This window comes from Halichoeres trimaculatus, unplaced genomic scaffold, assembly GCF_033239565.1.
Source record: "Halichoeres trimaculatus isolate MK-OKI-2021-1 unplaced genomic scaffold, fHalTri1.1 fHalTri1_scaffold_19, whole genome shotgun sequence".
Classification (NCBI taxonomy): Eukaryota; Metazoa; Chordata; class Actinopteri; order Labriformes; family Labridae; genus Halichoeres; species Halichoeres trimaculatus.
Window position 1 is genome coordinate 26,156,840 of NW_027437197.1, and position 71,782 is coordinate 26,228,621.

At 38.2% G+C, this 71,782-nt stretch overlaps 6 protein-coding genes across 7 annotated transcripts in view; 3 read left to right on the top strand and 3 right to left on the bottom strand.

Moving 5' to 3' along the window:
- The first annotated feature begins 4,898 nt into the window (after window positions 1–4,898).
- Window positions 4,899–5,870, top strand: LOC141808686 (olfactory receptor 2K2-like). The gene has a single exon (XM_074695361.1). The coding sequence runs from the start codon at window positions 4,899–4,901 to the stop codon at window positions 5,868–5,870; it is 972 nt and encodes a 323-aa protein (XP_074551462.1).
- Window positions 5,871–7,813: 1,943 nt separating this feature from the next.
- Window positions 7,814–8,746, top strand: LOC141808688 (olfactory receptor 2K2-like). Its single transcript, XM_074695362.1, has one exon. It carries the CDS (start codon window positions 7,814–7,816, stop codon window positions 8,744–8,746), a length of 933 nt encoding a protein of 310 aa, XP_074551463.1.
- A 3,545-nt stretch (window positions 8,747–12,291) lies between these two features.
- On the bottom strand, window positions 12,292–43,326 carry agpat3 (1-acylglycerol-3-phosphate O-acyltransferase 3). The gene is made up of 10 exons (XM_074694803.1): window positions 43,095–43,326; window positions 23,533–23,589; window positions 23,193–23,440; window positions 21,137–21,306; window positions 20,798–20,959; window positions 19,853–20,006; window positions 19,663–19,765; window positions 19,270–19,345; window positions 16,092–16,290; window positions 12,292–15,814 (listed from the first exon to the last, which is right to left on the bottom strand). Exons 3-10 carry the CDS (start codon window positions 23,368–23,370, stop codon window positions 15,723–15,725), a joined length of 1,134 nt encoding a protein of 377 aa, XP_074550904.1. The 5' UTR covers window positions 23,371–23,440; window positions 23,533–23,589; window positions 43,095–43,326; the 3' UTR covers window positions 12,292–15,722.
- A 3,801-nt stretch (window positions 43,327–47,127) lies between these two features.
- LOC141808858 (pyridoxal kinase-like) lies at window positions 47,128–57,970 on the bottom strand. 2 transcript variants are annotated; one of them, XM_074695606.1, is made up of 12 exons: window positions 57,926–57,970; window positions 57,269–57,373; window positions 56,669–56,723; window positions 54,476–54,580; window positions 53,704–53,787; window positions 52,163–52,197; window positions 51,948–52,033; window positions 51,686–51,731; window positions 51,479–51,590; window positions 51,232–51,368; window positions 51,081–51,147; window positions 47,128–48,387 (listed from the first exon to the last, which is right to left on the bottom strand). In XM_074695606.1, exons 1-12 carry the CDS (start codon window positions 57,953–57,955, stop codon window positions 48,266–48,268), a joined length of 984 nt encoding a protein of 327 aa, XP_074551707.1. In that variant the 5' UTR covers window positions 57,956–57,970; the 3' UTR covers window positions 47,128–48,265. The 2 variants fall into 2 exon arrangements, with proteins under 2 accessions (XP_074551707.1, XP_074551708.1); XM_074695607.1 differs by lacking the exon at window positions 57,926–57,970 and adding an exon at window positions 57,471–57,531.
- Window positions 57,971–59,484: 1,514 nt separating this feature from the next.
- On the top strand, window positions 59,485–67,511 carry LOC141808896 (chondroitin sulfate synthase 2-like). The gene is made up of 4 exons (XM_074695671.1): window positions 59,485–59,988; window positions 61,453–62,017; window positions 63,503–63,685; window positions 63,851–67,511. The coding sequence occupies exons 1-4, from the start codon at window positions 59,699–59,701 to the stop codon at window positions 65,111–65,113; spliced, it is 2,301 nt and encodes a 766-aa protein (XP_074551772.1). The 5' UTR covers window positions 59,485–59,698; the 3' UTR covers window positions 65,114–67,511.
- A 2,935-nt stretch (window positions 67,512–70,446) lies between these two features.
- asic4a (acid-sensing (proton-gated) ion channel family member 4a) overlaps window positions 70,447–71,782 on the bottom strand; it is a 101,834-nt gene continuing 100,498 nt past the window's right edge. The window contains exon 10 of the mRNA XM_074695672.1: window positions 70,447–71,782. This exon is cut by the window's right edge and continues 2,614 nt beyond it. The gene's annotated coding sequence lies outside the window, so the exon portion shown is untranslated.

Consider the following 71,782-nt stretch of genomic DNA (forward strand, 5'->3'; position numbering starts at 1 on the left):
CACTTAAAGGAAAAAAACATTTCTGGAAATATCTTCAAACGAGTAACTGTATGATGTCACTACACTGGAAAGCTGAAGACAATCCTATTCTGGAGTACCTTGTTTTACCACCTCATCATCACAAAGCTTCGATATTTTACAGAAAAATGAACTCAACACTTGGTAATGATCTTAGAAGTTTGAAGATGTTATGGGAAAAGGACATTGGGGTTGTCTTTGGGAACAAGGAATGGGCAGAAATAATTTCGCAATGTGGAAAATTTGTAAAAGAATGTAAATGCAAACTCACACAATATAAGATCATACAAAGATATTATCGGACCCCTGTGAGACTAAATAGATTAGGCCTTATGAACAACAAACCGTGTTGGAAATGTCAAAATGATACATTAAATACATTGTCTGTGGGAATGCCCAGTTATCCAACACTTCTGGACGGTTGTTATGCAATGTTTACGTGACTGGTTAGAAAGAACTGTACCACTCTGTTCAAAGTTGTGTTTACTGGGTGATGAAGGTCAGATAAGTCATCTATCAAAAGATAAATTCTCTGTTATAATGGTCATGGTCTCGGTGGCTGCTAGGACTATTCTTAAACACTGGAAAGACCCCCGGAACCCCACAGTGTAAAGAATGTGTAAATTTGATGATAAAGACAGCTTCGTATGAATGTGTGCATTCTAAGGTAAACAACAGGGATGGTACTACAGCATCAATTTGGGAATCCTTCTGGTCCCATATTACCGTCAAGCAAGAAAATGACAGTTGAGTTAGTTTGTATGATATTTTGTTATACTAAATATATAATGGATTTATGAACTTATGTATTTAACCTAAATATCCATACTATTTTATCTACTCATCAGCTAGTTACGTATTATGATTATCATCTGTTATTTATGAATTTATTTATTAACCTTTACCTACCAGTAAACACTTCCATACCTTTTGTTTAAGAGCATGTAATATTACTGACACCACTTATGTTATATCTGTATATGAAGGCCCTGCTCAATATCAATGTAATTATGTAATACCATATTAACTGCCATGCATCAAATACATACTTGAGTTATTAGAAAAATAAAAGGAACGATAGATTAACATTTAGATTTCATCACTTCACCGCCATGGAATCCAAATGATGCAATTAGCCATCACCACACTGATACACATATCTGCACTGCCCATGAGAGGCTGCATGGGACCTCCCTGGGGTGCCTCAGTGGAAGACAACAGACACATGCAATAACTGTTGTTTATGTGGAATTTAGGTCCAAGTGCCTCTGAGAGTATTTATCACAACCCCCTGGAGTGAGGACAACTCAGAAAACAATCCCTGTGACCAGTGCACGCCAGCCTCACTCAGCATGAAAACAAAAATATGATGTAACTAGTTTAGAACAAATCAAATTCTCTCACAGCAAAAAATGGTTACTTTTACTTTATCCAAATATAATTTATGAACCTCTCGGCCAGGTCACCCCTAGTAAAAGAGATCAGATCTCAATGGGTTTCATCTGGTTAAAAAAAGGTTAAATAAAGAAATGAATGAATGAATGAATAAATAAATAAATAAATGAATAGATAAATAAATAATGAACTGACTTTATTAAGGACCAGGCGTAAAGAAGTAGGTAACAATGCTTGGAAAGGAGTTGATTGTGTTAAAGAATGGTTTAATATGAATAAGTATCATGAAATGCCAATAAAAAAAGTTTATGGTGTTTGGTGGTGTTGGGACTAACTGAATTAAAATTAATACTAAACAGAATTCTAATTGAGTATGTAAAACCAAATTCTTAGGAGTAATTTTAAATTGTGAGCTTAGTTGGAAGCCACATGTAGAATTTACAAAACAGAAAGTATCTTAATCCTTTAGTACTGTTTACAAAACAAGCCACATGTTGTATTTCTCACTTACAATGCCATATATGACAAGTTGGGTTGAGGTTTGGGGAAATACACACAAAGCGGGTGGTCTAGGTTCAAATCTAGCCTGTGGCCTGTTTCCCGCACGTCACTCCCCACTCTCTACCCCTTTCCTACTCTACGCAACGTGCTCTCCTATCTTGTTAAAGGCATGAGAAGCCCCCAAAATTAACTTAATTAAACATATATAGATCATATTATTAAACTACAGAAAGAGTTATTATAACATTGAACAAAGCTTCTTGTTGTGACACCATTATTAAATTGTTCAAAGATAAAGATTGATGGTATGTTTATGGATTGTAAAGATGAGGCAAAATTGTTTTATTTATTTATCTAAAATGTATTTATTTTGGAGTGGATCATTACTTTGTATGTCTCATTTGTTGGTCATGGACACCAAACTTTTTGTGGCTTCAGTGATATTTTTACTACTTTTGCTCCTGTGTTTGTCTGGAGATCCTACATGTAACTATGGCCGCTTTTTTACATGTGAAATTAGCTGATAGCAGCCTGTAGCATGTCAGTGCTAACTGGTGTAAGACCTGATGATGAGGTGAGGAGAAGGAGGTGAGGACGATGTGCTGGTTCTCAGGTGTGAGCTAAGAAGTGACGACATTGACCTGTCCGTCCATCCATCGTTATTGGGAACGTAAGATCTATCTCCAATAAAATGGATGAGCTAGCTGTGCTAACCCAGCAACAGAGGGATTTCCAGAAGGCAGAGTAGCATCATGCTATTCACAGACATGGCTAACGGAGCTAACATCAGACACCAACGCCATGTTGGAAGAGCTTCACCTGCTGTGAGCAGACAGGACACAGGAGACAGAGATGGAGCATGACTGAAGAAGCTCAGTCCTGGACCCTGTGGAGGTGGAGACTGGCTGAACTGGAGAATGATGGACAAGCTGTCATCATCTATTTTCTTATGGACATTTTTGCACTTTCTATACACTTTCTTACTTTTGTTTTCTTGATTGCTGCTGTGACTTCAATTTTGTTGTACTTGTTACAATGACAATAAAGTTCTATTCTCTTCTATTGTATTGTATTTTATTCTATTCTATTCTATTCTATTCTATTCTATTCTATTCTATTCTATTCTATTCTTATTTGTTTATTTGGTGAACTGATCACACATAATCCATATTCTGCATTAAAGGTTGTAATCAAATTAAAATGCTTATTCATTCATTCATTCATTCATTCATTCATTCATTCATTCATTCATTCATTCATTCATTCATTCACATAAGTAAACTAGAAAGAGCAACCACTACTTACTGCATCAAAAAGGAAAAAGAAAGTACTTTATATTTGAATGTTAGAGCACTTCTTCCTTTTGCTGACAAGCTTTATGGAGATGGTTATTTCATTTTCCAGCATGACTTAAAGGCAGAGTCTTCAGGATTTTCCTAAAAAAATGAAAAAAACAGTCAACTTTTACAGGAAAAATACTGTTCCTATGGGCCCTTATACATGTGTGTCAGTGTCTGTTTCTGCCTCAACCCCCTCCCTTACCTGTATGTTGATGGTTTGGTTGTATCAGGATGTTTCTGGGCAGAGAGCATGGTTAGATCAGCCAATCACAGCACGCTCAGTGCTAAAGTGACTTTATGTAATGATGGTTGTGAGTGGCTAATCAGAGCAGATAAAGTGGAAACCTTCGGTCTAAGAATATGAAACAATGAATAAGTGCTAAAACCTGCTGTCTCAAAGGTGTCCACTTGAGGCTGGCTCCAAAAGTACTGGAAGTCGCATATATTTGAAGCCTTGTTAAGAAAAAATCTCCTGTCTGAATCGCTAATTTCACTATCTGCACTGTACAGGATGTCTAACTTGCCAGTTAAGTCTACGGAGCAGATTCGATACTGGTAACACGGAAAAAGAAATCACCAAACAGTTGAAGCGTTTCCTAAACAAGGGTGAAGCTTGGCTCGACTTTTATGTGGTGAAGGGTGACATGACCACGTATGTGTCAAATACCCATGATTAGCTTGTGCTAGCATACCAAGCCAGGTGCACAGCTCTTGAGTGTCTCTCTTATAGAAACGTGATGCCACAGGTGGTGGCTGGGCTAGTGAGTGTGTTCTCGTGGTCATGATCAGTGGCAGTGGGTGTGCGCTGCTGCTGGCACTGATCCGAGGAGGAGCCCAGTTTGAATGTTGTGTTTACTAACGAGTATTGAAAATTCTTGCAAAATCTACTTTTTAATGATTTACTTTCCAACCACAACACTTGGTGGCACATAAAGCAGCTTGACTGGATCATCCTCCTTGTCCTTCTCATCACCTTCATTTTAAACTGACTTTAGAAACGCTAAATCTCCAAATTAATATTTTCATTTGCTGGAAAATTAATCCCATAGATTCTTTCCTAATTGCACACCTTGCATATGCATGCATGAAGGAGTCTCTGGGTATTGTATATTGTTTGCTATCTGTAAGAGGAGAAAATGTTGGTTCGATTGAGTGAACTGAAGTTTTCAGCCTGCTTGCAGTTGCATCTATGAAAAGAATGGAAAGCCTGTTTTTTGACCCTAACAAAACCCAGATAAACAAATATTAATTTGTTCATTAAATTAAATTACTTAAAAGAATCTGGTTTCAAATGTAAGTGCTTTGAGGCAAACCCAAACAAAGATATTAGTGGTTTATTTTCATTTGTTGTTTTTTATTATTAATGTAGCACTTGGCAACAGCAGCATCCAATCAGAAACTTCTCCTTGGTAAATTAATGCAGTGACGTTTTTCTTTTCTTTTTTTTTTTTCTTTTTTTTTTTTTTTATAAAAACAGCTGTAACCTCTGAGTTGTGGTTAGTCTGCATCGAGGAAGTTCATGTTCTAATGACAGGTTATTAAAGAATAGAATCGTTTAATGTACTGAGATTGCTGACTTTTTTCACTGCTTGTAGAAAGCTTGATAGGCTTATCCTCTTGAAGCAGAGCCCTGAAGTTTAGAGAATGGAAAACAGCACTGTCTCTTTTTACTTTAACTTCACTATGTTCATGAACATCGGGCTCTATCGTTATCCTGCCTTTATTTTTTGCCTTCTGCTCTACACCTTCATTGTGTCTGCTAACTTTACCTTGATACTGATCATCATAAAGGAAAGTACACTGCATGAGCCAATGTACATTTTCATTGCATTTTTATCTGTGAACTCTCTGTATGGCTCCACTGGTTTTTTCCCCAGGTTCCTGATGGATCTGTTGTCTGACAGTAATCTGATCTCTCGTCCTGCTTGTTTCACACAGATTTTTGTCATTTACACGTATGCATCTTATGAACTGAGCATTCTGAGCATTATGTCATATGATAGGTATGTGGCTGTTTGTCATCCTTTACACTATCGCAGAAAGATGAACTCGAAAACAGTCTATATGTTGTCATTTTTAGCATGGGTCTGCCCAGCCTGTAACCTTACAGTAAGCATCAGCATGGTGGTCAGGCTTCCTCTGTGTGGGACTATTGTACAAAAGGTCTACTGTGCCAGCTGGAATATTGTCAAATTGTCTTGTAGTACTGCTGCTGTCAACAATGTTGTTGCACTGTTAGGGGCCGTTCTGATAGCCTTCCTGCCCTTTGCTTTCATACTGTACACCTATTTGAGGATTGTTGTTGCTTGTTGGAAAAAATCATCAGAGGTCAGGGGGAAAGTATTACAGAGCTGTTTACCACATGTCATTTCATTTGCAGTTTATTCCATAACATCTTTTAGTGATACTGCATTGAGTCGACAAAATCTTGACACCATAAACCCTTTTGTGGCCATAATTTTATCTTTAGAATTTGTAATCATTCCTCCAGTTCTTAATCCCCTCGTGTATGGCTTGAAATTACCAGAAATTAGAAGACACATTCTTAAGATACTGGGCGTTCAAGCTCAAATTAAAAAAATAACTCCAGTAGAAGTTCACCAGATTCAACAGTGATTGTTTAAGCATCTGTGTGACATGAAAAACACACTCAACAACAACAAAAATCTCCTAAAGCAAATGTATTTTTAAGTTTAAAACAGATTTTTCCTTCTATGTTTCACTACAGTGATTAACCTTTTGGTAAGTTCATTCTGAGTTGTTGCATGATTATTATTATTGTCTATGGTGTTACTTTATTAAGCTGCCCTTATCAGCTTTCTAAAATGACTAATATATCATTATGTGTAGTGCAACTCTCCATCCACCAAAGGACTGAATTGTAAATACAAAAAATGCCACAAAATCGAGCAGACACTTATGGCCTATTTTGAGGGACTTGTGCTTGAATCACAAACTGTGAAGGCATCAGTTTAAACCATCACAATACCTGTGCATTTAACAATGAATATACATAACATAAAAATAATCAAAAAGTTGCATTTTATGTCTTTTACTTTCTTTTTGTTTTTCATCCTTCTAATCACACCAAGCACTCCACTACTCACCATGTAGCACTGTGTGTGCTTGTGTGTGTAACATCACAACATCAAATAACAACATCAAATAAAGCAATAATAACATCCAGTAGATTTACATGCAAGCAGCACTATCTATCTATCTATCTATCTATCTATCTATCTATCTATCTATCTATCTATCTATCTATCTATCTATCTATCTATCTATCTATCTATCTATCTATCTATCTATCTATCTATCTATCTATCTGTGTGTATGTGTTTAGAATAGAATATAATAGAACTTTATTTGTCATTGCAACAAGTACAAGGAAATTGCAGTTACATCCCTTCCAAGACAGACAAGGGAAGACCGGAATGGGATAAACCTAGGAGCAAGCTACCCAGGACTCCTTTGACTAGAAAAGAAACTGGGAGAGGAGAGGGATATATATGAAAGTATATATATATATATATATATATATATATATATATATATATATATATATATATATATATATATATATATATATATATATATATATATACATAGATAGATATATATAAGCATTGAACGTGTCAATTTTTTTCTCATCAGATTTATTTCCAAAACTGCAAAACAAAATTTGGACATACATATTAACTCAGATAAGTCACACATGAAAAGAAATCACAATGTTAAGGTCCATAAATAATGATTACGTGGAATCAGGTGTGATAACACAGGAAAAAAGTATTGAACATACTGAGACTCATCTAATACTTAGTGGAGGAGCCGTTGTTTGCAATGAAAGCTTCCATACACTTCTTGTATGTTTTAACTGGTGGCTCACACTGCTCAGGTGTGATTTTGGCCCATTCCTCTGTGTTCAATTGGATTCAATTTAGGTGAATGACTATATATATATATATATATATATATATATATATATATATATATATATATATAAAGATTATCACATGTCTAAGTGTATAGATACAATCTATCTATTGAAACACTACAATTGAGTTTGTGTGTGTGTGTGCATGTGTAAAACACATCACTGTTCTAGTAGGATGACAAACAGTGAGAGACACTTCTGAGGTCAGTTATTTTCCATTTTCACCTCTAGATGTCTGTAGATTGACTTTGAATGAACCATACAGAAATTTGGTTGTTTTTTGTAGCGATCACATCATCACAATTCCCTGTGCTGCTTAGCTGGTTGTCTGTCATTGCTGATTAGCTGGTTGTCTGTCATTACCACAAAGGGATATAAGGTGATGCCATTCTGACATCCAAGTCTTTCAGGGACAGACACTTACAGAACTGGATGAACTTCCCTCTCTAGCAGAACCAGTCTGCACCATCTTCTTGGTGGTGCATTCAAAGTTCTTGTTGTTCCTTTTTTTTTTTTTTTCTTAAATTATACATTATTTTTATTTTCATTATTATTGTCATTTTTATTGTTGTTGTTATTGTTGTTGTTGTTTTTTTGGTTGTTTTCTTGAATTTTTGACATGAAGGACAATTTCTCAGTAATTACCATGTTTACTCTTTCAGGGGTAAGTGGGACAACAAAATACAGACTCACTATCTTTGTTCTTGCTTTACTGTGTTACTGTGTGATTTGGCTGATCAATGTCACCATAATTGTGACGACCATTATAGATAAACGCCTTCATCAGCCCATGTATATCTTCCTCTGTAACTTGTGTATCAATGGACTTTATGGGACCACAGGCTTTTACCCCAAGTTTCTCAAGGATCTTCTGTCTTTCACTAACGTCATATCTCACTCTGGCTGCCTTCTGCAGGGGTTTGTTTTGCACTCTTCTGCTGGTGCTGATTTCTCTATCTTAGCTCTGATGGCCTATGACAGATATGTGGCTATTTGTCGGCCTCTGGCGTACCACTCTGTGATGACCAAACAAAGAGTTTGGGTTTTTGTGTTGATTGCCTGGATGGTTCCCTTACAGCTTTTGTTACTCAGCACTGTAACATCATCGACCTCCAGAGTATGTGGCTCACACATACCAAAGATCTACTGTGTGAATTATCTGGTTAACAAACTAGCTTGCTCTGCCTCCATTGCAATGATTATTATACCAGCTTTTAACTACACTTTCTATTTTTGCCATGTACTTTTTGTCATTTGGTCTTATGCTTATTTGATCAGAACATGTGTAAAATCTCAAGAGAACAGAGGCAAGTTCATGCAGACATGTCTGCCACATTTGCTGTGTTTAATAGTTGTTGTTTCATCTTTGCTTTTTGATTTGCTGTACATGAGGTACGGCTCAAAAACGTTACCACAAAGTGTCAAGAATTTTATGGCGATAGAATTTCTCATAGTTCCTCCAATCCTCAATCCACTAATATATGGTTTAAAATTAACTCAAATAAGGAACGGGATCATATCACTGTTGTGCAGTAAACGTCCCAGTACTTAGACACAGGCTGTTTTGGGGGGATTGTGTTGTCACAGTTGAAAGATGAAATATATTTTTCCTCCAGCTTGATTGCAGAGGACACAGCTGAGATAAACCCAGGATCTCTCTTCAGACTGAACGTTGGGCTGTAAAAAAAAAAAAAAGCTTGCAAGGGTTGTTACATCCCTCCTTCATGTTTTTCTCTCTGAAAATTGATCATATTTAACATTAACTGTGAAACACTGTGTATCAATCTTATTCTTTTCAAACTTTTTTGTGCATTGTAGACTCCAGATAAAATCATGCACTGTAATTGTATGCAAGTAAATAAGTGGCCTTTGTATGACAGAGAATTAGGGCCACGTTAAAGCAATTTAAAAGAAAAAAAAAAAAGTGGGGGACTTTCATCCCATAAATTTATGAGAATTAGCTCTTTATTTTAGTCTGTATTGTCAAAAATCTAATAAATGATCGTGTGTAAAATTATTTTGATGATGCTCCTCCTCCTGGGTGAAGTTATTTCATATTTCTCTAGCTTATTTTATCGGTGTTGCAGATGTTTCATTCCAAGAAGAGCCACTCTGCATAGAGGACAGCACAAGTTCCCCGGCACAGAGAACAGTTCATTTAGAGGGAAATAAGTTTGCAGCTCTCAGTCTACCTGGCTGTGATTGCAGAGAGGTGTGGATTTGTCAAAGCAATATTTTATATTAATTGGGGAAAGATTAATCTGTGAATACTTTTCTATCCCTGCTGTAGTTCTCAGAAAAGCTCCAGTTTCTTATCTTAAGGACTCTGTAAAGACAGCACACTACATCAGCATAAAATCACAGCTGTAGTTATAGTTATGCTAATATGCCAAAAGATGAAACAATTCCTCATTTGTGACTTTATTCTGGTAATATTAAGGGATTAATTTTGTAAATTATCTTTTTCTTTTTTTAAATGGGATTGTCACACTCCATCATGTGCTGTGGTTGTTTACTAGTCTATATATGGAATCTGAAAGACTTAAGTAAGGAAATATTTTATGCATTAATTAAAATGCTTGAAATTGTGTAACAAAGAAAGAGAAAAGAAAAAAAAAGAGAAAGATTGTTTTAAGGTAAAGTTATCAGTTGAGCAGATAACCATACTCTGGCTGTACAGGCAGAGTGGAGGATCCTGGCACCACTTGCTCTGTAAAGCCCCTCCTACTACTCACTGATACATTGATGATGATATGAAAACACTTTGAGCTCAGCTCTGGACTGACCAAAGGTTAAAAAAAAAAAGAAAGAAAACTGGATGTATTTTTGTGATTTGTAAAACCAATGTCCAGTTAAACTACGGGACAAATCTGGTCAACGTGGGAACCGTGGATTTGCCTGGATTACCTTTAGGTCTCAGCTGAACTGAAACTTCTTAACGGAAACCATTTGATTTAAAGATGGGGTTTTACAACCTTATTTCCTTCTATAACCTTACTGTGTGCTGTTTGTAATAACATAACCATCATTGAGTATTACAGCCCCAAGCTTTTTAAGGAGCAAATGTTTACTACTTAGAGTTTCATGATAAACCTGTGTGAACTTCTGCAGAGTTTGTGTTGTATTTGTCAGTAACTGCTGATTATCCCTCCTTTTCTGAATCTAATTAAAAGATTTGAGTCCTAGGTCTACTGCTCTGTAATGGCTGTTTAGGTGACAACAACTGTTTTTTTTAACCTATTGTGTAGTTTTTTTTTTTTTGTTTTTTTTTGTTTTTTTTGGTGTTAAAGTGTGGCGCTCATCATAAGAACACAAGATAAACTCTGAGCATACATGTCCTGTTAATGTCATCTACTCATTTTAGTTATAAAGTCTGTTTTATTTGGTGCACATGGAATAGCTTGGCATTCTGTGTGAAAAAAAAACCTAAAGTACCACATCAAACAGATATTTTTCTTGTTCACCAAAATGTGTTATATACTTAAAAAATATATCTTTTATTTAATGCAGATATTTAGATTAAAATTAAATCATTTTTTTCATCACTGTGGTGATATTTTGTCTGTTTTTATGATCAAGTCATCAAAACACCAACCTTTCAAATTTCTCTTGCTGGTATGATAAGGGAGTTCAATGCAGCTGGAGAGTAGAAGTGTCAAAGTAAGTTGCAGCCAATGAGCTCTGTTGCCCAAAGGGTCCACTCCTATTTATTTATTTATTTTTATTTATTTATTTATCTCAAACTTAAAAAACAGAAAACAAAAGAAAATAAAGAAATAACAAACAACAACAACCAAATCCAACTAGTAATATGAAATCCAAACTCTACTGCTACAGTACCTTAACAAATTAGGCGTGTGAGTGCAAACACATGCACATGCAACCAGTTTGAGAAGGAACAGAAAGAAGCTATAAAGCTTATCTAGTCCTGCCCCTTCAATACAAATCAGATGCAATACTAAATTATAACTTAGAACCTGCTGTCATTATTTATGGAAACAATGTGAATTCATGGGTAATAGTAACCCCCTTCTACATAACAATCACCACGACAACAAACAAAACATCCTCAATAAAAGTTAGCACTTCCGAGAACTCATTATATACATTATATGTCCATATAATAGAAATCCACATATTGTTCATACAGTCTTTATGTAATCAAGCCATTTTAAATGTCAACAGTATTTATAAACATCCATCTCATAATACTATCAAATTCCCCGTAATATATCTGTTCAAAACAACATTTTAAGTTTTACTTACATATGTTAATAGTTATCAGTATTCATGTCCAAGGCCATGTTATTACTAAATTACCTGTATGAGTTTAGTAGTATGTTTTTATAGTGTAGTTTTAATATTTGCTTGTTACTGCACATTTTTAAAGTGACACCCAGTCTGTTCCAGAGTTTGACTCCACAAACAGAAATGCACAAACTTTTAAGAGTTGAGTGAATGACTGGAAAAATGAAATTATGTTCACCCCTTAGATTATAGCCCCCATCTCTTCTATTTCAGTTCTTTACTTCATATCTCAAATTTACAAGAGACAGGAACTTAGATAAATGTTTTCTCTAACTGTTCACTTCCTGTCCTGGTTGGCTGATTTTCATGAACATAAGGTGCCTGGAGTCATAACTGCCATTTTTTCTCATTAGTTTCTTTGCATAGCTGTTTAGCATGACATAATTTCTGAATTAGAGCAGTTTTGGTCATTTTACATGCTTGTATTTGTGTTGTTGGTGCGCTCTGATTGATTGGGTTGGGGCATCAATTAAGATCTGAACAAAAAGGTGACAGGTATTTGTCAACCGGCTGTTAATTAGCTATGATTAAGCCAAAGCTACAAAGACCTGATGAGGATTCAAGTTTTTATGAAATAAACAGAAGCCAGACTATTGACTACCTCAATACCCCACTCAAAACCCACTCATTAATAAACAATAATACATCTTAAATCAAGTTCGAGTTTTAATAAAAAAACAAGCCATATTTAGACACCGCAACAAGAACAAAAGCAAGAATCACACTTCTTCAGCTTCCACAGAAAGCCTTTTATTCAGGTTCAAATCCAGAGTTAATGCCACAGCTGTTGCATTCTGTAAAAGAGTCCCTGAGTCAGAATAAACTAGTTTTACTGACCGCGCAATAGTGCACATCATGCAAAAAGTAACTGACTACAATAAGAAACCACAGTCCATAAGAAAGTTTGAAAACGCTTCTTAAGCATATGTCTGTGGCTACAGCCGCCTGTCTGTGGCTTTAGTTAGAAGAGAAGCAGTGGGTGAGTACTAACAGCTCTAAACCTGGAAGGTGAGAGTCTTTGCAGACAATACTGTAACTACACCATGATGGCCAGATCACTGTAAAATCCCCTCAGCTGTAGCTTTTCATTTGCAGTACATTTGGTTGTAGCCTGAATAAATGGCCTGTCATTGCAAGAACTATTGCAAAGTAACAGAAGAGCACCTTAGCCATTTCTAGAACTGAAAATAGTATTCATCATTTACATTATGTACATGTTTATACAGTCAACATCCTGTCACGTCATGTGACTACAAATTCAAAATGTCCTCAGGACATTTGGTAAATGTGTCATTCAAGATGTCTTATGCAAACATAGGAACAGCTACGAACATATCTAAACTTTTAAAAGTGAATGTGACAACTGAACCTGTTGTGGCAATTTTCAGGTTACATCATTTCATCGATCACTCGTCTCATTCCTGGCTCTGAGTGGAAAAGCACTGACGTGTCATGATGAATGAAGGATGAACAGTGTTGATGGGCCTTTATGAAAGTGGTTGATTTTATGAATAAGGAAAACTACAAATAGGAAATGGTTAAAGTATTTGTTTACATGGATCCAGTTTACCTTAGTCCAAAAGTTATAATCATCTGATCTAATTGCTTGTACAATCAGAGAAACTCACACAGAACCAAATAAGTCCAAAGAGTAAGATTTGTGATTAAATCCTTTAATAATCTCAAGTGTTAAATTGAAGAAAACATAAAAATAATCTTAGAAAACAAAAGCTGACTCAAATGGTGCCATTAACTGAATAATCTTTGAGATTTTATAAAAGAGGAGTCCATTTCTGATGTGATTTAATTTGAAAAAACAAACAAGTTAGCACATTTCTATTTCAACCTGCATAAAAAGTTTGCAAAGATCCATTTGATTCCTTCAACATTCGTTCTGATTTTGACAGATGCATTTTCCAAAACGCCAACACAGGTTGGACTGCATTCATATCTGATGCTGAATGGTGGGATCAAAAAAGAAGATTAAAAAAAATTACAAGGAACTACATCTCAAACATTTCTGAGGTAAAGAAACTCCAAGCATCTTGCTGTATAAAATTGAACTTGATTACAAATAGAGCTCTCTGTTCATCAGAGCAGACCCAATCTTTTATTTAATTCAATTCTTAAAATCAAATTGTTTTTTAAAACAGAAACCTGGCAACTAATCTCAGGAACTTGCTTCCTAAAGAAGGGGACATGGTCAATCCTTCACTACCAAATGGGTTCAGTGGGCTTCTACCTTTTCACACAAAAATTAAGCAGCACTGTCTATTAAGGCTTGCATGAAATCTGTCTATCCAGAGAAAACTCAAGGACATACACAAAATATTGCTGCAGAGGGGTGATGATCCCCAAAAAGATGAAGCTAATGCAACAAAACTTATGGTTAATACAATATATGGCATGGAAGAAAAGACAAGAGAGCAGGACAAGTATTCCCTTCATGTCTTGCTACCAGTGTTTGCATCAGAGTTTGGAAAATGTGGCTCGTCGCACTGGAAATCATCTACCCATAGACATCAGTAGTCAGTTTTTAGACATGGTTTTTTACAAAGCAACTCTGGGGGGAAGGATTCTTAGATTTGTGTGTTAGAACAACCCTTACAACAACAACAACAATAGAGGAACTGGGCAACGTTGTAGATTAGAAATAGTTTCAGCTGTTTTATGAAGAGAACAGATACTCAGAAGTAAATCAGAGGTAAGAAGTAGGTGCTGTTCTTAAAGGGGTGGCAAATAATCCCTTGCCTGAGCAAGCTTGATTTAAGGCGGAGGTTAAAACACCAAATCTACAGTGAAAATATGGACAGCAAAGGATATGGTAACTCCTGGAAGGCTACGTTAAAACAAAAATGAACCACAGATGCAGAAGAGTAACATCATGCGTCATGTCTGCTGTGTTTTGTCTTTTCAGAGGGTGGGTGGTAGGTGGAACTAGTTTCGGTGTATGAGTTAGACCTGTGTGTAAAATTAATATCATGTCTAGGGGTTGAAAAATCCATGTATGAATTCTAGACTTTAGGACTAAGGGTGTGAAAATTAAAGCAAAATGATGGAAATAAGTTGAAATGTGTTGACAGAAGTCTGTGGGTGCTATTGCTGCAGGCTGTGAAGTAGCCCTGTAACAGATCCTTGATAAGGACAGGCCGTCCCACTCTATATGCTGACTCTGGTTTAGCAAACTCCTGGCTCTCCAAACCAAAATGTAAAGGGTCAGTTCACCAAGATAGAAAAATCTGAGACAGTAAAGACAAAAATAAACTTCACCGCTGCAGTATGTAAATCAGAACTGTCCTAAAATCTCTGGCTCTGGATCTCTATGTCTGAAATACCAGGAGTGAAGTGAATAGATAATGCTCAAAGTTGAAATGATGGATCTCTTTCCAATCTTGATATCTTTAAAAACTGAATAATTCAAACAAGCCAGAGTGGTTAGCTTCCGTTGTTTTATAATCCCTAAATATTGAAAACTGAAATGATCTTGAGACAGTTTCTGAAAGACTGAACTGTTGTTACATTTTCTGTTTTTAAATGTATTGTTACACTGACTTTAGATTCATGCACAACCGTTGGGGCTGCAAACTGCCAGGCTGGTTGGCAAGGCATTTGTTAGTAAGTGAACTTACCCTGTAATTCAAGGATGGGTCCAATGACACCATTTCCCAATACAAGTCCCAATAGAGGAACAAAACAGAGCAAGATGTCCTTCTTCCTACAGGTTGTGGTTACAGAGAACTGCCCCTGGGTGTGAGTTATGGTTTGAAAGATAATTATGAACTGGCTTGTGTCCTGCAGGCAAAATGAATGTGCACGTCACCAGTCTCTGAAAGGCCAATGACTGTGACAGGAAGTGGAGATTGGGAGCACAGAGCAGAATGTGGACTGTCTGGCTGCCTATGTGACCTCAGCCAGGTTAGAAGCCCAACCAAGGCTCTTTCTGGGATTCAATGGGACTTGGATGGGGACAGTGAGCCATTAGCAAGATCAGGCAAGATCCAGGGGAACAATGTTGCATTCTCCCCTTCTGTGTTGCACCAGAGAGCTTAAACCCAAGATCTTCCATGTTCTCTTTCATTCTAGTGCAGTTATTTTATCTAGTTCTAGTCTTTATCATGTTTTCACAGCTGGGTGTCTTCTGCAGCCTGCCAACTGACTCAAAGTGAGAGGACAACAGAGTTGGGCAGGACTGTCATACATAACGGGGGGGATGAAGCACATTAGTTTTCTTTCTTGGCCTCCGGGTTGCCGTAACTGGAACCTGTCTTCTTCACCTCTGTGACTCCAATGAGTCGACGGATAGCTATAGAGGCTGCAGGAAGAACAGAGGAGAAAGACAGAAAGGGCAGAGTGAATTGCAAAAAAATTGAAATGTGCAATTTTCTTATACTTTGTTGCAATGACAAATAAAATTCTATTCCATTCTTTTTCTAATAGGCAGAAGGACAAAAATGTACAACAAAGCTGAGCCTGCAGAGTCAAAAACTTTCAAATATCTGTTTTCAAGGAACAGCCAGGAATCAGCGCATCCCATGAACCCGCAAGAAGAAGCTGTGCTGTTTCTGTTATGAAGGCCAAAGGCAACTTACCAATGAAGAGGAAGATGATAAAGCCAATGATGAGGAGGGGGGAACCGCTGACTATGACTCCACATGCAAAGTTGATGAGGGGTGAAAGGAGAAGTGTGGCCCAAAATAAGAAGTTCAGCAGTGTCCAAAGTCTGCGCCGTGGGATTATTGTGGGCCCAGGGAACTTGCCTTCCTTGTTGTACATTTCCTGCAGGGCATCCTGAAAAGGACAGGAGAAAGCAGTCTGAAGTGTATGAAGTAATCATGTGTGCCATTTGCCCTGAAATAACCATTACCAAACTGAATTCTTTTGAATGAATTGTCTTTAAGAATGTCCTCGCTTTACCCAAATGACAGAGCGGTTGGGGAACACCAAGAATGTAAGTGGTTAACTCAGATGACAGAATAATCCAAGAACAAATATCAAAACCAGTTAACCCTGGATGAGGCCAATAGGACCACATCACTGCAAAAAGCAATGATGGGATCCTAAGGACGCGGTCACACTGATAAACTGTACCGTGCTTAAGCACGCTTCAGCCCTGAAGCACGTTTCAAAGGGCCAGTGTGACTGCAACTGTGCTGTGCTTAAGCATGATTCACTTCTTTGCTTTGGCATGCTTCAGAGAGGTGGACTTTAGCATAGTTAACTTAACGCATGAGCAAAAGCATGCAAGCAGCCCTGGCTGAGTACCAGCCTAACTGGGAACGAGTTTGACATAGCCCGTAACAATGGGCCATCCACTCTAAATTCCCAGAGCACCCCCCCCAAGATGCCAAAGGGTACACAGTCAAAAGCTTTGTCCAGGTCCACAAACTCCCATGCCCCCTCTAGCACCCTTGCAAGGGTGTGCATTAAATCTCAAAGAAAGGAAACCCTAGCCCAAACCACTGAGACCAAAATTGAATTTGGGTCTTGGGGAAGAAGGTCATCAGAGGAAGAATGCAGCGATGACTCAAAAAAATATACAATTTATCAGAGCAAAATTGATTATTATCAGAGACTTCATGCATTAGAGGGTTTAAAGGAGACGCTTCCAGAATAACAGCAATTACCCATACACACACACACACACACACACACACACACACACACACACACACACACACACACACACCTTAACCCCAAAATAGGGGTATGGGAGACTGGGACCCCCTACTGTGGGCATAAACTAACAGGCCACTACAAAAAAACAAAAAAACAAAAAAATAAAAATAAAAAGCCTGGAGCACTTAATTTAGCTGAGTGAGAGAATTAGCCTGTGTGCATATATTGCTGTGATTTGTGAACTAATCTGCAGTTGTTGATACTATTATTATCCTGGCTTAACCATCTCAGGGGGGCCTCTGGCGACAAAGAAATGTGGAAAATAGATCAAATATTCTCTTTTTGCATGGTTTTGTATAACTTTTAACCCTGATTCTATAATGATTGTTTTTTGGATAAAATAAGCAACTAAAAATTAGTTTTGATTTTTCAAGGCATTTGGCCATCTCCCCATTAGTGTTTGCAATCCTCAATGGGGTCCCTAGTCCCGCTTTTGAAAATCACTTTTCCAGAGCGATGAAGGATTTAAGATCTTGCCACAATATGCTTTCACACAAACGAAGCACAGAGACTAAACTGTCAGAGAACCTCTGAGCCACAGTTGCCCCCAAAGAAAACTTTCACCGGCATATCGTCACACTATTAACATAATGGCCAAAGTCATTTTCTAAGTTTTTGGGAAAACACAAAAAAACTTTACCGAATACAGAGAACATATTTATTAATCATTTCAATCAAAGAGGCCTTCACAGTGGATAAATGATATGCATACAACATTGTGTGTCAATCATGTAACAATAAAGGATAAAGTGACTGAGGCCAATTTATCTAACACTCCAGTGCGACTTAGGCAGTTTTAGACCTGCAAATTCAAAACTGAAATTTCCCTGAGTTAAATTACACAAATGTCGATAAATCAAATTGGTCAGGAGACAGTTCCTTTCCTCGCCTCTCCAGGTCTTCTTTTCTGGGTTTTTTATTGAACTTATCCCATTTCTAACATCCAGCTTTGACAAGGTTTGAAACCTGACCATTAACTGTCCTTTAATTCCATAAAGAGAACTCAAAACTTAAGCCGCGATTTCACCAAGCAGTCCAGGTCGGTTCAGTACGGTTTGGCTCGGTTTGGGACAGTTAAGCCTGATCCCGTTTGCGTTTCCACAGCAAACTGTGCCCTCTGGTGGTAGGCGGTTCAGTCTGGCACCCATGCGGAAGGGTCCCAAGAAGTGGGACGGCTCGTCTCCGTTATTTGGGGATCTATCCCGGGATAAGTCAGTGGAAACACCACAAAATGTGTGCTGTACCTAGACGAACTGAACCGGTCTGCTTGGTGAAAACGTCAGGTCAATCATACGCTGAGTAGGCATACTCATACATCTCCTACCAAAAAGCAAAAACATTTCTTTAATTTTTAAAACTGCACAGCACACGTCACCCCGCTGTTCATCTATCTTCACTGGCTTCCAGTGGCAGCTTCAATCAAATTCAAAGCTGTTCTTCTGGCTTACAAAAGATTGTCAAGAAAGGCTCCTGCCTACCTGGGGTCCCTCTTCCAGGTCTACACTCCCTCTGACCCACTACACTTGCTTGTGAAAAACACCTGGTGCTCCCAGCCCAGCGCGGCTCTGAATCTCTAACCCGACTGTTCTCTGCTGTGTCCAAATGATGGAATGAATGACCTAACTCTGTACGATCCACAGAGTCCCTTTCTACTTGAAGAGATGCCTGAGGACTCATCTGTTCAGGGAACACTTAGGCCCTTAATCTGAGCCTTCTCCTCTTTGTCCTCAGGGGTAGAATGAGTCAGAAGGTCTCAGACCCAGCTTTTAGTGAACTTTCAGCACTTATTACTGAATGTTGTTGAAGGTTGAAGTATATTTTTACAGCAACTAATTGTGTTTAGTTGGCTGCATTAATCTACATAAAAAAGTTAAATAAAAAATAGATGAGATGGCCAGCCTTATCAAGAGATGATTTAAGCCAAAAACTTATATACATCCAAAAATGACTCAGGCGATTATTTTACTATGGTGATAGCAAGCAGAGATGAAGTTTTTACTGACCAATTTACTGTTGGTAAACAGTTACGACTTTACTGACATGAGAAAAAGCAGGGTGTTGCTTACTAATCGATTATGAACTTCAACTTACCTTCTCCTGGTAGAGCTTGTGCAGCCAGTTGGCACACTCCTGCTCATCATCTGGTATATCCTCCACAGGGAACCGTCTGAGAGAGTTACAAACGCACGTTTTATCACACAGCTTATCAAAGACACTTATGTTTGAGCATCAGAGACAAGATTCTATGTCAACATGAAATGTTGCTGTATGTCATTACAGTTTCATACCAGCAGGGTGCACCCTTGCCATAAACTACAGCACTTTGGATGCCATCTCCATCTCTAACATTTAGTCCACTCTCTCATGTTTCTATAGAACTACAGTAGAATAACTATTTCCCAGTAATAAAACAGGCCTTTATAAGAAGCAGAAACACTTAATATCAGTTCATGTCTGAAATTGGAGGATGTCTCTGGCACTCACCTTACGCTCATGTCAGCTTTGTATTTCTTCCCATTGACAATGCCCAGGAGAGTGGGAGTTTGGTTGTCTTTGAAGTTGAGAGTCACATCATACACAGCCGCAACTAAAACAGAAAAATGCACGTTCATAATCTGAGGTTTACATACGTTTGTAGAGACAACTTAGCTTGTGGGAGTGTCGGTTTGGATACCTGTGCCTTTAAGACACTGTAGTGTGGTGGTGAATCCTTTGGTTCGGGGCAGCAGGTGATATTTAAGCTTGGGAAGGCCTTTGCTCTCTGCTACCTGCATGCTGATTTGGTGCTTTGTCTCTGTAAAGCGGGTCCCCTCACAGTACAAAAGAAACTGTTCAGAAAGAAAGAGTGGTTATAATACACACTCACACTAACGGTGGAAAAAAGATGACAGACTGGCCTTTCTCTTGTGTTTCGAGGAAACACACACACATTATGATGCAGGCTTGAAGGTGACCTTTCTTTTTGTGCTGTTGCTTATACTTTATCTGTGTGGTTGAATTATCGATGAGTTTGACATAAGCGAAACAAGTTTCAGTAATGTTCACCATCTTTTTTCAGTCTGGCTTCCTAAACTCATTAAACCTTTGTCATTAGCAATGGCCTGCTGCTCCACTTAAGAGTAATTAGATCAACTGCCTAAACTGATCGGCCTAATCCCATCAGGTGAACTGGTTGTGTCACAGTGGAAATATCTAACGCCAAGTGCTTTAAACCCTCAGTAAAGGTGGACCAGGTCATGAGGCCATGAGCATGTATTCATAAATAAAAGGCCCTGTTTTTTATTTCAGGGTGAAGTTACAAAGAAAATATGAACAAAAGCCCCCCCGCCTAGATATATTACAACAGCTGGCCAGCTCAGAGGACCACTTGCCAAGATCAACCCACAACAGGGAAACTGGGTCAAAGGGTATAGTCCTGCTTTCCATTCTATTTTGCCTATGAGCAATTAGGTCAAAGATGACTGATTATTAAAACCATATACATTGTGTATGTATGGATAAATGAGCAAGCTGATAAGACTTAACTAAGTAGGGTGAAAAACAGCAGAAACAGACAGTTTGCTGGTTCATTACTTCTACCATGAGACAGAAAAGGACAATATGTCTGACATGTACCTACCCACATACATTCAGGATAATCTTTGAGCCGGGTCAGCCCTTTGAAGACAGTCTTTCGGTCCTCCTCCCACTTTCTTTTGCAGAACACTATCTCTAAGAAGTACCAGGTCCAGCCAATCAGAGGAACCTTCAGAAGCTCATGTTTGGCTAGCACTTTAGAACTCTAGAGAAGAAGCACATGTGTGTGTTTTTGATTAAAAAGTTCTCACAGTCAGCCTTGAAGTCCAGTCTAGTCTTGACACTGAGAGCAGAGCTGAACATCAACCAGAATCAACAAAATACTGTCAAAGTGTGGGATTAAGTACTTATTTTTTGGGCATATTTTGAAGAATTTACTGACCCCTAGTACACCAAATCTTTCACACATGGTCCAGCCACACAGGAAGTCAATCTCAAAATTGTGGTTGAGGATGACAATGACATGCTCTTTGCCAAATTTGTCCACTGTAGCCTGATCAGTGTATAGGGTGCAGTCTGTCCCCGACCACCATTCCAGCAGCATCACCAGCTCTGCAAAGAGAAAACAACAAATCACCTGCACTGTAAGAGCACTGTAAATGGTTTATAATATGCATATTCAACACTGAATATTGATAATTCTTAAGTGGGGTTGTATGAGGTATTTGTTAACAGTAAGTGTAGTACCCACAGAGGATGCTGGTCAGCTTGGCCCACTGAACCTGAGCAGAGGCTATTACATCCACAGATGGGCCAACGAAACCATGTAGTTGAGCTTATTTTAAGAAACTAAGACAGAGATTTCTTTGACAGCATTTGCTCAGTTTGGTCATTTGAAGTGCTCTTGGAAAGCACTATTCCCTGACATACAGATATATTTATTTTTGTGATACCAGGGTATATGCTGAAATCCTAAGGTTAATTCAATACCTTTTTAAGACTTTTTAAAAAACCTTTCATTAAGTCTTAAGTCCTTATCGTGACTTTAGGCTGTTGTAAGCAACCGATCTTTGATAGTTGTAGTTTGCATTTTAACATAAATTAGGTCAGCTGAGACAGAATAAAGCTTGGAAGAATAAATCGAACTTAAGGCAGGTTAATTGAAATTCCCTTTCCCACAAAAAGTAGCAGCAGTTATTCAAGGCAGAAAAAAACAAGAATTTTATTTAATCATTGTCAAAATTTAGGACATGTGCTTGTGTTATTTGCTTTCTATTAGTGTTACATACGGACGGCGAATAAACTACTAAACAAACTGAGTTTGTTGTCACATTAGCCTATGGATATGTTGGGCTGCTAACGCTACGTATAGCCCGCGCCTCACAAAATAACAACTTTGCTTGTTGTCACGTCTCAAACAATAGCGCTACACAACTGTATTAATAAATAACTTATCTCATCGCGTTGGATCCAGTAAAAAGGTGATTTTAACAAAGAAAATTTGTTCCAAAACAACTGACACAGGGGAGGGTGGGGAAAGCTTTCTCTAGATTGTAAGAATCCAAGATCCCAGGTTGTCAAAAGTCTGAGAAATTTTCTCAGGAGACTTGAGAAACTCTTATGATCTAGAGTGAAATATTTTGAGACACTAAAGCTTTTACTAGATCCTCATGCTGATCTGTGATGAGTGTGACGAGCAGAATGATCGTCCAATCACCAGGTGTGGTTATTTTTGAAGGTCCAGACCCTGAAAACATTTTCGAACCAGATGGACTATCTCCGTGGCAGATATATGGAACTGTGTGTCTGGCATGTCAGGTTAGTTTGTAATAGTCGCAAGGAGGAAAATAAATATCCATGGATACTTTTGGAGTCAAAGCTTGAATACCAAAATACCAAAGTTTAATACCTCATAACATTACCGTCAAGACTTTTTAATACTTTTTTAGGGCCTTAATTTTACCACAACTGATTTATCAACTTTTAATACTTTTTAAGACCCCGTGGACACCCTGGATACAATCCCTTGATTAGTTTGTTTACCTGAAACTTGAGTGGAGATAATCAGTGGTGGAAACTGTGATGCCATGTGTGGGGTGGGGTTGTGACTGATACCAGGGGAAGGGAGGGGTAGCCACCCCACCACCCCCAGTTCTAGATGTTAGTGGATTGTGGGGCTGGGGCCAAGAGCTTCGCTTGGGTCATCAGGAGGACAACATTTCCATGACCCTAACACCTCAAAAGGTCTTGGGTTGGGATCTACAACTCAATAAGTCTACATTGGTGAGTTTCCTAAAGTCCATTCCAGTTCTCTGATGAGGTCCTCTACAAAAGGGCAGGGCTAACTATCATCCTCTATGGGTAATGCACTTGAACACTTTAAAACCCCACTTAAAAATACCCTAATATTACTTAGATGCTTTACATCAGCTGAAATATAAATGAAGTTTTCACTTCAGGAATGAATATAACAGAGGAAAATAGCATCATGTACTCACGACTCCAGAGGGAGTAGGACAGTCGGCAGTTAATTCTGCGATAGAGCTGCTTGTTAATTGGCCACAGAATGCAGGTGCAGAGCTGAATAAAGTTTATGATGAGGCCGCTCACCACAAACACAAAGCCCATTAGTAACTGCAGGATAAACAGGCTCTTCAGGTAGGCCAGCAGAGCCATGGCTAGGGAGCCTGGGGGGCCGAGAAGGCTCCTTGCTATACAATAAGACCAACCTAAGAGGGGGCAGGGGCTGGAGAACAAAAACCAGAAAATCATGTCAGCAGGTTTTACTCTGTCAGGCACACATGCTTTTAAAAAAAAAAAACCAATGCTGTTTCTTACCACTGTGGATCCTTTCACAAGCCTCGTTTACACGGCCCTTCAGCCAGTAATACAGACCTGTGGAGAACAGAGGAGAAGAGGGGGTTGAGCTGACAACAGAAGAAAAAATCTAAAACATCAGGATGCAGGATTTTGTCTTAATAATAGTTTGATGAATCACAAGAGGAAAAAAATGTACCTGAAAGTTTAAACTGGCACACATAGAGCATTCACACATTTAAATGGATGAGGTCTGACATGATACCCTCTCAGTTTGCTCTTCACTGTAGACTTCTCTTGTTTGACATTAAACAGTTTCAACTTTCAAAGTATGGATGAAGGTGTTTTCAGTTCACAATGTGCTGACAGCGTGTCCCAAATAAAGCTAACATAAAATCTGTGTGAAAACACTTTTTAAACATATATACATGGGCACAGTTAGCATTGGGTTGAATCATCTTATCCCTCAATAGCGTGCTTTGAATGTTACTAAACTAAGACCAGTTTCTGGAACTCTGCAAGAAAAGAGGTTTCCCATTCTTGCCTAAATTGGAATTTCATCTGCTTAATCGTTAAGGGTTTATTTGTCCCAGTGATATTAAGATGTGTCTGCTGTATCTCACTAGGTGAAAAGGACAGAAAGCAGGCAGGCCAGTTTAGTACCCACTCATCTACAACGATGCCCTGCTGTTTTGGCATAATCTGCCAAAACTTGCATTGTTCTGTTGTAAATGGTACTTCAGTAAATGTGTAAGATTCCTTTGATTGGGGACCTTGTGCATTCCCATGTCAAAATTTCTGATCCCCCTTCCCTTGGGAGCTGGGGATACAGTGTGCATATTTTCCAAAAAGAATGTCAAATTAAATAGATTGGACAGAATCCCACTTCCACAAAGTTCATTTTAAATGGGCTCAGTTCTACAGAAGTCATGTTCTGGATTGTTATACTGTTAGTATGGTTTCATCTTTGCATGGTTTTTAGTAATAAAATACATATTTTTTGACTACACATATTTATTCTTAATTAAATTACCTTGCAATGCTGTGTTCATGTCCAGCATGGAAAATTGGCTACCCTTCCACTCCCTCACAGTCACAAGTATGCATTCAGGTACCTAAACGTGGTACCTTTTGATATTACATGAACCGGTACCCAGTACTTTTGACAGAATTCGGTCGGTACCCATAAAAGTACCTAATTCAGTACCCATGCCTAGATATGCCAAACTGTGCCATTTGAAAGGATACAGTACCAATGCCTGGTACATGGCGATTGGTAGAAGTACTCAGCAGTACCAACACTTGATACTTTTTCATATGTTTATGAGGTAACAAATATTTATTTGTTTGATAATAAAATCTCAAAGTTTTTTTAAATGAACATATTTATTTCTCAGTCTTTAACCTTGCGATACTGTGTTCATGTCAAGCATGGAAAATTGCCTACGCTTTCACTCCCTCATAGTCACAGGGATGTGTTTAGGTACCGAAACATGGCTGATTTTACGTAAGAGTAATCTTTAAAAGGAGTACCTATAAAAGAACCTAATTTAGTACCCATCCCAAGTAACAATATTTTTTTTTGGATATGATTTTGAGCCCATGCAGTGAATTCCACCACAGAGGTACGTCTTTTTTTAGGGCCCCAATGATCAAAACCACCTGGAGCTTGTTTCGTGTTTGTCCCTTAAGTACAGAGATTTCTCAGGGTTCTCTAAATCTTCCATGATGACATAGTGTTAATGATAAAATTCCCAAATCCTCCGTCATTTTAGGCTTTGAAGCATTATCCTAAAATTGTTTGGCTATTTGTTCACATAATCTCTTCTAACATAATGAGCCTCCTATCATTTTACTTTTCAGAAACCCAGCTTCTCTGGAATGGCCTTTTTGATACCCTGCCATGTTATGAACCTGTTTCAAAGTAACCTCAGATGTTTGGAGATGCCCTTTAGGTTCTTTTTTCTGGAATTACACAACTTTTTCAGCATATCACTGTCCCTGCCCCATTTCTAAAGCCAGAGTTTTCAAGAAAATGAGCTTTGTCAAACTGAAAACTCTGGCTTTTGACTTAAAAGACTCCACACATTTGGGTAATCTCACTTTGTAATTTTCCCTCCTAGAATGAACTTGGTCAGGTGCAGATGTGCACTCAGCAGTGGATATCACAGTAAAGCAGTAAAAATATTTATCAGGTGTCCTTCTGAACCTTCATCTAGAGGCCCTGTCACAAAAGTCTCCCACCAAAACCCTGGCTTTCAGACAAGTAGCCATAAAGTGGCAGGTCCCTTGTGTGTTGATCTGTGTGCATGCCAGCCACAGCTGATGGAGCACCTGCTAACAGCAGGGCAGGAGGAGAGAGGCTGCAGCTACATGAAAAATAAGGAAAACTTCAGCATGGCTTTATCGGTGACATGGTCATTTTGGTATATTTACCCATAATCCATACCCATAATCATTATGCTTAATTAAAGTGTAAAAAAGGAATCTGAGCAGGCCTACAAGTCTGCACTGTTAAAGCAGTATTTCAAGCAATGTGTAAAAGTTCTTAATCTAAAAAAACAAAATTCATTCAGTAGATTGTTTTGTTCTGAGCAGTACTGAAACTTGAACTAGTGTACTGAACTAAATTGATATTTTTGTGCATCATTATGCTCCTAATGTGCACCCACAAGAAGTCACTTAGGATTTGCACGGCTGGCTGCTGTGGACCTGTCAGACTCCAGCTGCTTTGGCTTTCTACAGTGTCACCAAAATCATCACTACAACACCAAACTACTGACTGTGTCTTTCTCTCCCCGGCCACATCACTCTCTCTTTTTGCCTCTGTCAACATTTCTCTCTCTTGCCATTGTAAGTTGCTAAATACTGCGAAGGTCTGCACTCATGGTGGTGATCAGACTCATGATCTTGTCTTGATGTTGGGTTTCTGTTGATAAAACTTGATCAATGTTAACACGGGTAGACCTTTTAGGGTTTCTGGAAAGTGTCATGAGATCATGTTTACTATGGTTTGGCGTCATATAAAGATTGATTGACTCAGCGTATGAATGAATGAATGAATGAATGAATGAATGAATGAATGAATGAATGAATGAATGAATGAATGAAAGGTGGTATAGAGATATGCCCCAAAGCAGAAATCAGGACAGATTACAGATGTTAAGTATTATAAAAAATGTTACAAGTTGATTTTTTTCCTACAAATCTCAGTACAAGCTCTTCTGTAACCACACTGTCACCACAACACTATTTCTCAAAAGAATAAAGCAATTTTTAGAGATGAATGCATCTGCTCTTACAGAATAAAGTGCCATTTGTTGCCCTAAACTCAAAAAGAATAGTAAAGATAGAAATTTGCTGAAACTTAAAAGTCAATCAAACTTACAGCTACCACAGAAGCACTTCATGGTTCGTGGTTGTTGGTGAAAAAAGAAGCACTGACATGTGATTCATTTTACATCTGCTAATTGCTGATGATAAAACCACTGTTTCAACCTTCTGAGCATCAATCAGCACTGATACGGTTTAGGACATGTTAGTTTAACAGCAACAACCTCTAGTCAGCCATGACAGATTTTATTTCAACAATAACACAACTTGTAGGAGTTCATTAGCTACCATTACCACTGCTTATCTCCAGTGACAATGACAATCTATTGTGCCATCTATATGTGAATATGATCAGTTAATACTTAAGATGCTTTACAAGACAGTCTTTGATATAAGTAAAAATTACAGTGTAAATGTGACTGTTATTTTTTATACACTCATCTTTAAAAAAAAAACAAACAAACAAAAAAAAACTTTATTCTGGTGCTATTTACTTTTTCTATATAAGCTAAATACTTTATAGATTTTGTAGCACATTATATATAACTAGGGGTGTAACGGTACATGTATCCGTGCCAAACCGCTCCATAAGGCCGTTCAGATTGGTACAGTGCTGTATTTGAACAAGTACAGTAAGTTTACGTTAGCCGCTGCACATGGCTCTTTAATATTCATGTGAGTACTCGTCTATGATTGGCTGAGCAAGGAAGGTGTTTTAATATTCATGAAGAAAGTGGTCTGTGAGTCATGCTTTGCGATCATGTGCATATCATGTGGACATGACGTCTCATGGTGAGCCAATGAGAAGATAGATATCAAAGAGCTTCCGTAGCCACAGGAGCTTGTGTCTGAATTGTGAATCATGGCTGCTGCTAACGACCAACCGGAGCTTGAAGAGCCTCCCCCCTCGCTGTATAATGGCAAGTTTTTGGTTTAATAAACATGCTAAACAAGCAAATGGTTTTGTGTTGTTCCATACTGTACTGAAAATGTACCAAACCGTAACCCTAAAACCAAGGTACGTACTGAACCATGATTTTTGTGTACCGTTACACCCCTAGTTGAAATACAAAAATCTACAAAGTAAACTGTGCAACAAGTAGTTGTTTCTGTGGCTTAATGAACTTCTACTGATTCTGTAACTCAGATTCTAGGTACAGACCACAAACTCTTGAATGATGAGAGGTTGAAAAACCAGACACCTCAGTACAAACTCTGTCCAAAGTGCAGGACCCCCACTGGTTGAAAAAATAACACATTTCGAAATGCATTTGATGGCTTCAGTGACAGACTGATTCAACCTAGGTGCTCCACAGAGACTCAGGAAATCATTCCTGCCTGTGGCCATGAGGCTGTACAACTCCTCACTCTGACGGTCTTTAGGTTTACTCTGGACTCACTGGTTTAAGCAAAATGTGCAACAGTTACCTCAATCCAACCGTTTGCAATACCCATATCTAATGTCAGTATTTGTGCAAATATAATCCATAAATTATGTCATTATTTTTATACCGTTTTCTTAGTGAATGTTTATACTTATCTTCAAATCCACATTACACTCATGCTTACATTTTGTACTTTCTTATAGCTTATATTTTATTCATATTTTGTACTGTCTGTTTTTAACACTTTTTGACTTGGAGTAGCTGTAACAAATATGAAGGGTACCTTTCACATTTTAAATGATACGGTATCAATGTCTGATACCTGGCAATCTGTATCGGTACTTTGTACCAATCATTGGTACTTTTGTGTGTGTTTATGTGGTATAAAATTTTTTAATGATAAAATCTCTTTTTTTTTAATTAAAAATATTTATTTCTCAAATAATAATAAGTAATTAATTCTCTGCAGGCTGAACCGCTTTAAAAACTCTTTTATCCCAACATCTATTAAGATTATGAATGAACTGATGTAGTTTTGATCTCTCCTGACTCCTTGGCCTTCATACTGGTTTAATGTATTTTATTTAAATTACTGGCACTGTGCAATAGGGATGTTCTGAATGTAATTGTGATGTGATTGTGACTGTGTTGTTTGTGCTATGAATTTGTGCTGCTCTTTTATGACTGCAGGACCAGCAAGGAGCCCATGACAAATTTCCCCATTGGGACGATATCGTATATGAAATGAAATGAAATGAATGAAATAGATAAACCTGCAATGCTGTGTTCTGTACAGTATGGTAAATCACCTACTCTTCGACTCCCTCACAGTCACAAGGATGCGTTGAGGTATCAAAACATGGTACCATTTGATTTTATATGAATCAGCACTCGGTATCGTGAGCGGAATTAAGCCGGTATCTGTAAAAGTACCTCATTTGGTACCCCTCCCCAGTATTAAGTATCAATTAAACATTTCTGATTCTAATTGCCTTTTAGGGAGTATTTATTTCTTCTGAGGATAAAAAGAAATTGTTACGTGTTGCTGCATGTTTCTTTTACAGTACACCAGTTATCACAGCATTGCTGAGTAAAGTTTTAGATTTTGTATTGTACCATGAGTTAGCCACCCCTACATAGACATAGTGTCCTTGATGTCACCCAACTATTTCTAAAGATGAGTTTTGAAGCCTGGGTGCCATCTTGAACATACTGATTCAACTTATCTTGAGTCAATCAAGCCAGAGGGGAAACTAGTGGAATTGAGGAAGGAATCTGGCCTCCTCACATCTAAAATGCTGACAGCCCAAGTAAGGTATTCATAAGAGCGAGGTTACTGACACACCACCAGTAAGAAACACTAATTCTCAGTACCCATCCATAACTCCAATTATATTTCACTCATTTTTCCTTTTCTTCATTTAAATCACCATCCCAGATCAGCATGATAACCAGCAGTGCCCAACAAATGGTCGGAAGGGGAGACGATAGATAGAAAGAGGAAAAGACAGAGACGTAAAGCACTTACACATTGCCATTTCAAGGCAAAGCATAGTATCACCCATGATTTAGTGAAAATGTGCAACACCCTGGGGTGTAACAGTGCAGCAGAGTCATTCCACCTCTAACCCTAAGGAGTAACAGAAGAAACATACTGGGAATAATGTGTCATCTTAGTTTATGACCTCTGAATTGCTGTAAGAACAAATCATTAACAGGCCTCATCCACACACAGATCACCCTTTGTGATAATGACATTTTGAAGTGCTTCAAGACTTGAGTTATTTTGCTGAAAACCAAATAGACTGGCGGCTACATTGAAAGTGTTCAAACTGCTCCACCGTTTTTCACATTTTATGGTATGGCTGAATTCCACAACCCTGATAGGTTTCTAGCCTATCAATGGGCTGACCATTGACACTACACCCATAGGCTACAAAGAGTGACCAATCAAATCAATGAGCATGAAACTGTGTTCCTGAAGCTAACCCACGTGTGCACATGAACACGTACACTACACACAGGTAGGCCAGCCTAAATATTCTTGAAGAATACTTAGTCACCAAAATATTTGATTACTACCACCTTAATCATAACCATCCCAACATCAGTTACAAGCTTTACAATCCCATTTTAACTTGTGTTTGGACCTGCCTGAATGCTCATGCATGGAAAACTTGTCAACAAAATTTCAATCTAGTGTTTAATAACTCTGCTTCCAACAACACAACATCTTATATTATCGCCAGCATTCACTGCTAACTCTGCCAGGAGAACAGCAAAAGGAGCCATATCACTGGTTTGATGTTCCACAACCAAGGATTGACAAAAGTACAGTGATCCTGGGTATCAATCACAACAACACAACAACATGCACAGACAGACTGTGTGTGTCCTTCTGAGACAAAGTTCTTAAGATAATATTGTGTGACCACACTCAGTTTCAAGAAAGAACCAAACCAATCAAAAACATAGAAACCGTGTGTCTATCACCAGAAAACTTAAAAAGCAATAAAACATTGAAAAAATTGCTCAGTTTAAAAACAAACCAAACTGTCGACCTTCCTGTCATAACTTGCATCACATTCCTGAAAGGACAATGACAGAAAAAACAACACTCTGAATTAAACAGTTGATTTAAACCATTTTTCTTATAAACAGGCAACAAGTATTATACACTGCTTTATCTATCAGCCTTGATGTAAAGGAAATAGAATCTTACATGAACACCAAGAGAACTCCAGGTCAGTTTCCGGAGCCCACATAAAACTGTTTCTCAATCCCTGAAGTGAAGACACACGTGTGTTGAAATACTGTCACGTGGTGCGCATGTGTGCAATCTATTCTCTGATTACAAGTCCAAACAGCCACAGTTTTCTCCACAAGATGTCACAGAAATGACCTTTGTTTCTACTGTGGCAAGAAAGTTACACTGTGGCACATTTTATTTGAGGCTTCCTGGTTATTTGTTTTTGCGAGTGTGCAGGCTTACACACTCAATCACAGGACAAGCAGGCTAAAAATAAATACAAGGGTTACATCCCAAAAAGAGAAAGATCAAACAAAAAGATGCTGCATAGTACTTGCAAAATGGCAGTGTTTTTTTTTTAAATTTATTCAAATGTTTCATTTAAAAGATAAATACATTTAACTACTCCAAAAAATTGTTAGTTCTTTAAAATATTTCTTTGACTCTTTGGTTAATGTAATATAATAGCACAAAAGTTGCTAAGAGAACTGGGGGTCACCATATGAAAATTTAAACACCAACTACTGTTTTTCCTGTATGTTACACAGTGTTTTGAACTTTCATGGCAATGACTTGATGAAAAAACAAATCACTGAACAACAGAATGATTAAGTGAAGTTAAATTTGGTTTGATGTACATTTAATAATTGACTATTAACTCATTTTTTACCTGTCCTTATGTTTATCACATTGACAGGTAGAGATGGGTACCTTTCATTCTTAAAAATGATATGGAACTAATGTCCAGTACCTGGCAATTGGTATCAGTACTCAACTGACCAACTTTTGGTAGTTTTGTGTGTTAATGTGGTGATAAATAACAACCTGTTCAACAATGAGATCTCAAGTTTTTTCAATTTTACACATTTTTTTCTCAATATATAAACTTGAAATGATGTGTTCATATCCAGCATGGAAAATTGCCTACTCTTCCACTCCCTCCAGTCATATGGATGCATTTGTGCACCTAAACCGTTTGACTGTTTGATTTTTTTGGTGAATCGTTAATTGATACAACAGAAGGACTTCGGTTGGTATCTATAAAAGTACCTAATTTGGTACTCATCCCTATTGACAAGAGATATTACAGTATGCCTATTGCACAAACAGGCCATTGCCTCTGCGTATCACTAGGCAAGTAGTTTGGTTGAGTGATAAAAAATAAAAGTAGTTGAACACAGAGATCTCGGCTCTTCTCCACATCTGTGACAACACATAGTAGTAGTCACCATATTGGAAATGCTGACTCAAGCTAGCTAAGGTTGACCCAGCAAGAGAAAAAGAAGGCGGTCTTGGTGTTGGCCTTTAGCCTCTTGTCAGTCATGTCAACAGCCTTAAAGATGTTATACTATACTATACTCTCTTGTCATTTGACCACTCAACGCACAACACGTTACTTTCACCTATTAACACCACATTCATATGGGGTGGTGGGACCATGTCACAAAGCTGTCACTTCAAGTAACGTCATGAACCATTACCTTTTGCAGGATCATGTGATTACGGCAAGTCTTTTGCCAAGCTGTCACTGGAAGAAACAATATACAGAAATGTTGTGCTGTTTGCCTAAACTAGCATTATACTGGAAGTCCTGTTGTACAGTCTCAGATTAAATCTGTCTTGAAGCCAATAAGCAGATCCTAACAGCAAAAACAAACATGTTTTTACCCTGGTAAAAAAATACCTGTAGTTTGAAAGGTGCATTGCTAACAATTTACTTTTGCCCTATCAGAGGCACAGCTGACCTGACTGAAAAGCATTTAAACTGCAGCTGTTAGTGGTAGGAAAAGAGGCGGACTTAAGGTTTACTTTGCTCTTCCTTGCTATCTCAACAGAAGTTAGGTTGTGTTTAGCATTTCCGACATGGCATCCAAAGACATTACCCTGATGAAAACACATAAGCAACATGTCTGGTTTGTAGGGTACTCAGCACCACTCAAGTGGCAGCTTGTTGCAGCAGGTCATTAAAGCTATTGGGGTCAAAAGAACCTTTAACAAAGCTGCAGTGACAGGTGTGTCAAACATTTAGTTCACAGTTCTTTGAGCTGTATCTTCATTTTGATGATTAAGAGTTGATCAAAAAGACCAAAGGAATGTGCTGCCAAACAAGGGTAAGTTGAGGTCTTCTCACAAAGCAATGACAAATGAACTGATGCCGTCTATTGGTTGGTTGTAACTCTGCACTAAGAGAGAAATCATAAATGAAAGTAAGAAAGATGCATGCAGGCAATGAGAACTTGTACCCACAGCATAGTTTTTGCACGTACGCTACCAAGTTACTACCGCATCTCTCGAGGTGCAGGATGTAGGGCCTTTCTGTACTGACTAGACACAGCTGCAAATACTGTTATACCTCCTTCTCAAAAGACTTGTCTGGTGACAAGTTTTTCAAACACAGTGTTCTTGACATCTCCAACAGCATTGGCAGCTATTATTTCTGCTCATTGTGAATCAAACAGCACTGAGGACCACCGGTTCCTCGTTCAGCGCAAATGTTCCGTATCCTATACAAGTCAATGATGCCTGTGCCTGGTGGTGTGGATCAGACTCCCTTGCAAATCATCTAGCATGCGGACTGTGCTGGTACAAGTGGTTTCGAAGGGTCTGATTAGACACTTGGGAACCTCTCATCTCCCTTGAAAGTGCCTGGTGTTCTGTGGCAATTCTCCATCCGGTTCCACAGGGCACTGTTCACAGTGATCATGAGCATGAGCTGTGGCCAAAGATTGTCCACTTTCATACCTTCCTGTGACTCTTACAGTCTGTATCTGTTGTAACCCATTGGGGACACTCAAGGCTCAGTGGTAACTTCCCTGAGAACATCCTGCATGAAGCCTCAAAATGACCAGGTCCTGTCAACGTTTGTTAGGCGTCACTATGGTCCCATGATGTCAAATTGTGAATATCATGCAAATTATTGCAATAAGCACTGAAACATTTAACAGTTGGACACGTGCATTCTAAAGTTTAGACTAGGTCAAATTAAGTTCACCTGTAAAGGTTAAAGGGCATTAAAGGTGCATTCTGAAGTGTCCACCGAAAGCTGAATACACCCACTTTTTGTGAGCAGCGTGTTTTGGTTCAGCAAGGCTGTCATAATTCATTCTTGTCCAAAGAATTTATTATGATTTTTGCTCAGTTTTCTTTCAGCATTTCAAGTCAAACTATCAATAGAAAGTCCCTGCAATTATGACAATAAACTGGAAGGTCTCCCTCCTCCTCCCACTGCTGGGTGTCTTGCTGTCTGTGCAGCTGTTGTAGAGTTATGGTTTTCTATACTTGACCACAGTTTCTATGTTTGTGTTTTTTTCTTGCAGGAAAAGCTCCTCTTGGAACTTGTTGATTTTCTAATATCTCTCACTTCACTACACATCACTTTATAATACTTTATGATGCTGATATAAATGATAATGCTATTAACTTCATCACATTATCAAACCAAGTAATAGAGAAACATTTCCCAATGATGTGGTTGTCTAGCCAGACTTGATGTGTTCTTTTTAAGCATCATATGACAAAGACAAAAGAAGTTTAAAGATATAAACACTGGACTCATTTATGCTAGCATCCGATGGAAGCAAAACCCGTGCAGGGACCACCTGGCACACAAAAGATTAGTGAGGCTGACAACATTAAAGCTGCTTAGGAAGAAACTGATGTCTCTACATTACCTGAACTACCTGCTCTAAACTACTTTTTTATTACCGGGAAACCTGAACTTTTTTTGAATATCTATTTCCCAAACAAAACAAACAACTAACAATAAACACTTCTTACAAGAGGTCTCTGACTTAAGAAGTGCACACAAAGGTACACAGGATTAATATTTGCCCTACTCAGGGTTCTTAGTGAGGTAATTTTCAAAAGAAAAACCTGCTGATTACTTGCAGCTTATTTATCTAATTTACCCCAAAGTGCGGTGCCTTTTTAATGTCCTCACAAAACGTAATAAATCTTTTATTACCCATGATAGCCAAGGTACTTCCTTCTGTTTAACTTACCAGTAGACATAATAGGCCATTGCCATGACCACCAATGCCCCACATATCCCTGTGAAGATCATTACAGCGCTTTGGTTCAGCATTGTGGCTGTTGGTGGCGCACCAAAAATTAATCCAGAATAAAAATAGTGAAAGGCCTGCAGAGAGCAGTGGACAATCACAGGGCCTTCTGCTTCATAGCCATGATAATCCTGCAGTGGGGAGGATTATGATGATAACAGCAAGAACACAACTAGATCCCAGATTCTGTTAGAGGAAGCAGCAAATCACAGAAAGGGTTAATTCAGGATCCTGAATTTCCTTTTTTGTCCTTATGAGAAACAACAAAAAGTCCAAAAAGCCTTTGTGAAGTCTTGCTTGAGTCTGCAAGTCAGTGCAATGAAGTCCGAAAGAGGGCTCACTTCTGGAAGGAAGGAGGCATACATACTGTAAGCAGCGTCTTACTTGCATTCCCATTCCCTAATCCAGTGGATCAGATTAGAGCTGATTAGCAGGCTATGGGCACCCTGGATATGTCACATTAAATTAACGCCAACATAATAGAAGGCTAGGCTCACCCCAACCAGATTTAAAAGAACAACGTCTGTTAGACAAAAGGGACCAATCAAAATGTAGAAATACCCAATTCGCGTTGCCATTGGCTACACTGAGCATTAAGCAGAAGAGATGACCCCGAAGTAAGTTGATAGTTTCCTCGAACAACCCTTTCATTTGAGTTGCCAGGCTGTGCTCTCTACATCTTTGGTCAAGGTTAGTCAGAGGTGAAACTCTAAACCAGAAAATCAGTGGATTGCCTTCACCATCCCTGTTCCACTGCCTTTTTTACAGTACATAAACAGACTTCACCGGAAATAGTGTTCAGGGAACAATTTTTCTCAGTTGAGGCAGAAGTTGGCCAGTGGGAACACAAAAAGCCTGTGGCTTCTTATGCCTACCTCATGTCAAATGTTGTTTAGACAAGCTAGCAGAGAGTGTATAAATACACACAAGGGTTTACTGAAGCAAATAGGTCAAAGGTAAGAGTACAGTCCTGAGGCCTTGCCATAAGGTGACAAAGCCAAATGTAGAGATAAAATGACACCGCAATAGCTGCACCCTGAAGGTCATTCATGTTTTGAATGTTTTATCTTTCGCATGCCATTGCTTAAAGTAGCTGTTGTAAAACAGTCACAGGCCAAGCACTGTTAAATATAATCAGTCTATCCCTACCTTTTTCAGCGTTATAGCTAAATCAGTAAAACTGTTCTAAAGCCTGAGCTGACAGTTCTTTTTATTTTCTATCATCAATAAATCCAATACTTGTGCTACAAATATATGTATACATGTCAGAGCTTTTTAATAACATGCAAATGTAGCAGAAGGACTTTGAAGGCATAAAGTAGTAATTAAACTAAAACGTACCATATTACGCTGGAATGGTGCCAGAGAGGGACAGAGAGAAGGAGAATAAGCCCGGTTTCCTAGTTGTGTTGCCAAGTAACAGACCTCTGCTCATTCTTTTTTCTACTCAAAATGTCATCTGAAGGTGGGCTTTTAGATAACATAAACCAAGACTATAAAAATGTTTTACAAATAAAGAAAATAATCAGGGAATTGGAGGTCTGTAACAGATATTTTTTAGGAAGCAGAATTGGAGAAATTTTCTCAGTGTTAACAGGACTGAATGTCATCTACAAGTCACAGATAACAGCCTCATTTCATACGGATATTGGTGGTTAGACTTTGTAATGTCCATCTTCAAGCCGTGGTTGACCGAGAAGAAGCACTCTCAAAAGTCTGACAACAAGCATTCAGCAAGAAAAGATTTAAATGACTGTAAAATAACTCATGCTCAGAACAGGGCCCCAGACTAACTTTTTGCATTGGTTGCACCCGTGTGCCTAAATTTTTTTTCTTTTTAGGTCCACCAGCACAAAATTTAGGTGCACCCAAATTTTTAATTGCACCACCTTAAATGCCATCAGGTCAGGTCCTATGAGCGCAAGAAGGGTAAACAATCAGCTAATGTATAATGCACATGATTTAATTCACAGCATGAGCACTGCACCGATCATTATTGCAGTCTCCACAAACTGATCAGGATGAGGTTTAAAGTAAATACAAACACTCAGAGTGACAAGGGAAACTCTGCTGGTGCTGACTTTATATGTGGCTATAAACCTGGAGACAGAGATGAAAGTTTTCTCCTCGACTTATGAGATATCTACATTGTGACGTGCATCATTACAGCATATTAGACCTAGAGTTAGATGATAACACGTCTGTAAACACTGGTAAATGATCATAGTAAGTGGAATCAATTTTCTCCAGTTATTGTGTGTCTTATGTGCGCAGAGCAAGGCTAACTCCGCCATGGGCTACGCAAAGCTGGGAGTTGTGAACATGCAAACAGCAGTGAGTGAACAGAACCACGGCCAATCAGAGGAAAGGACCCGCCCACACTCTGTCTCTAGTTGGTTTAGACCCCTGTATGACCCTTCTCTAAGTGTGAGTTCTGTTACAGGAGAACGCAGAGAGATGGTGATATTAGTCACACCCTGAAATGTTTTGGCCGCATATGTGACCAAATTGGTCGCACTCTGAAGCCCTGCAGAAGTACAGTTGTTCAAACAGTGAACTTTTTTTTGTTTTTCGTGGAACACCTCAAGTGGCTCCTTTGCGACAAGAGTGGATGCTCAGTGGCCCTCAGGTAATTTGAGTTTGAGACCCCTGCTCTACTGCATGAGTAACTAACAGGATAAGAAATAAAAAACATTCATCAGAAAACACCCATTAACCAATTTGCTAATTATTGCACACAGTAACATACTAGTTGTTATATTTTTTTCAACATCAATCATATTGCTTAACCATAATAACAAAAATAATGAAGATAAATGAAAGTTGGCTTTTTTAACCTTATTAGTGTTTTTTCTTTATTTGATAAGATAACATTTACTAGAACACCTTAAATATGCTGTTTTTAGTTGAGCAGGTGACCAATGTACACATGCAGCTGCTTTCTTGGTCGGGACTCCCTTGAAAAAGAGATTTTGTATCTTAATGGGGAGATTCCAGGTGAAAAGACAAAGTACAAGCACAACTACAGGCTCATTTTAAGCCAGAGAAAAATGAAGGATGGTAGGGACTTAATTCAGTAGTCAATTCAATGTGTTTTTTTTGTTTTTACAAACCATGAAAATGCAAAAGAACATCAACTTATTCATAAAATATATTCTTTCTGTCTTAATGTCTTGATCTTGGGTTATGACAAATTGCAAGCAAGCACAGGCAAATGGGAAAATTTGCTTTTGTGTATGCTTGTGGTGTATGAGTGACAAAAAAGCCAAAATTGATCAAATCCAGCTCATAATGTTTTAGAGTACCTTTAAAATAACATTCACTACTGAGGAAAATGAGATGGGAGCATTTAAGAGGCAGGAAAATACTTGAGAGCTGGGTGACATGCCTTGTTTCAGTCAATCAATGGTTACAACCCTTTATCACTCCCTTAGCCAGACAAAGTCTGGAATGATGAGTGATAAGACGCCGGGACACATGGGGTTCTTTTTGATGTAGTTAGCTAGAACTAGGATAATAGCACAGGGAGGAGATGGTTGCTAGTCTTCCTGCTCTCAATTTAAAAAGAAAAGTAAAAATCAACAGATGGTTCCAAAATCAACTAATTCCATACATATCAGTGGCTTATAGAGTCATTTTTGCAAGTTTTGTTTGACTTATGTATCAAAAACAGGGATGGAAATGTCAGCTGCTTGAAGGTACAATAAAGGTGTTTCTTTCTGTAATGAATGACAAGGAATGCATCCAAATGAACATAATTTAAAAGACAGCAGCTGTATGCTAAACAATGATAACGTTGTAGAAATTTCTAAAGCATCTGTGGCATATAGTTCAGAAGCCCTGCTAATGGTAATCATGCAAACATGGACCAGTGCGGTCACATACCAATGATGTACTGGCACGCCTACAAGTAACGGTCTGCAGACATATAGAATGGAGATGAAACCAGTGAGTGAATTTCTGCATTTTGTAAAAATTCACAATGGTGAAGGCTCAAAAAACATATTGTCAAGCTGTGTCAATCACCTGGATTATTTTACCTATTTTTGCACTGCAATCAGAAACTCCCAGTCTGTGTTTTAGCCCTTTAAACAGATGAAAAATATGACTATGGAGGAACCATCAAGCATATCAACAAACTTTTAATTAACTATTACACACAAGTCTGTAAATATCATCCACGCTGCACCTCATCCAGCCCTCCCTGTGTGTCTGCATTCCTCTGAGTTTCTTTTTTGGCCTTTAGGATTGATGGAATGTGAAGTGAAAGAAAGAGAGATGCAGAGACGGAGAGACTGATGACAGTGCCTTAATACTTTTAGAAGCTTTACTTGAAAACGTTTTTTTCTTGTTAACACATCAGAAAAATCAAATACCTCGGTAACCACTTTCAAACTAAGTTATATCTTTAAAAAAAGACAAATTAAGCTTAGAACTGAGCTTAAGTTTCAGAAAGTTATACGTTGCTGATGAGTACAAAGTGCACTGCTGGATGTAAAAGGAAAGCCTGAATGGATATCTCAGAGCCCTATAGGACCATAGATAAAATGTGATTGGATGATGTGTCAAACAGTCATATCCTGAAACTCTGACCAAGCCGCTTACTATTGTAACTGCTTCGTTTATGTCACACATTGTGCTGGCTAAAGCACTCGTAAGATACAGTGGACTATAAAAGGATAATACTATGGAGGTTTTGATCAACTGTTCTTGCCTCTTATCCTGTCCAACTGTTAAACTTGGAGTATCTGCCAAAACAAAGTTTAGAACAGACACTTGTGTTTGCCAAGTTATAAGTTCCACTGAGTTCAACAATAAAATCTTTATGTTTTAACTTCAATAATCAAGAAAGTGTCCTAAGTTTTAGGTCTCAGAGCAAAAAGCAACAAAGGCTAGCTGTCAGACCTTCCTGGAGGTGCATAAGATCAGTTTCATATGTAGGATAGGCCGATCACCAATCCCTGATCACCCACCCACCAAAGTTAAAGAAATTGGCACCGATCCATTGGTGCATGTCTGGTTGATATAAGCCTTTTTCAAGGTATCGTTCTTGTGAAAGTTGCCGATACCAGCAGAAGATACTAGGGATGTCCAGATCCGATCATGTGATCGAAATCAGGGCTGATCGGGGCATTTTTTCAATGATCTGAGATCGGGGGAGAGGGAATCAGAAAAGGCCTGGGGCCTTAGTTCTTGTTTTTAATTAAAATGTGTATAAAAGCACATCATCATTCATTTTAGAATATAACTCATTTTTTCATTATAACAAGTACAACAAAATTGCAAACAAGAAATTGCAACCTTACTGTCACACACATACAAGGTAATCTTGTGGTGCACCACTGAGAAGCTTTATTTTTATTTTGTTGATCCAATGCTGCACAAAGTAGAGAAAAAAAGCTATATCCATATTGGCTACAATGATACCTTCATTTGAATAAAAAAAAAACTCAAAGGACAACTTGTAGGAGTTTCTTTTCTTTTCTTTTTTCTTAATGCATTGCTGAAAGATCGGATCGGGAATAATCGGGATCTTCAGATACTCAAAATAAAAAAATCGGAATCGGATCAGGAGCAAAAAAAACATGATCAGGACGTCCCTAGCCGATACTCAAGGCAAAAAACCTTACGTCTAGTAGGATTTCTCTCTAGTGGTTGCCGCTACTTGCTGAAGTTTAAAACCACGGCAAACGTGCATTAGGTCCTGTTCAGACAACATGAATGAACCAGGGTGAGTTAGCAGCTAAACTGTTTTATTTTGCACTTCAGTTTATTTAAAAAAAAGATACTTAAACTCTGACAGTTTTCAGTTTTATTTTGCACTTTTGTTAATCTATTAAAGAAATGTAAACTCTTAGAGAGTTATTTGTGTTTTATTTTGGACTTAATGTCGGAGTGACTGTACTGTCTATGTACAAAATGATCTGTCACTGTGAATTGGAACTTTATGCATCGACAGTACTAGCAGTATAAGTACTTGGTATCAATGAGTACTCAAGAAGGTGTACTCATACTGGTATTGGTCTGAAAAAAAGTTATATCAAGCATCTCTAATTCTCAGTATTGTAAAACTCATATTTGTTCAACATGCTCTGCAGAAAGTGGTGTGCATGTACCATCACATGCTGAAACTCAGGGCAATGCTGCTGCATACGCAACCTGAAGAGACAATAGCAATAGCACCAGATTAAGAATGCAAATAGACATTTTGTCTATTTTTAATTTCAACATGCAGTGGGACTTGGGATTGGAAAGTAACAAATGTCAGAGCTACAAATGTCTGTTGTAAAATCAACAGCAATTACAATATATTTCTTATTCTTCTTTTTAACAGCTAGAGTGTGATGCTAACCAATTGGTAGTTTAGAATGCAGCTTTACTCTTACTGCTTTGTAAATAAAAGTATTGCATTGAAAGTGTCTGTTGGACTGCTTCCCCTTTCTTTTTTTAAATATTTCCACATTTCTGACAGTGAAGCCTTTGGGATGCTAACGTAATACATTGTCCTGTGTTTAATATATTTTTGGGCTATTTGAACTGTTCATGATGAGGTATGGGTTTCTGTAAAGTAATTGTTATAAACTGACTGGCTGATAGTATGTCAGGGATTCCACTTGAATTTCCATTTGTTATCTTGTTATTTTTGTACAGCCAAGTGAAGTTGGAACGCTTGGTTACACTTGTGCATTGTTCTTCAGTAGTAAATTGGGGTAAGTGACAGCTGAGGTAAATGATCAGGTAAATGTTTGGCTCACATGCAAATCACTAATCATTCAGAAAACACCCAGACTGACTCCGATCCCAGAGTTGAGAGCTGCACTGGTTGAAATTTATTTGGTTAGTACAGAATTCAGTTTTTATCAAGGTCTGAGCTGCTGATTTAGATTTTTAGATTAGTAAAGTTTTCTTTGTATTTGATTTATTTCTGACTGCTGGAATTGTTGGCAGAATTGTTTGGTGTCTTTTTCAAAAAATGATGAAAGTCAGACCCTTTATTTCTCAAATCATGGTTAAGTCACAAGTGACTTGATAAGTACAAAGTACACCAAACTACTTTCTACTAAGATCAGCCTATAGGGAGTGTTCATCATTTCACTTTTACTTTTTAATTCTTAATTGTTCAAAGGATTTTATTAATAAAACAAACGACAGAAATATGAAGTATATTGTTTACTTCACCTACCTGATATTTTCAGATTACACTTCAGAAGAAATTCAATCATCTTACATTAAACACATTGTAATCCACTCATCACCAAGGTGTATTGTATTTGCCTTCTTGGTTTGGCATGAGGCTCAACCTTTGCAATGACCCAGGGATAAAGGAGCGAGACTTCAATGAACTCAAATAACCTTGCACTGACCCAAGATGGTAAAACAGGTCAATTTAAAGCCAAATATATGACGTAAAGCTAGGGAACTGACGGCTTGTAGTGGAAGGAGTTTCTTTTATCTTTATTACTGTTTTGGGATGTCAAACATGCTTTACTAACTATCCTTGCAATCTTGATTTCAAGCAGCTTGAGCATTTGTTTCCAGATAAAGACATAAGCTATGTAAACAAATCAGCCAACCTGCACCCTGTGTCCCAAAGTGACAGAGCGTAATGTTTGACACATCTCAAGACTTTAAATCTTTTACCTAACTTGGATAACAAAAACTATGAGTGCACTTGGGCACACCTTCTATTCAACTGCTCAGTAAAATCGATATTTACCAGTCTATCATTCTACTGCTGCTAACGATAACAGCATTGGTTATAGTTATCTAAATAAATCCCAAACCTGAGGCTTGTGTGCAAACTACCAAGAAGCACAAGGGCAGAGTGAGCTAAAAGCTAGCATGCTAACTACAAGCCAATATAGCTTTTAATTGTGTTCTACGTAATGTGCTAAGAAGGTACGGTGTCATTTGTTGTGATTGCATTGCCCTACGAGGTAGATTTGCCCCACAAACGTATATTACCAGTTAGCGGTGCAACGACCTGTGCCACGCTATGCTAGCCAGGCAGCTAACGCTAGCAGTCACAGTCAGTCAACGCGTCCAAAGGCTTACCTGAAAACGATTCACCCGATACCCTGGCAGTAGGCAGATGTATTTTTACTCTTCGCCGCTGTCTGGCCTTCAGTGGGGTAGGATGAATATGTTCAGAAGCCCCCGTTTCTGAGACCGCTTCCTGAAACGTAATAAAAATGATTTGCGCTAATGCGATTTGCAAGAGGGCTATTGTTTGTCAGTAGAAGACCCACATTTCCTTAAAGCCCATCTGAAGGTAGCATGCCTTACATCCGGTGCGGCCCCCTCATATTTCTGAAATCATCTATTTTGCAGACTCACACCTTAAAAAACAGTCGTTCAAAATTATTACTCAAATGGCTTTTTCAACAACTTCAGAATTTTTAACTCATGCAGTTTATATTTGATTTGTACCCCAATGCTACTAACTAATTTATTTAGTCAATTTACCTATCAAATCCCCCCCAAAACCCCGTTACCTGAGTTTTTAACCAGTTTCCTCGTAATTTTTCGAACATCACTACAAGACATGGCACAGTTTTATTTTAACGTAAAGGCATAAAATAACGTTCTGCAACATTTTAAAAGCTACCCCTACAAACTGACAATACGATATCACTTTTTTTCAACGCTTTTAATGATGGCGATGAGGAGGAAACTTATAAAGCAGACATTTGTCCTTCATTGAAACCCTTTATTCAAGTGGTTACATGTAATTTAATTCCATGGATGAATGTGCATGTTTGAACTAACTTTAAGCCCCTTGAGCCCTCTGCTGGGGTTGCAAAGTCGTTACATACCAGGTCACGCATGAGGAGATGCGGCTGGAAATCATGTGGTTGGCCTCCATGCAACGTTGGCTCTTTGTTTTGCAACCTGTATGACTGATGAATAACATTACTCTTAATCAAAGCTGAAATTAATCCATCGCTTCATATTATCAAGTGCTGAACTCCAACAAGTAAGACCCAATTGTTTCAACAAATGAGAAGTCCTCCCACTCCAGTTCACTGATCTCAGGTTGCAGTTGGGCTGACATATTGGTCAGTTTGGTTATTTGGGTTAATGCTGGCTATTCATGCTGTGGCTTAGCGTTGAGCTGGTTGCAGACTTGTCACCTGGCACTTAAGACACAATAGAATATGGCAACTGTCTGGTCTGCAGGATTTTTAAATCATTCTTTTAGTTTAAAGAATAAAAATAAGATAAATAAAAGAAAATCATTCCTTCTGAGTAGTTTGATCTCTGCTCAAAATGCAAACATGTGCCTTTTAAGTATTTGGATTATGTTTTTTACTGAGACAAATTTTTGCTCCATAGGCACAGTCGGAGTTCAACCCTTACAAATTGTAAAGTCTGGAAACAAACTGTACGTCTGAAAGTACTTGTTGTAATAATCTTTAACTTATTTTCTGTTACAGCAGGCCCATTTTCAAAACCAATACATTTAAGTTTAGTTATGTAAACTTTTACATTTCTGTTCACAAGATGTAAAGTAAAGTAATTATTATTTCTTGTCCTACTTTATGGATCTAGACTTTATTTTAAAAAGCCATTCAAGATTTTAAAAATAGTGATTTGGCATTAGGCTATATAAGTAAAGGTTGATTGATCAGTTGATCAATTGATTGATTGATCATAAAAACAGAAATCCAGTATCTCAGATTTTTAGAAAGAATATATTAAGACCATAAAAAATTAATTGTACAGAAATGTTAAACTTATAAAAGTATGTGAATTTTAACAACTAATACTTGTTTGAGGCTGCCTTAAAATGAAGTAATGCATTAATTGAGTGTGACTGGGAGCAAGCCAGCTTGCAGAGTTTGCCAGAAGCCTTGGCTGAAGTCTGACTGAATCTGAATTTCAGGGTGTAATAGTGACCACCCTGAATCCTAAATTATGATCAGCTTTTTTGTTTGCCAGAGGTTGCACTTCTACTGAAAGCAATTATTTGGGTTGTGATTGAACTGGCAGCTAACTTCTCAGCATTTAAACGTCCAATAGTTTTTCTCTATTTTAGAGATTCAAATGGTGACTCCAGACAAACATCTTATTTCTGAGTCTTTTAAGCCAGTGGGTTTTTTCCTTTTTTTTCAACAAGAAGAAAAAATGCAAAGCTGTTTTGTAGAACCCAGTATCTGATTTGAAAGTCAAGACCAGATGGGTACAAAACAGTACATAATCAATCATAATCATAATTAAAACAAAAATAACTTAAGAAGGAAAGATTTGGGAACACGGAAATAACTGTGAACTCAAATTTACCTCTTAATATCAACAAATAGAGCTGCTCTCAAACCAGAATTGTTTACTTAACAATAGTGAAACTTTTCCTCAAAAAAGACAAAAACTAAATTTTGGATAAAGAATTTGCTATGAAAATAGATTTAAAAAAATTCAAAAAGAAATCAAATAACATACTGGATATTATAAATATCCAGTATGCCCAGTAAATATCCAGTAAAACTAGAAATTTTATTTTATCAGTGATATTTTTACTACTTTTCTCCTGTGTTTGTCTGGAGATCCTACATGCAACCATGGCTGCATTGTTTACATGTGAACTCAGCTGTTAGCAGCCTGTAGCATGTCAATGCCAACTGGTGAAAGGCCTGATGTCTTCCCACAAGGTGAGGAGAAGGAGGTGAGGACAACGTGCTGGTTCTCAGGTGTGAGCTAAGAAGTGACGACATGGACCTGTCCTTCCATCCATCGTTATTGGGAACGTAAGATCTATCTCCAATAAGATGGATGAGCTAGCTGTGCTAACCCAGCGACAGAGGGAATACCAGAGGGCAGAGTAGCATCATGCTATTCACAGACATGACTAACAGAGCTAACACCAGACACCAACGCCACGTGAGCAGACAGGATCCAGGAGACAGAGACTGAACAGACTGCTGAAGAAGCTCAGTCCTGGACCCTGTGGAGGTGGAGGCTGGCTGAACTGGACAATGATGGACAAGCTGTCATCATCTGTTTTCTTATTTAATTTCGTTGTGCTTGTTACAACGACAATAAAGCTCTATTGTATTCTCTTATTGCTGATCTCTTAAAGTTGGAAATCTGTCCAAGACTTTCAGAAGAGTGTAGAATGATATGAGGTACTGTAGATGTAATTGGTGGACACAACCTTTCGAGATTTGGGGAAAACCAGCTGGGAAAAAATGTCTGGCATTGCCATTGGCCACACTTTTTCATCAAGTCAACCTCCAATGCTTTGATTCAGCTCTCCACTGACAGCCAGCCTTTCCTGCAAAGACCTCTGTGACTTACTCTTCTTGTTGAAGGTACCAATGACCATCCTCTGGACAAATATCAAATCAGCAGTCCGCCACATGGTTCTGAAGTTGACTTATAAAGCAAGGTGTTCATTAGGTTTTGATAGTGATTGGCTAAAATAAAATTAAACCCCATCCCATCCCTTTTTTTCCCCAAATATTCTACATTTATGAGCTGTACCTGTAAGTTTGACAGGCGGCTGTCCAATCTTTGAGACGGTTTTCATTTGCTTCAGTACTTCGGACTTTGAAGGAGTGGACAGATGCATTCCATGTTGTATTATAGTCCCATGGTATACTCAGAATCACTTGTCACATTTTATCTTTATGGAAATAAACTCAGTGGTCTCTCAAAAACGGATAATAGAAAAAAAATATCCTTGTTTTTTAAAACAACATTATTGATAACAGGGGCTTACTGAGACTCCTAACCAAATAAAATTCCTGTTTCCCCTTGTATTTATCAAAAGAGCACAGTCACTTTTTTCCCTTTGCTGTGTTTTATTTTTATTTTCAAATTATCAAATGGAAAAATCTGGGCCCAGGCAAAGGATGGCAAGTCTTTCTTAAAAATAGGGGGAATGACTCCAAAATTGTAAATGACCTCAGGAGTCCTGAGTCAGGACACTTGGTTCCACCAAAGAAACCCTGAAGTCTGTAAGGTGAAGTGGCTGTAGAATGCTTACTAATGTGGAATGCTAACTTACTTAAAATAGCTCTGTGAAATCAGAAAGTTCCATATAGAAATGTGATGGACAAATAAAAACTGAATACATGAACTTTCTTAGTAAAAGATAACTTGTTTATTATTTCTGTTTCCACATTGCCTCATACCAGTGCAGTAGCAGGAGGTTTGGCACTTGTCTTTTTTTTTTTTTTTACATCATGTGTGAAGACAAAGTATGACATTGGTTCACATCAACACTTGAAACCAACGGTTTTCCTTACTACCCTGTTAAGGCTATGCTATAGTGGGGTTTCCAAGTTAAAATCTTTTTATGAGATGTGACAACAATCAACAATTAAGACAATAATCATTAGTTAATATAATAATGATTATCTGTGCAAATATCCCTATTTGAGATGTTTAAGACATAACCTTCCATGTTACACGCCTTCAAGAGAAAATCATGTCATAAAAATGAATAATAAAAAAATCACTGTAGACAGATGCTGCTAACATGATTAATGTGAAAAGCTAAAATTAGTTCGAAGCAATACAAAGTGAAAAAATCTGGTAATGAAACTAAAAGGACCACATATAAATTGCATACTCAGTTTGTTACTTTGTCAAAGATACAAAGCACATTCAGGTATTTAAAATACACATTCTTCATATTAACAAGTGATGACAATCAACTTAAAGTACATGGAGACAAGAGTGCGTGATGGAATTTATTTGAATATATTAGAAGACTAAGCTACAACTTGTGTGACTTTAATATCTTTCTTTTGAAAATAAAATAATTACAGCCTTTGCTGTAAAATGTGTTTTTATTTCATATTGTTTGGTTCAGGCCTAATGCATTATGCTTTATTAAATCAGAAAATCGATGCTACCACTAGACCTGCTGAGTTTGTGAATACATTCATACATACAGACAGGATATAGGTATGTATGCTTAGGATCCTTTTACAGTATGTTTTATAATCGCGTGTATCCTTTTTTAATTGGACAATGTCTACACAGACCACTGAGCAAACACACATGGCAGTGATTCTGGTGTATTTGTAGGAAAAATTAAAAAATACATTCTTGGTGACCTTCTTGGTGAAATAATGGTCAGATTCCTTTCAAGATTCATAGAAGCAAGTACACGTGAAAGACTAAAAAAATCCCATGGGTAAGTGTATAACTACCTATATCTGAAGCTAATTAATCCCAAGACAATGTGAATCCCTACAGAACGGTTTGTTTATTCAGTGCTAAGACCTCTGTAAAACCTTAGCTTCCACTACGATGGCAGGATTCTCAATGTCAGCTTTGCTCTGAATCATCCTCAACTCAAGCTGTGCAGGGCTGGGTCGGTTTCCTGGACCAGCAGCCTCTGAAACCGAGAAGTGAAGAGAAGAAGAGAAAAAGAAAAGAAAAGATGAAATTTTCACTGTTCAAAGTGACAAGTCTTTGGTGTTATTTCTCTCGTTTCTTGAGAAAGTCTTTTGCTCTCACATGTCATTCCAGCATGTGGAGTTAACAAGCAATTAAACAAACACAAGGTGTGCACAGAAACACAAGTTGTACAGTGTTTATACTTGCGCAGTGAGGATGGCTGTTTTTGTTTGTGAAAACACAGACTTGTGGAGATACAGATTGTTTCCAGGGAATAAATAACACACATGTCTATCATGCTTTTTCTCTGACTCCATAAAGGAAACAACCTGCACAACAATTCTACAGACAGCCTTGTTAGAGCCAAAAATGTAATAAAAAAAGCAATAAAGCCAAAAATGTACTAACTGTTCGATAGTGTAACAACAGTGCCAAGCCTGAAATCTAGTAAAAGAAAATTTGTTACACAAGTTGTTACATTTTGGGTAAAAAGTTATTACGTTTTGGGTTTTAATACATTTTTTTAAATTACATTTCCGGCTCTAACAAGCCCACTTTGGCTTGGCCCTAGAATTTGTCCCTCCTCTGTACATGACTGATTTCACACTTGTTCTCTGAAAAACATATTTCTATCCATTCATCATGTCATTCTGAGATGGTAGTTCATGCGTTATGGCTGCACAAAAAGTAAGGATCTACACTGCCTGGCCAAAAAAAGTCACCACCAAAGGAAAAGGTCACACAATCATATTTTGTTGGACCACCTTTAGCTTTGATTACAGCACTCATTTGCTGTGGCATTGTTTTGATATGCTTCTGCAATGTCACAAGATTTATTTCCATCCAGTGTTGCATTAATTTTTCACCAAGATCTTCATTGATGATGGTAGAGTCTGACCACTGCACAAAGCCTCCTCCAGCACATCCCAAAGATCCTCAATGGGGTTAAGGTCTGGACTCAGCAGGAGGGCCAATCTATGTGTGAAAATGATGTTTCATGCTCCCTGAACAACTCTTTCACAGTTTGAGCCGATGAATCCTGACATTGTCATCTTGGAATATGGCCGCGCCATCAGGGAAGAAAAAATCCATTGATGGAATAACCTGGTCTTTCAGTATATTCAGGTGGTCAGCTGACCTCATTCTTTGAGCACAGACTGTTGCTGAACCTAGACCTGACCAACTGCAGCAACCCCAGATCACAGCACTGCCCCCACAGGCTTGGACGGTAGGCACTAGGCATGATGGGTGATCACTTCATCTGCCTCTCTTCTTACCCTGATGGCCCATCACTCTGGCACTAGGAAATTTACGCCTTCTTTTCTGGTTAGCCTCACTGATAAGTGGTTTTCTTTAGGCTACAGAGCTGTTCAGTCCCAATCCCTTGAGTTCCCTTCACATTGTGCATGTAGAAATTCTCTTACTTTCACTACTTAACATAGCCCTGAGTTCTGCTGTTGTTTTTCTTCCATTTGATTTCACCTAGCATTTAAGTGATCCCCGATCACAATCATTCATTACATGAATTTCCCATCAGGGATAAATAAAGTGTTTTATCTATCTATTTTTGATCTATTCAGGATTTTTTTCCCAGCCACATTTCTTACCCGAAGACAATAGGTCCCCACTCTCGTTCCAGTTTTTAAATTATGCTTTGGACAGTTATTAACCCAGTTTTAGTTATAGACTGTAAAAAAAATTGACGTCCACTTGCTCTCCACAAAAGTCTCCACAAAAACTGCTCCCCCTGGTGACTGGCTGCAGTATAGGTTTAAAAATACGGCTTTCCAGCTATTCCAGATGGGCTGTGGTCAAACTTTAAAAAATTATTTCATCTTGTAGAAATGTTCCTCACGTCCTATTGTTGTGGTGATTTGAAAATATTATTTGGCTGTCTTGTATCCAAGTCCTCTTTTTTTTCTGAAAAGTTTCTTTTTCATTAGTTATACAAGGTTAAAAACAAGGCTTTACGTAACATTTAACGATGATTGACAGCTGCCGTTCTCATGTATTTTTTTCAGGGATCGTAAAATATGTCGGGAGGTAGAGTTAAGAAGTGATTAGACTCTCAAAAGAAAAAAAAATATATTATTTTTGTCACCCAGTTCCACTCAGATTCTTCCAGAATGCCTCATTGTCTCTACTGCGCAGAATCTGGCTCCAAACTGCTACAATGGTGGCGCCTGAGCGACGGTATTTTGGCTTCAAAACCGTAGAATGATAAATGGCGGAGCCACGCTGTCCACTCTATATACAGTCTATGGTTTTAGCAGTTTTTTGCTAGCTCCTTCGATGTTTTCTCTGCTTGATGCATGCCCATGATTAGACCCTTCTCTAACAGACAAACATCTTTCCCACGACCATGGGGTGTGTCTTTCAACATGGTTGTTCAAGAAATGAGAAGCAACTTATTGCACCAGTTGGGATTAAATAACTTGTTGCCAGCTGAAAGATAATCGCCCATGCAGTACTTATCCAATGAGAGGCTCGTACCTATTTGCTTAGTTAAATCCAGGTGGCAATTTTTTTTTGGCCAGGCAGTGTATATTGATCATGATTATTCAACATAGGCGTCTGTTTCATTTTTTAATACCGGATGATCCTAAGTGGAGAGGACGGCAAATAACAGGTAAAAAATGCAAACAAGAGAAACACTGAGATATGAGTTCAATAAACACACACAAACCCTACCATTAGCATAAGTAATGGTCCTTTTGATGACATGGTGCATGACTGAAACCGTTTTTTCACAGGCAGCCTGTGGAAAAACAGAGAAGTGATGGCATTATTTCTGTATTAATTAACACAGAACAATCATTTGAAAGTTTTTCGTGTTACTGACCTTGAGGTCTTTAGGGTGATGATGAGTCCAGGCTAGCAACAGGGCAGCAAACAGGTCTCCTGTCCCCACAAATACGGCATCGACTTTGGGAATGTTCATGCAGATTTTCTGAATGGTGGTGGTCCCGTCTGTTTTCACTAAAATCAACATGACCGGAGATGACTGTGAGAAATGCATTTAGAGAAGATAAAATCTAAAACAGGAACAGTCATGAAGTAGATTTGCCTCACGACATTTCAAGCTTTACCTGTTTTTTGACTCCCAAGGGCAACCAAAAATGAGTCCCCGTGTTTTGAGGGCAGGTCTGTACTAGTTAAGACCACAGTCTCTGGTCCCATGTTGTGCAGCAAGTCCATCACCTAGAGCGCAGGAGTGTTACCATTTCCTCATGCTTTACCTGCTGGTGTCATAGAAAAACTGGGTGGAGCTCAGAGAGATACTGATGGATACTCACCTCAACAGCATCTTCCTCTGTGTGGATTTTCCTTCCAGTCAATAACCTGTGTAACAAAATAAATAGATTACACAATACCTCTACTGTATCCTTATAAAGTACAGATTTTTTTCCAACAAGGTATTTATATGCACTATCGAGAAAATATGTGTGACCCATGACTTCATAAATATCTTACAAACTATGGTGTGTCGTGATAACTATATTTAGGTTACGGTCATTTAATGTAGAAGACATTAAATGAGTAAGACAATGTACTTACTCTGCTTCAAACTGGTTGGGGGTGAGGGTGTCTGCTAAAGGCACTACTTTATCTCTATATACTGGCAGCAGATTTTCTGGAACATACTGAAACAGAGAATACAAAACAAAAGCAAATATTGGGAACGTGGTTTGTCTCTTACAAAATGGTACTGAGGTCTAAAGAACGATGATGATTCAGTAAATATCCACGCACTGTTGCTGTAAAATGCTTACCATGGCTCCCTGGTCTCCCATTACAGGATCACAAACTGCAGGAGATGAATTACAAAAATTAGATTGACTCTTAGGAAACTAGTTGACATGAGTATGTCTTTTTCTTATCACCTCTTCTGCTGATATATTACTTTGTATGTTTTCTGCATGTTTCAAATGAGTTCTCATCACGATCATGTCTACTTAATGTGATTTTGTGAGTTTAATATTTGTGGTCATTAGGGATGGAACGGTTTGTGAAAAAAATCTGACCAGTTTGGTTTTCCTCACTCAGTTCAGGGCGCGTGTGCTTCGTTCAGTTTGTGTTTTGCCTTTTTTCTTCGTTTTACTACTCAGTATGTGGCTCCAATCATAGGCATGCGCAACTCAAGGTGAAGGAGTACGGCAGGACACTATGTAAGGAGGTGCGTGTGTTGTGTACATGATGATCAGAGAAGACAGAGTTAGAGGGTGTACCTGTGGCATTGTGTTGTTCTACTGCCTGGGAGCTCTTTAGATTGAGTGTGAGCTCTAATGATGGCACTAAGAAAGTGGAGGGTAAAACCGTGACTGAGTGTTGCCAACTTAGAGACTTTGTGGCTACATTTAATGACTTTTAAGAGGTGATAATTCTTTCGACTGTTCTGGAGTTTGGAGAATCTGAGGCTAAAGCTTGTTTTGATCTCCTCAATGAGTAGCGTGTGCGAGTCCCTCCCCTATCCAAATCACAGAGACAGTCCTCCTCACTCACAGCAGTCTCCTGCTGCTCCAGAGCAGACAACTACATTCAAATCAATCACACAAGAGCGTGTCTCATTATGGTCACTTCTGCCGGTCCCCAGCCCAGATGAAAGAGGGGGGTTGATATTTAGATATAAAAAAAAAACAAAAAACAAGAATCGACCAAAGTTAATTTGTAATTCTGAAATTATTTATGATGTTGTGTTTTACCTGCTTTATGTCTCTATTATTTCTCTCTCCTACAGAGTCCATGACAATTACATGCTAATGGGCCATTATGCAAATTAAACAGCAGCCTCATTTAGTGGCTTTTAGTGACTTCTGGGACAGACAATAGTCACTTTCTTTACTGAGGAGTGGGCATGTTGAAGCTAGCAATGTTCGACTCAGCTTTAACGATGTTTGAAATGGGAAACAGTCTCAGTCTTTCAGGTTTTCATGACTATACGTAACAGAATTGATCAAAAATAATCTGTTAATAGTGGATTATTTGGGTATTTGGTAATCTGGGGTGTTAAAAACAACAATGTACACCGAACTGAACCAAAAACCGTGACCACAAAACCAGGATAAGAACCAAACTGAGGATTTTGTGAACTGTTCCACCCCTAGTGGTCATTAAACCTAATGAAAACCTAAAGATAAAACATTCACCCGCAAGTTAAAAGAAAAAAAAATGTCTTTAACCGACTATCCCTCTTCTGCAATTTCTTAGAAGATTAATTCAGTATTTTAATAGCTTCATTTTCCCTCCTGAAACTAAACAATGCTTCCCCTTATCAATGTTAATCTGCTTTAGAGTGTGGAAAATGTACACTGACCATAAACCAGACTGGGGTTGGCCTTCTTCAGCTCCTGAATAATGTCAACTACCATCTCCAAGAAGGATATGTCCCTGCTGTAACCTAGGGAATGAAAGCAACAAGGACAAACACTGTTTCAGAGCTCAAATGAATAAAAGTTAATCAAACCAGTACTGCAACCCATAGAACTAAATGGTCAAAGCTCTGACATGCAGTCTTTTATTTTGTCAACAGATCATGGCTATACCTTGCTCAAAGCGTAGCACTAAATTCAGGATCCTTCAAGAATTTGACAGCTTTCTACATAAACATACATATCACACCACCCAGTATCAAGGAGGTCGTCACCGCTGCTCTAAATAAACAGCATATAGCAGATAACCAAATTGATAATAAATGAATTTCCAAACGTACTGATCCAAAAATAACAGAAAAGATGTACATCATCATTATCTGATTGCCAAATTACAGTAATTTACTTGCATTCCCAGAAAAGGGTTTTATTTGTTGTTATGTCACTCATGATGAATTTCTGACTCTTCAGAGAATTCTAATGTACTGGCTCAAATTTGGGCACATAAATAAATTCAGTTTTTAAATTCCTCACTTCTGCTGCAAAAGGTGAAGCTTCGAAACGCACAGAGAAGAAAGTCTGAATTAAAGCACTTCATGAAGCCTGATGGTCTGATGAATTTGTTAAGCACAGTTTAAGATGCTTGAAACACTGTTTGGGCTTTTTTTTCTTCTTAACACATGTTTTACTCCACAGGGATCCAGTGCTCAGACTCACCCGTGAGGATGTAATCATAGTGGTTCACCTTATTAAGCTTTATTCCCTCATACAGCACATTCAGCTCATCTGCTGTCAAAACCTGCCCTTTCCAGTGGGCATAGCCTACAAATAAAGAGGGAGAACAAAGATTAAAAATGACAAAATGCTTTTTTTTAAAAAACAATCAACTATTTGAAGAGCAGAGAACCAGACAGTGTTTTTGTTCTTCTAAAAAAAAACAATGTCTTCTATAAATCATGCTGGTTATAACACATAACAGAAGACAGAGAAGAGTTCCCTTTGAGCTGATCGTATTGGCTAAACTGTGGATGATCACACACCCTTGGTTGCCTGACTGGGCACAACTTATAACCATCTGTATACCTTTATAAATACATTCATTATACCAAGTCTTGTGCCTGACATCTTGAGAACCAGTCTACTTATTTGGGCGAATTAAAACAAGTAGCAGAGCAGGATCACTGCAGAGCTGAAAAAAACTTTTTGAGTTGAATGGCTAGAAGCTATTGGTTCATGTCCTAGCTGTAGTACTTTATCTATCTCCTTCAATGGAAAAGAATGATCATATCTTGTTTTCCTCAGTTTTTATTCACCCAAACCAACAGCTTCCTTTACTGCCGTTCTTCTTCTTTGTGTTGTGCTGAGGACCAAACAGGGTCTAATCTGAGTCTGAATGGGATGCCTGTATCCTGGCTGCCAGTTTCTCCTTTCCTTTGTCCCTATTTTACCACTGACCCAGAACAGTCTTCTCAAACTGCTCAGAATGCAAATGGTAACACAGGCACTTCAAAACACTTTTTAATATTCTTTACATCAAGGCACAGTGTTGAAACAGAACCAAACCCTGACACGAAGCTAGAGAAAGAACTTTTCTGAAAGAAAAGGAGAGATATTTGAAACAAAAAAAAAAGTATCAGAAGTTTTTTCAAGTTGTGTACATAGAGTTCCAATCAGACAGTTGAATTGTAAAGTTGGTCCATTAGATTTCTCTACACACTATCCACTGTCTTCTGGAGTTAGAGCACACATTTCTGACTGGACCAATTTCTGTCTCCTGCCCCTGTGGTGAAAGCAAATTCTTTGCATGCTTTGGCACAAGAACTCTCACAGTATAATCCTACCCTCTCTGCGGGTTCTCAGCCAACAAGCCGCACGTTGAGAAATGGAGTTGGTTTTTCAAGTAAAGAAATGTCTTTCACTTCATTTAACAACGTGACTGTACCAGAGCTGATTTGGGTTGTTGATCAAACAGAATGGAAAGACAATCAGCAGGCCTGAGTGAGGAAAAGTTGTCTGACGTTTATCAGCTGTGCATGCGAAATTAATGCCAAATGACAAATTTAAAATAGAAACTGATTTTGAAACTGAAATTTAATAAAAAATACTGACATTTATTTAAGATCTTATAAATGATTTTATCTTTAAACACTGCCATAAAATGCCAGACCAATCTGAAATGAGAAATGACTGATTTGTGCATTTATTAATAAAGTCCTCATTAGATCAAGACTCAGTGCCAACTTGTTTCTAAACAGCTGAGTAAAAAAAGGACAGTGTAAAGTTGGCTAATGGTTGGACAACCTCAAGCTAACTACACATTATTTCTTACATATACTCTTAAACAAAACAGTCTCCATAGTAAGCTACAAAAATCACAGATGCACCCAAACTAGTTTTGGGGGAACTTGGAAAGCTGGGAAGCTGTTACAACAGAAATGTTTCATTTTGAAACCCGTATGAATCACTTCCTCCTTCAAACTACAGATCAAGATTCTGTTTTAGTATCAAGCATTCACCAAAATCACAGCCATTCTTAAGCAACATAAACATGTGCAATATTCTGACTTATACACATATTTCATAAATTATTAAAAAGTACAAAATGCATACAGTATATATTATTTAATAAAGGTCCTAAGGTTATTTTGTCATATGTTGAAACCTGTTCTGTATTGACCGGGTGAACAGTTTCTTTGTGTGTACTACATTCTTCTGAACAAAAGAAGTAAACAAATTGACTTCTAATGGTCAAAGTCTGCATAACTGAGAACTGTTACTTATTGACTAATGGTGTGACTCACACACCTACAACTTAAAATGTTAAGGTTTTAAAAAAGGGAAATATGACTTGGTCTACTTAAAAAAAAATAAAAAAGATTCAGTGGCAGTCACAGTGTTTTCTTAGCTCACCTGTGTGATTGGAGAACTGCACAGAGTTGATTGAATCAACTTCAAAACCCAGTACCTAAAGAAAAGAGTGGTTGTTAAACAAGAGAGCAATGACATATGTGCAAGTCAGCCAGTTTAGTCAGTTATTGCTGATCAAAGTTATAAAAAAAATGCTGCACTGTGTGAGAAATAAATTTAAAAAATATTGACAGCAACAATGTGACTTTTTACAAATGACACTACACTCTTTAGATCCAACACAATATATCATCAACCAGCTGTTTGATACCTAAGGTTTGTACTGTGGTCCACCTGTGGCTTTTATTTTTTACACAGAGGAACTCAAGCACATCCCTGTTAAATACCGCACCGAAAAGCAAGTTTATCCCTTGACCGTCTTGAACTCTGTAACTACTTACGGTGGGTAAATTCAAGGAAATTATGAGCAACCTTAAGACTTCTAGTAGGATGTTCCAATTAATATGTCAGGAAATATAGCGCAATAGCAAACACATTTGTGTAACCATCTTCTTCTCTTTATGCACGCCACCTTCGTTCAACTTTCTGCCAACTATGAGACATTTAGAGAACTATACTGAAGGTTTTCACGACAGTTCTTACCTGTAGTGGGAATGTCGCTGACTTGTTCCCAACATATCCTCTGACAACATGACTCTGAATAGACAGCACACGACTCTCCATTACTGTTGTTACACTTGGCTCCGTCTGGAAACAACGAAGAGACGTTATAATTCTTTATGCTGCATGCGATAATGTAGTGAGTAAAACTTAGCATGCAACTCCAGCATTAAATAGCACAAACCACGCTGCTGTCGCTGCTGCTTGTACCATTTACACATTTCCTACAGGCGCACAGATGGACAGCTAAACTGGTGTGTTCATGGTCTTACGATGAACATGGTAAACACCAGTTTCCCCCAACAAAAACGTTAACTTTCATTCATATATTCCATTATCGGTCAGGGCCAGGGCTATTTTCTTGAACCAAAAATATTGTATAAAAGAAACATGTTTTTGTGTGTTTATGAAGTTAGTGCAAAATTGGAAGTTTTAAGCGTTTTTATTGTTGTGAATTTTTTTAATGAGATAAAGCCCTACATTTGGCTGACTATATGTCCAGTTTCCCTCGATATGGCCACCTTTTTGGTCTTACAGTTATGCCAACATGTTCGGGTTTAAATAAGCTCGTTCAAAAGACAAATAATATTTATAATGAAACGCTGCACCGAGCCATTGACACTATTCTGCTGTACCTACCTGAAAGGATGTTGAGCATGAACGCCGCATGCGTCATGACGCGACGACCCAGGCCACGCCTTCTCTCAGATCAAAACAGGAAAAGTTATGCTCAGACTGCCAGTTCTCACATTCTTTTCTTTAATTTTAGGGCATGATTTTTATTTTTCGAGTGGCCCAAAGAAAACAAAAATGGACGATCTCTCTTTTTCTTTTCTTTACAAAAGAAAAAAAAGGGGAAAAGAAAAGGCAAGAAACTAAAGAATATATATATATTTTTCTTTTTCCTTAACTAAAATTTTGAGGCGTTATTTACATCTTTCTGAAAGAAAAATAAATTTCAAGCTACCTCCCTTTTCATTACAGTTCAGCACTTTGTGGGGAATTATTTATGTTTACATAAAAATTCACTTCAAACAGAAAGGGAATGTTCTAAATAACTGTATGTTTTATGACACTATTTTGTCATCTATGAGTATCTCTGGGTATTTTTGCAGTATCGTCAAGATGCTGAGTAAGGTTTCCTCTTTTCAGGGTTTTTAGATATGGTCACCCTTCCCTACTTTATCACAAAGCACACATAAAGGCTTTAACTTTTGAGGTTACATTTCTGATGAATATAAAATAAGATTTTGCATGTTCACAGAACTTGTCAGATAGAAGAAGAAGAAAAAATAACAGTTCATAATGAGTTGTGGACTTATAAACTTTGGGACTAACCCCTAACGTTTAATCAGAGTTTAATAGCTTGAATGAATCTGAAAAAAAAAAGAAATGAATCGAAACATTTGATGATGTTATTACACTCAGTGGAAGCAGGCCAAAGAAAACGACGTTCAGCAAAAGTAATGAAGGAAAAAAAAACAAGAAATGCATAACAGAAATTGTAAACCACAATCACAAAGTCCTAAAAGAGCTTTATACCCCAAATCATCATACTGGCAGCCAAATTTATGAGGAATAACATAATTTTGAGGTTAGAGAGTTTTTTTTTCTTAAATTATTTTTGTGATTACGCAGCCTGTAGTTGAAGTCATTTAACATACACCATGTTGAATATGTGTCTATTTAGCTTTCTTTTATTCAGATTGTTTGTGGTAATATTTTAGCTGTTGGCTGTAAGCCGAGCTAGCTCATTGCTAATGCACCCAGAGACAGTTGTTTTATTACTATGAATGTATAAAGATTAGTGTAGTTTATACCTGTAAAGTCTGACCCATTAAAAAATTGCCAAAAACTTCTAATTTTGGGAACTGAGATGTTTATCAACCATTTTAATAAACTCTGCAAAAAAAAATTGCCTTATTATTTTGTTTATGACATATTTTGTGTCACATTTGATATATAGGGAAGTTTGGTCAACTTTTTAAGGTTTTTTTTTTTTTGTAAACATGCATTTTTTTCAAAGAAATAATCAGTCATGTTGAAGAGACAAGTCTTTGGAACTCTTGTATCATGGTCGGTATTTCTCCGTGTTCCGTTTCACCACCAAAAACTGTTAAAACTGTCCCCGGTTTCTCCTACTTGTTCCAGCCTTCCAGCCCGCGGAACCTGCCTTCATCCACTGTCTGCATCTAGACCCGCCCCTGTAGCCTGGGCTGGACGGGGAGGAGCCAGGTAGAGGCTACACTGACACGTAAGAATCCTGTGTAATTTTATGGGACAACCTATACCTTTTCCTGAAGTTTGTGATACCACTTCCTCGTGGGAGACTTATGTGTCGTCGGTCTGCTCGTGGGCAGAATTCCATGTGGATTGTTTAGGCGTGTTGCGGGTCTGTCTGTGGAGCACAATATGAGATTTTCAGCGCTTATTTCTGTCCTTCGATCGGTCGGCCCGGTGATTATCGGTATTTCTTTAGGGTTCACGTTGAGTTTACTCAGTGTGAACTGGACAGAAGAAGCGTGTTTCTCGGACGCCAAAGATGGTGAGGATACGACTTTGAGTCAAGATGGACAGCTTAAGGGAGCCCGGAAGCCGAACTCTATATCGACTCTAAACGACGTGGAGCCCGACGGAGATTTCGAACCAAGGATTGTTCCATACAAACAAGTTCAGCAGGGTGCCCCCAAAAAAGTTTTCAGGTATGCTCGTATAGCGAAGAAATATGGTCGATTGACTGCGTGTTGCTGATAGGCTAGTGCAGATATATCACTACATCGTATGCTACTGCTCCAGCTGGCCGCGGTGGAGCCAATCCCTTGGATATGGGGATAGTTCGGTACTTGCAGTTCAGCACAACCCTAGGTGTACATGTGACACTTGTCATGTGGGTTTGAGGTCTGCAACACATATCTAATCACATTCCCTAGGAGAAAATCATTATTTTCACATTTCCTTACTGCATCAGAGAGAGGAAGCTGTAATTCTGAATGCTCTGACTTCAACCAAGATGAACTAAAGTGGGGGCTTTTCATCCATGCTACATTCATTCCTTCATCTTCTCTGTAAACAGGCAGACGGTCTCAAGGTTGGTTTTGAAAAGACCTTGCGTGCGTGTAAAGCATCACCTTCAGAGTGTTCTCATTCTGGAGAAACTTTGCAAAATACGTTTTTTTTATTTGATCTTTATTCATCTCAAACATAAAATAAACCACAAAAAATAAACAATGCATTTCTTAATAAAAGATAATACAATCTATATATCCAGACACACTGTATAGCAATGAAAGCAAAAAAAGAAAACAAGCTCCTGCAGTGTTTGAGAGAGGACAGGTGGAAGATTAATGCTTATTTGAACCTGCCCCCACCTCCCATATTACTTCAGTATAAACAAAAAAGAAAGAAAAGAAAAAATCTTGTTCAAGCGGTATCTCATTCTATGTATGGATATTCACAGTTTTATGGAGCTTAGCGGGCTCGGTCAGAAAAGATAAAACCGCAAGTTTGCTTTACTATTAAAGAAAAAAAAGTTTTCTATAACCTGTTCATTGTGTGGAGACTACAGTATTTCCAAATGAAATTAAAAGAGACAATAAAATAAGAAATGAAGAAAATAAAGAATGCAAAGTGATGCATTAAAATTTTTAATTTTTGACATTTGACAAAAGCTGTAAAATAAACTGGAATGAAACAGTCAGTCAGAATATATATATATATATATATATATATATATATATATATATATATATATATATATATATATATATATATATATATATATACACACACACACACACACACACACACACACACACACACACACACACACACATACATACATACATACATACATATATATATATATATATGTATGTATGTGTGTGTGTGTGTGTGTGTATATGTATATATGTATATATATATGTGTGTGTGTGTATATATATATATATATATATATATATATATATATATATATATATATATATATATATATATAGAGAGAGAGAGAGAGAGAGAGAGAGAGAGAGAGAGAGAGAGAGAGAGCGAGAGATACATCTTTACACCAAGGTTATGTACAAATTAAATCATAAAAAAAATGTTTCTCTTATGAAAGGTTTTGGTATGTTAAAGCAGTATTAATTAACTTGTGCCTTGTTGTTTTTTTTCAGAGCTAAATACATAAGCACAGAGTTGGGAATGCGAGAACGTCTCTTTGTTGGAGTCCTGACATCCAGAAACACAATAAACACCCTCGGTGTAGCTGTCAATCGCACCATCAGTCACCACCTGGACACAGTGGTCTTCTTCACTGGAATTCGCAGCCGTAAAGTTCCTCATGGCATGTTTGTTGTCGCTCATGGAGACGAGAGACTGATATGGAACATGTTTCAGAATATCAAATACATTTTAGAACATTACATCAACGAGTACGACTGGTTTTACTTTGTCCAAGATGATGCCTACATAGAAGCGGACAGGATCAAAAGCCTCGTTGATCACCTCAGTATGGACAGAGAGCTTTATATGGGCAGACCTGAGGAGTTCATTGGTGGAAAGATGGAAGGGAAGTACTGCTATGGTGGGTTCGGGTACCTGTTGTCCCGAACCTTGCTCCTCCGACTTCAGCCCTTCCTGGAAAACTGTAGGAATGATATCCTGAGTGCACGTCCTGATGAGTGGCTGGGGAGATGCATCATTGATTACACAAGCACTAACTGTGTCGGAGAGTATGAGGTAGGTAAAGTGTATCCACGTCACACATTTCTATTCTCAAAAATTCATACAATATTCAGTAATTATTTATAGCTGTTTATTTAAACAGTAGCAGAAAATGAAAGGAACACAGCAATACGGTTTATTGTTACAATGAATAAGAGTTACAAAGAAAAAGAATCCAGAGGGCCTTCTCTGTTTTCAGCTCTGGCTCGAATGAATTACGAAATCTGTCATTCTGAGATCGGTTACAGCAGTGGCTGACACGAACTGTCAGGGCTGAGACAGCTCTTAAAGTTTACTGGCTGTGAACTGTGATTACAAAGCTCATGTCAAGATGTTGTTCATGTCTCTAATATCCTTCAGCAAATTTAAGTTCAGTTTCTCTCACAGCTGGAGCAGCAACAGAAAAAGTAAACAGGCAAGCAAAGGACAGCTGAGTTCAGCCTTGCTTGGGTTCAGTGGTGTGAAAATCCGCTGTGGGTCAACATGCTCTGCCCCGTTAATGTCATTAGCATTAGAGGTCAAACAAGCTGTGTTGAGCTCTGATCTGTCCCACTGCCCTTTCAGGCAACCGTTTGTTAAATTCAGCTTTATTTGTTTGGACTTTGTTAGAGCTTGTCTCATGCCACTGCTACTTTCATGAACTGTTGTCAAATTATTTCACTTTATACCACTTCCCTTGTTTCTCTTTTGGCAACATCCAAGAAACCATTTGTCACAGAATACAGAGTGACTCACATGGCTAACCAAAGTTTCCTCAGCCAGAGTAGCTCCAGCAGAGCTTTGTTGATAAAGAAGGGAACGGAGGAGCTCTGGTATTTGTAAAGAAAACAACTCAAAGGCAGAAACACCAATATATTTCTGTTAAGAGAGAGAGAGTTGATGTCTGTTTGGCTTGTCAATGCTTCACTTTTGGTACCGTAAAGGCAGCAAGCTATCGACAATAGAGTGGCCTTGCTACTTTGTTAAGCAGTGTCTCCATTCTTTTTCTTTTAATAGCCTGATAAGATTGGATTCACTTTTTTAATCACTCAAGCTCCTTATGTGCTTACTCTGTTTTCAGTCTAAATAGCTGGATCTGTATGTGAGATACAAGGGACATATGTCAGCCATTTATACAAGAGGGTTTGAGCATTCCTACCTTCACTTTTTGAACCTTATCATGCAGTTATCATATGTTATATAAAAAGAGAGCTAACTAAATGAAAGTCCAGCCTTCCTTAAACCTCATATTCCCAGGACAAATTTATTTCCTGGTGATGAAAAAGGAAATGAGGGAAAATAAGCTTGAGTTGTAGGAAAATCTGCTATTTCCAAAAGTCAACCTCAGGATTATCAGTGCGATAATGATTTGGACCATTATTCTTTGCTGAATACATGGGACCAGCAACACTGTTTACATGGAGGTAGTCAAGTCCAACAGTTCACTTAGGAATAACACTCTACATGTTTTTGACATCCAGTATTAAATTGTCCAATGAAGAAACTTGTTTGTCTTCTCAGGGGCTACAGTACCATCACTATGAGTTAGGAAAAAACTCTGATCCCAATAAAGAGCAGAGTGAACAGTTCAAGAGGGCTCTGGCTGTCCATCCAGTGTCTGACCCAGAACAGATGTACCAGCTGCACAGATACTTCACTGAGATTGAACTCCAGAAGACTTACGATGAGATTGCTAAGCTCCAGGTAAGCTGATTTACAAGCGCAACAAACCCTTGACGCCTAGGGTTGAAGGTAACACCTGACTTTTCTCTACAGAACACTTTGTTTTGCTTTGGTACTTACAGTTTAAGTCCTTTAATTTCAGGGTTGGCGGCTGTCAAGATGAGAACATGTCTTTTGTTTCCACAGGCTGAAATAATAAATGTGAGTGTCGTAGCTTTTGAGGGAAACAGGAGTGCACAGTGGCCTGTGGGGATCAATCCACCCTTTGAGCCGAAATCCCGGTTCGAGGTTTTGAAGTGGGAGTATTTTACAGAGGAGGAGATTTATTCATGCAATGATGGCTCTCCAAAATGTGAACTGCACGGTATTGATCGAATGGATGTCGCTGATGTCATTGCTACAGCCATGGGGGAGCTCAATAAGAAGTACAAGCCTGTCTTACACCTGAAGAAGCAGCAGCTGATTAATGGATACAGGCGCTTTGACCCAGTCAGAGGCATGGAGTACACCTTGGACCTTCAGCTTGAGGTGGTAAACCAAAAGGGCTATAGCGGTTCAATCACTCAGAGGGTCCATTTATTGCGCCCTTTGAGCCGGATTGAGATCATCCCCATGCCCTATGTAACAGAGGCCACAAGGGTTCACATCATCATACCTCTCACTCTCCAGGACAGGACATACGTCAACCATTTCCTGGAGGTTTTTGCCTCTAATGCTTTTGAGACGAGTGAAAATGCTGTCCTTACATTCTTGTTTATTTATGATCCCGTGGAGGCACAGCAGGTTAATCAGAATGATATATTTGCCAGTGTGAAGACTCAGATAAATGCTTATGAACACAAATACCCTACAGTAAAAATCCCATGGATAAGTGTCAAGACAGAAACACCATCCCAGATAAAGTATATGGATATCCTCTCAAAGAAACACCCAGTTGACACTCTCTTCTTCTTAGCCACCACCAACACCAATATTAGTCCTGAATTTCTGAACCGCTGCCGCATGAATTCCATCAACAACTGGCAGGTGTTTTTCCCGATCCATTTCCAGGATTTCAATCCTGATGTGGCATTTCACAACCAGGAGCATCCTGTCTCAGTTGATCTGGTCAAAGAAGCAGGCCATTTTGACCGCAGGTCATTTGAAGAAGCCTGTTTTTACAACTCCGACTACATGGCAACACGCACACGCATGGCGGCAGACGTTCAAGAGAATGAAGAAATTCTAGAAACACTAGACATCTATGACATATTTGTGAAGTATTCAGGTTTACATGTGTTCAGGGCAGTGGAGCCAGCATTGCACCAACAGTACAGGTACCAAGAATGCAATCCACGGCTCAGTGAAGACATCTATCATAGGTGTGTTCAGAGTAATATGGAAGGTGTTGGTTCCCGCTCACAGCTGGCCATGCTTCTGTTTGAGCAAGAGCAAGGAAACAGCACCTGAAGCATTAGAGTGAACACTAACAACACATGTAGTACCAACGTAATGTTGTTAAAAAAAAAACAGCCCACATCTTGGAATGTGATTACAAAAATGACTGTGCCTGATATTTGTTTCTCAGTTTGCAACAAGACTTGTTTTTATTTGTGTCATTTTTTTAAGCTATTTACAAAAAATTGAATGCAGTACATTTCAAATCTTACCCCTTACAACTCTTACAGGTTTACAATACTTGTTCATACAGTTCAATAGCAAGAACCAAATGATTTTTTTAACACTCATGCTTCATGAAAGCTGTGTTACGACATTTCTTAACCTCTAGGTGGCAGGCACTCACACGAGTGGAGCCTCGACTGTGCTCAGTATCATGCAGTACACATCCAGTGCACACGGGATGAAAGGGAAACTCAGAGGTGTAATGATGTTCCCCTTTTGTCCACTGTTGTACAGACGTTATGAAAACAGTTTCTCACCTTTACCCATTCTGTGTTATGGAAGAAACAAATATTTGACAAATCTGAAAAGATGCCATGGGTGCTGTTCTGTGAAGTTTGGTTTTACTTGAGTCAAATTTCTCTGACAGCATCCTTAAAAATGGTTCTGAAAGCTGTTTGTTTAGTAGTGCAATCCAAGCACACATCCCAGATATTGTTAATTAAAGTTTGATGTTGTGCAGGGTAAGTTGTGTGCACTACACGTGAAGTTGTTGAAGCGTATTTACTCATTGAAGTTTTTACTACTGCACACGTGTGTGTGTCCTTACATTGACAAAGCATATGCTGACTGAAATGATCTTCTGTTGCAAAGAAATATAATTCTAATTTTGTTACATGAAAAAAAGTTGAGTTAGTGTGAAATGCACATTAAGTTTGTGACACAGCTTTATGAGTCAAGTAGGTTGTGCTTTATTTGGAATTGAATTCCCAAACACGACTTTGCTTGATCCCGACCATCCGCAGGCGGAAAAGTGCCTTAAATAAAGTAAAGTGTTAGTCTCTTCTGTATGTTCTCAGAGATTACAGACAAGAATGTGTATTGCAGTAGGTGAGTGGTGTGGATTTTCCATGAAACTATTTGATGTTAAATAACAGGCAATTCTAAGCACTTGGCATAGGATTGTTTGAAATGGTATTCAAAGTGTTATTCCATTTTTTTTCCAAGTCCTCGCTGCAGTAGGTTAAACTCTTCAACAGAACTTTATTTGCGTTGAAATAACTGAAATATGCAGTGTGTGAAATATTTCCATGTTACCAAGTAGAGCAGATAATTTTATAAAAGATGATGTTTAGATTTTCCAAGGTTTATTATGTTATATTGCTATAGATTTTTAATGATTAGTGGTGGAGGTAGCTGTACTAGACAACAAGCGATCTATTATGTGCAATATTAGGGATAACATGCCTGGAAAGATGTCTGAAGTGGAGGAGGTGTTTACTGCAGTGTTCATGTTGCTGTTCCGGTCATAACATTACATGAAATAGGAATGGTGCTTTCTGTTCGATGTTAAGTTTTTACACTGTTATTATTATTTTTTTTTAACAAGTCTTTTTGAGTAGATTACTGACGCTAGACACTTTTATGATTCTCTTTACATTGGCTTAGAAAAGCACAAATCTTTTATTTCACTCAACTCTACAAGTCCATGTTGGAAACATTCAGTTACAAGAGTGTTTGCAGTATTTCCTGCCATGGGTACGTAACTCGGAGGTCATTTAGGGCTTCCTTTTGCAGTAACTTCATAATGTATGTGTTTGTCGCTGAGAGAAACCTTCACCCTGACAGTCCTCAGCTGATGAAGTCAGAATGTTCTTGATTCCTTGAGGAGTGTGACTAATGTTGTTCAGAAATGGAAATTGAATTTTTCCATATAACACTGGGAAAGATTGGAGGCTGAGATCACGGTACGGGATTATTGTGCTTGTCAGTGTTGACAAGCTGAAGAATAATGCAAACGTTGTACAGTAATCAACTCGTGTTATTAACACAGCCGGCGTTGCTGAGCAAGTCTAAAGGATTTTGTCTATTATTTATTTATCTTTCATTTCTCTTTGAATAATGCATAACAAAGGCTCTCATGACATTTTCAGTCTGTTTAAATATTTTAAGAAGTGTTTTTAGGCCTTTTTAGTGTTGTCTCGACAACATTTCATACCTTATTTCTGGTGACAAAAATATCTGCTGTATCTGATTTATATCATGTTATTCAACTACAATGCAAATAAAATGATTTGTCTAGCAAAGAACTGATCACAGACGCATTGCTGCAAACTGATGCTCTGATTTACCAGTTTTCAGCATTCATGCATATGGGTACAAGTTAAACCAAAGTGATATATTTGAATAAATACTCATCACAAATATTTGTGTGGTGTATTTCCTAATGAACTGTGAATTGTTGTAATTTTGAATAAAGATTTTGTTTTTAAAAAAAGTTTTTTCTCTTTTGCAGTCTTAATTTTTTAAAATCCAGAACAGTCACTGTTGTGTGTGTGTGTAGCAGCGACATATCCTGCTCGTCCTTTAGATGTCAGTACAGGAGCGTGGCAACCATCTGCAGTATGGTCTCTTGATCAGTACCTGCTGCTACAGACTGAGTACTGTTTTTAATAGAACTTAGAATCTTCATCTCATTCCTGGTCCCTGTTTAGCAGCACTGCGACCAACCTGCATCTCCATGTTAGGTCTGAGGTATTTTTTGTGTGGGTTGTGTAAAAACAGGGGAAATGCTGCAGCCTTAATTACAGCCTTAGCTATTTCAAGGGTCCATATGCACTACCCTGAGGCATGCTGTAAAACCACATAATAACAGAGCAGTTTGGAGTTAATTGTAAGTCATTATTTTGTGCTTTGTTTTACATTATATTGCAGGACTTTCTTCTCCCACTCAGGGAAGATGTTGTTACAAGTCATCTGGAGACTAGGAGTAGAATTTATTTATTTTGGTGCAAGTTCTTAAAGATGAACTTCATGCGTTAATGAAAAATCTCTCTGTAATTAGAATATCTGACTTAGCGACTCCATTAGAGGGGGAGAATAGACACGTAGGGCAACAATCAGCTAGGAAGTGGATTTACGAAGCACTAGTTCTACTAATCTGCCCGAGGTTTCTGCCTCTACGAGGGAAGTTCTTCCTCTCCATAGTAACTGACTCAGTGCTGCAAAGGTCTGCACTCATGGTTGGTTAAGACCAGATCAGACTCTTTACCTGGTTTTGATTTCAGGTCTCTGGTTGTATTAAATGAACAGGTCAGACCTGTTGATGTTTTTGGAAAGTTCCTGAGAAAACACTCGTTATGATTTGGCACTGTGTCACTAAAGATTAATTGCTTGATGATTTTAGCTTTGGAAGGTGTTGGGTTGACCTCTATAATCTTAAAAGATGTTATTTTTGCTATTGTATTTTTTTTCAAAATGCTTTCTAATGAAGAAAATTAAGAGTATTACAACTGTAGAAAATATAATGGTACTTAGACACAATCACTGTGGATCACTTATAAGGGATGAGATTTGTACTTGTGACTTACTGCCAGCTGTGTGTACCCCCTAAGACATGTTCTTTTTTTCCCTCTCTTTCCTGTCGGGCTTTGAGACCCGCTCAAAATAAGCAGTCAAAAATAAAAATAAATACAACATAAAACATGTCTTAAAAATTTCTCATCAGTTGCTGATGCAATCAAACAGTTTTTAATAGACAATAATTATAATAATAAGCACAAACAAGGTGTTTTTATGGTGCTGTAAAAGGTAGGCCCAGGGAGGTCAGAGGCTGAAGGAATGACAAGCATGTGTGCAACGTGGTGTGGAGCTGGGAAGTTAAACTTTCTGCTGTTTAACTGACCTGTCTCCAAACGCCCAGCCCGGTGGTGCCTCAATCAGACACAACATGCTGTCGAAAATCAGCTCAGTTATTCTCCTTTCAAGGGTGTATTTGTGTTTATATTCAGAGGAAAAATGTTTTATTTAACTGCAGCTTAACACAGCGTCTTAAGAATAAAAAACCCTCACCAAAGTCAAGTCCTGACTTGAGCGTCCGAAGCAAGCGTCTGACTGAGAAAGCAGCCTGTATTCATGTCAACACACCAGCCCCTGTGTGACTTGGCTGAGGATAGCTACAATTATTGATGACAGAGGAGCAGATTGTTATGCATAGCCTGTACAGAATGCCATCAGAGACTGTGATTGGGAACCTTTTGAAAATGTCAAAGTGACACATGATTATGAATATTAAACAGCCATGTATAGCCCATGATTATTTGACAGGAGGAGGGGATTTGACAGACAGAGGAATCATAATCTGCTGAGATGGGAACATGTCTTTTGCAACAGAGTACATCCGTCAAATTAATAAAAAAAATCATGAAGTAGTTTGTAAACATAATCATTTGTAATGCAAAGCATTTCACTAATTTAACAGATTAACTGTAAAAATAGGCTACGCCAGGAGGTTTGAACGCATTTAATGAGCAACAAACTGGTTTATGATCTCACTCGAGTAAAGTGTGAATCAGCCCAAACTGCTGCATCACACTGATAGAGGGAATGATGTCAAGCATATCTGTTAGGATGAAAGTATTGTGATTTCATGGGGAGGCTGTTGCTCAGTGGTAGAGTCGGTCTTCTGGGTTTCGACCCCAGCTCCTGCAGTCACTAGTGTCCTTGGGCAAGACACTAGACCCCACTGGATCCCTCCCCTCCTCAGCGATGTGTGAATGTGCATAAAAGAGATTAGCAAATGCTGATGTCTCCTTTATGTGTGATGTGGGATTGAATAAATGCAACTATAGCAAAGTAAACGTGCTCTGAGTGGACAGAAAGACGAGAAACGTGCTTTACAAGTCCAAGTCCATTTCTCATATACTGATGAAGCCTCGTGTTATGGCTCATCTGCCTGGATGCTAGCTTAAATAAATCAGAGCGTGCACTGACCCTGCATGTATAAATGGATGATTGGACAACATGAAGTCTACGAAGTAACATGAAGTAACTTGTGTAAAATTTTGCAGGTATGTACTAGAAATCCTGGTGTTGTAAAATTTGTGCTCATCTATGTGTGGTTTTCAGTGACAGTCAACACAAAGGACAAGATAAGTTTGTTGAAAATTATAACAAAAGAGGTGACAAAGTTAATGATGTTTTGAAGTTACCAGAGAAAGATAAAACCAAATTAAAAGACAAAACAGACTATGTGAAAACAAGAACGGAGTAGTTATACTAAGTGCTCTACAGCAGTCGGATGTTTCCACTTCTTTAGATTGTCCAGTTCCTTTGTCATCATTGGTCAAGCTTGCAGTATTTCACAACAGAAACTTAAGAGATTTTTAGTTGTTACTATTCAATTGTTTTATGTATTTTCATTTAAAAATAGCTTTCACAGATTTTCTGCTACAGTTAGTTGAACTTCTGTACCTCTGGCTGTTTTGCAGTTGGTCCGACGATTTTTTTTGGTCTTTCTCCACATCATCCATATTCCTTTCAACTAATGCTGCCCCACTCAAGTTTTCTGCATCTTCAAAAGGTTTCAGCTCACCTCTAAACACACTCTGCTTACTGATGGTGAATTCTGGCTTCTGAAAACAACACTACACAAAGAGAACAGTGGTTTAGAGCTGACATGTGTTTCTTTATTTTGGTTTGCTGCTCTGCATGAAGAAATGAAAATAATTTGGATTCTTATGAAATGAACTTACTGTGTACTATCATTATGGGTCACACTGAAACTCAGGTCACAACAAACACATCAAATTTCATTTTAATCCCACTCAAAGCAGAACAATGATAGCAGTAGATATAAATATTATTCTGACAAACAGTCAGTGTCGTGAAAAATCAATGTGGAATAAATAAAAGATTGTGTTTCAAATCAGTTTTTTACTCGGATTTTTCGCTTTAAATTTAAAACGTTAGAAACAACTTAATTCTGAAGCTGAGGGTAATGATATGTTTAAAGGGGACATATCATGCTTGTTTCTCCTTTTCACTATGTCAGACTAGGATGCCTGTAAAGCATTTCTGCCCTCAGTACAAGTCATTTAGTTCCTTCATTGCCCCACAATAGCGTTCTCAATATCCTCATTTTAGGCCATTCTGAAGATCTCGTTGAAACGCTCTGTTTGGAGAATGACCTCCAGTAACCTTGCAACATCACAGCCCTTTATGCTCTGATTGGTCAGTTCTACCAGAGGGGCTGAGGGGGTAGAGCCAGGGGGCGGTTTTTGCAGCATGGCACTATTTACAAAATCGCCACATTGAATGGAGCAGACCGAGCGAGTTTGCTGTTTGCCAAAACTTCACTGTAAGGCATTGATAGCACTAATAAAATGGCAGAGTGTAGAATACGTCCTTTTGTATTGGACCCTGAGTCAGACCCGGACGGTTCTGCAGCTCAGGAGGAAGAAAATCCACCTGGACACAGATCATCTCAGGACGCTTCAGTGTGGTGAGTCAAAGCGGTACTGTAATGTATAGTTTACACATGGAAATATAGGCAGACTTCACCAATAAACTATTTCAATAACAGGGCTCCATCCTGCTCCTTCACTTTTCTCTGTCTGTTTTATCCATCATGCTGAAAGTGTAGTCTAAAGATCGCCTCTACCGTCAGTTCCTCACTATGTTATTACCGCAGCATTAATGTGGTCCAGGTTCACAGTGCATGTCAGAACAAGCATGCAA

Excerpts from the sequence above, each read along its gene's own strand:
- LOC141808858 (XM_074695606.1), bottom strand. The coding sequence starts at position 57,955 with ATGCGGCGTTCATGCTCAACATCCTTTCAG. Across the intron at positions 53,788-54,475 it reads CTATGATTACATCCTCACGG|GTTACAGCAGGGACATATCC; the intron begins GTGAGTCTGAGC and ends TTCATTCCCTAG. Across the intron at positions 52,034-52,162 it reads TGGGAGACCAGGGAGCCATG|TATGTTCCAGAAAATCTGCT; the intron begins GTAAGCATTTTA and ends TCTCTGTTTCAG.
- LOC141808896 (XM_074695671.1), top strand. The coding sequence starts at position 59,699 with ATGAGATTTTCAGCGCTTATTTCTGTCCTTCGATCGGTCGGCCCGGTG. Across the intron at positions 62,018-63,502 it reads ACTGTGTCGGAGAGTATGAG|GGGCTACAGTACCATCACTA; the intron begins GTAGGTAAAGTG and ends TTGTCTTCTCAG. Across the intron at positions 63,686-63,850 it reads ATGAGATTGCTAAGCTCCAG|GCTGAAATAATAAATGTGAG; the intron begins GTAAGCTGATTT and ends TTGTTTCCACAG.
- agpat3 (XM_074694803.1), bottom strand. The coding sequence starts at position 23,370 with ATGGCTCTGCTGGCCTACCTGAAGAGCCTGTTTATCCTGCAGTTACTA. Across the intron at positions 21,307-23,192 it reads GTCCTACTCCCTCTGGAGTC|AGCTGGTGATGCTGCTGGAA; the intron begins GTGAGTACATGA and ends TTCTCTTTGCAG. Across the intron at positions 20,007-20,797 it reads ATTATCCTGAATGTATGTGG|TTTCTTTTGTACTGTGAGGG; the intron begins GTAGGTACATGT and ends CTTTCTGAACAG.
- LOC141808688 (XM_074695362.1), top strand. The coding sequence starts at position 7,814 with ATGAAGGACAATTTCTCAGTAATTACCATGTTTACTCTTTCAGGGGTA.
- LOC141808686 (XM_074695361.1), top strand. The coding sequence starts at position 4,899 with ATGGAAAACAGCACTGTCTCTTTTTACTTTAACTTCACTATGTTCATG.